Source organism: Poromitra crassiceps, assembly GCF_964638095.1.
Source record: "Poromitra crassiceps genome assembly, chromosome: 5".
In the NCBI taxonomy this organism is placed as follows: Eukaryota; Metazoa; Chordata; class Actinopteri; order Beryciformes; family Melamphaidae; genus Poromitra; species Poromitra crassiceps.
This window is the reverse complement of record NC_139642.1, coordinates 38,485,592-38,557,680: the sequence shown is the minus strand read 5'-3', so window position 1 is coordinate 38,557,680 and position 72,089 is coordinate 38,485,592. Positions and strand designations below refer to the sequence as shown.

Here is a 72,089-nt window from a genome sequence, read left to right as displayed (position 1 = left end):
TTTTTTCCAATTCCTCGTTAACAACCTTCACAACCACATCAAGCTCTGAGTGAGAATAAAACAAGCTTGTATCATCAGCAAATAAAATTTTGGATAGCAGTTCTGATACATTGGGCAAATCATTAATATAAACAAGGAATAACAATGGCCCAAGGATTGATCCCTGGGGGACCCCACAATTCACCATAAGAGGAGGAGAGGTTACTCCTTTAAAGGCCACAAACTGTTTTCTATGTTCTAAATATCTGGTGAACCACAACAAAGCCTGATCATCCAGTCCCAAATAATTTAATTTCTGTATTAAAATATGGTGGTCTACGGTGTCAAAGGCTTTTGACAAATCTAGAAAAATTCCTATGGTGTATTTCTTATTATCATTTGCTCTATGTAATTCATTGGTAAGATGTGTAATAGCCATGTATGTACAGTAGATCTGGATTTTCTGAAACCATATTGATGTTTATATAATATTTCATTCTTGTCAAGATAGCACAGTAATCTGTTGTAAGCTAACTTTTCAAGAATCTTAGAGATGGAGGGTAAAATGGAAATGGGTCTGTAGTTGGTAAATATTGCAGGATCATCAGCTTTGTAGATGGGGATAATTTTGGCCGTTTTCAATTCTTGTGGCACTATTCCTTTACTAAAAGAAAGGTTAAATATATGTGTCAAAGGTTTGACAGTAGCATCAGAAACCACTTTGAGTAGTTCTGCGCTAATATTATATTAACTTACAGTGAAAACGTCAACAATACGACACAACTTGTGAGCTCCGAGCGAAAAATTCCACTTCCGAAGTCATGAATATCACAGCGAGGGGTGGGGTGGGGCGGGGCATTCATATGGACTCTTCTCATGAACACGTTAAACACAACCGCATTTGAAGGCCATATTATTAAGTAAATAAGCAAGCAAGATCTGGGGGTCACAAAAATCCCCTAAGCCCCCCCTCAGACCCCCTGCTGCAGGGCGTGTCGGTCCACTGCTGAACCCAGGCTGTGACCCTCACCAGAGGGAGTAAACTCAAGTTCAGTCACACTCTATTACTCATCCTTCTGCCTCGTTGGTCCACTCTCTCTCTATGTCTCTCGCTCTCTCTCTCTCACACACACACACACACACACACACACACACATGCACGCACACATGCACACACACACACACACACACACACACACACGCACACACGCACGCACACACACACACACACACACACACACACACACACACACACACACACACACACACACACACACACACACACACACACACACACACACACACACACACTGAAGCCGGGGGCACGGTTGCTGACTCCAATTAAGAGAGGTGTGACTAAAGCCGCAAATCACACACCACCGTCAAACTGACACAGTGGATAGCAAGAAATATCATCTTCCTGTTCTGCTAACACACACACACACACACACACACACACACACACTCACACACACACACACACACATACAGAGTGACACACATATTCTGTATTGTGCAGTAACCTGACTCTTCTTCTAGGATAAGCGGGCCGGGGGGTGTTGGGTTTGTGAGGGGTAGCTTGGTACATGGTCTGTTTTCGATTAGGCAGCCGTGCTCCGCGGCCTCCCTGTCAGTGGGGCCTTCGGCCATATTGATGTCGGCCATATTGATGGCTGTACAAGGCTTCTGACAGCGGACAGAAAGGCACTGCAGCCTAGCTGTTCCACAGAGGGACATTAGGTCAGCGTGCCCCCACCCCTCCTTCCTCTCCCCACTGGCTCTGAATTCCCCAATGAACAACACATTCCTCCATCCCAGTCCCTCTGTTTATGACACGCCATCCTTTGAAGCGGCGAGCGAGTGTTTGTGTATGTGCACGGGTGCATGTGTGTGTGTGTGTGTGTGTGTGTGTGTGTGTGTGTGTGTGTGTTAGCCTTGAGCAATGAACCTCGGACGGTGAATATAAACGTTCCAGCATGACACTATGAAAGTTTGAGCATTGCATTTAAGCGTGTGTGTGGGTTCAGGTTAGGGTTTAAGTTTATTGGTTATAGGTTATCACGTGACTCTCCCCACGGACGGTTAGGGTTAGGGTTTAGGTTTAGTGCTACAGGTAGGGCTAGGGTTATATACCGGTAGTGGTTATATGTGTTGCGCGTCTTTTGTGTGCACCTGAACAGGTACGATGGGGGCATACATCTGTGCGACAGCTGTTCTTTTCTTTTATCCCAGCGCTGAAAGGAGGCTGTAATCTAGGCCAATTGAATTATACAGAGCGAGGTAGAGCTAGTGCATGAGAGAGAGAGATGGGTGGAGGAGAAAGAGTGAGGGAGAGTGCATGAGAGAGAGAGAGAGAGAGAGATGGGTGGAGGAGAAAGCTATGAGTCATGGCCAAACTCGGGGATACGTTCGCTTAAAAGACGCAGTGAGCGAGGTTGAGAGTCGGGGCAGAGTGGGTGTTGAGACGAAGGAAAACAAACAAGTTTCTGTTCTAATTAAAGCAGCCCTGGCCCCTGAAGGGTGGGGGTGTGGAGGGGTGGAGGAGGGAGGATGGTGGGGGGGGAGTGGAGGTCAAAGCCAGCTGAGTCATTCCTTTACACCCATTTCCTGTCATCAGGGCACTTTGGGAGCGGGCAGCATGGCGGAATTATGTGTTTAGTTTATGCAATCCTCCCTCACTCCTCCTCCCATTCAATACACTCACACGCAATCACATTATGCACGCACACACACATGGAAACGCATGCTTCAACACACTCGCACATATACACAGTATATGCACACACATGCACACATGAAGGAGCGTTTGCCGTGGCTGCAGAGAGAGTAAGGTATTGCCAAAGCATCAAATCAACCACATAAAAACAAGTTTTCACAAATGTCATCACAAATTCATCATATTCATTGTGTCTGACGTGTCCTCATATGCTCTATTTGCTCTTATTCTGTGCTTTTAACCGCACTATTTCATCATTTTAATGTTGGAAACCACTTTGGCTACACGCTGGCTTTGTGTTTTTAAAGCGTCACATAAATAAAGTTAACTTGACAACAGCCTTGACCTACACACTCCTTAACACACACACGCACGCACGCACGCACGCACACACACACACACACACACACACACACACACACACACACACACACACACACACACACACACACACAGCACAGACACATGTGCACAACACACACACGAAAAGGGAGAGGGCTGGGCAGGCGTAACAGAACCCAGACTTCAGAAAGTGGGCACTAATTCAAGACAGTCTATCTGAGCGGCGGCACCGCAGTCCGGCCCCCCGAGCGCTGTTGAATCACAAAGGCCAGCGCTCAACAAACTGACAAGAACATCCATAAACAGAATCCTGCCCCTCACGCCTCCTTCCCTCCTGCCCCGGCCCATCGCCTCTGAGCAATCTTTGCAAAATGAATCGCCGATGATGGGCCTTTCGACTGTCCGTGCTCAGCGATGATGAAGAGGGGGATCATAACTTGGCGACGCATCATCAGTGAGAGTTTTGAAGAGATATCTGCGGTGGGTTTGGGCTGAGAAGCACCTGATGAGCATGTGTGACTGGGCCGCTGACTGAGTGTGGTCCTCATTAGATAGATACGGTACAGTACACCCTCTGGTCTGTAACAACGCAAAGAGGTGCAACGAGCCAGTCTGCTCCAAAGAGTCGAGTAATGTGCCTCCCTCTGTCTCCGCTCTCCCCCGGCCACCCAAGCACACAGGATGTGAACTAATATATTACAGTAAGGAATTGTACTCCCTAGAGAGAGAAAAGGCCCAGGGATGAGTTTGGAAAGCACCCAAAGGTCTGTCAGTAGTTAGCGCTGCTAACTGACAGGAAGGTCCACCGGTGAGAGAAACAGGAAAAGGAAACTCTCCCCCACAACATCCTGGATGGCCCGTCTATGTGTGACTGGGTATTTTCAGACACGGCGCAGGCTTTCTGGATTCCTAATTGCACTTCGCAGCTGGTATTGACACGGCAAGGTTTAAATGCCTCATTTGCCCCTTTAAAAGTGTGGACGCTCTGGCGTGGCAGCTTGGAACATGCGTGTTGGTGCTGACAGTGACAGTAACATTGAAACTACAGATATTGGCAGTAGGTCTTGAACGCTGCGTGACACGGTTATGTGACACACGTCTGTCGTTTTGCTTGTTTGTTATTGCAAATCTCGCCACATCAGATCCCAGCTACTCACACCTCGGGAGGCGTTTCAGCCCTTTGGATTTTTCAACCCTCTCTCTTTCCCACTTTGTTTGTAGAGGCCAGCTGAAGTCTTCCTTTCCTTTTAAGTTCCTATAGTCATCTCCTGGTCAGAGAGCTGTGAGTGTGTACCCAGACACCCTGAGTCACTTAATGATGTGGGTTCCCTTCTGTGGGAAAGCTTGACCATGTGTGCCGCGCTCTGTCGTTCATTGCTCATAAACAGTAGGAGCAGACCCGGCGATGTAAAATAAACTAGCCGCCACAACACGTCGTCGCTACTGTTAACTATAGAGTGAAAACAACAACCGCACTGCCAGATGAAAGGACTGCAGCGGGTCACACTCACTCTGCTGCGCTCCACATTCACTGAAGAAGGAGCTTTTTCTTATGCTGTGTGCTTTCGAACCAGTGGTTCTTTGGCTCATGACGCCTTAACGCAAAGCCATTTGTAATTCCTGTTTGTAATTCAGTATTTCAAAAAGAAAAAGAAAACATTTAGACAAATCTGAAAAATTACACACATTCAAGTATAAATACACTCACTGGCAGGTTGGGAATTTTGTCATTTTAGGGGCAAGGCCATCATCTGGCCTTCGGCGTCGCAATTGTTTGTAGGGCACAAGGCCACATGCCAGGGCACAAAGGCCATTGCTCTTTTGACATTGTGAAGAGCGATTCTTCTGAAATGTGTGTTAAAATGAGCCAATTACACATCCTTTGCATAGGGCAGGTTACATTAAACTGAGACCACTGATGCTTTTAAAGCAACTGACAGTAACAGGCTGGTAGCAGGGCACTGCCAAGGTGGCCTTAGAGATCTCAGGGCATCACGGCCAGTGGGAGGGGCAACGGAGGCCATGTGTAACCACTGGCCACTTACACCTGCTCATTAACACAATTAGGCTGCTCCTCCAAACAGCAAATTATGTGACAGCAACTCAATAGCCTATAAAACATGCAGACATGGCGAAGTGGCTTAGATTAGACATTAGAATGGGCGAGATGCGTGATCTAAGCGTCTTGTGGTTTGACTGTTTTTGTCAACAACATCTCAGAAACAGCTGGCCTCCTGGGATTTTCACCCATGTCAGTCTGTAGAGTTTACAGAGAATGGTGCGAGAAACAAAAAACATCCAATGAGCCAACATAGCTTGTTAAATGTTAATGACAGAGGTCAGAGGAGAATGGGCCAACTGGTTCAAGCTAACAGAAGAAGCTGAAATAATGGTTCTTTACAATAGTGGTGTGTGCAGAAGTGCATCTCAACACACAGGTTGTTGTCTCTTATCATGCAATTTAGATGTTTTTATGGTATGTCTTTTTTGTTTCAATATATTTCTTCGTTTGCATTTTATAGGCAAGCCTCTCGAAAGTTTTATCTTTGTTTTTGTGTAAATTTTTCTGTTTTATCTTGCTTTTATTGTTTTTGTGTCCAATTTTATGCCAATTTTTTTCTGGCTTAAACCACTAGCAGGTTTGCCATCTTGCATGTTAGTACAGTGAGGTGTGCTTGCGATGCCGGTCCATCACTCAGCTGCCATTACCAAGACTAGAACATTTAATAGGCATTAAAGGAACTGCATTCAGCTGGTTTAAGTCAGATCATTTATCAGATCGATTTCAGTTCGTACACATTAGCAATGAATCCTCCGTGCTTGCAAAAGTTAGAACTTCTTATATCTTATATACAGTAGGTAATATTATTAGGAAACACCGCATACATTTTCATTGTTATGCAGATGATACCCAACTAGGCTATATCTAGTTGGACCTAGTTGCTAAAGAGAGGTTTTTTGAGCCAGGGAACTGTGTGTATGTAAAAAACTTTGCCAGTGGTTCACCATGGCTGCCAGGAGTCATTCACCGCCACACAGGTCCAGTGTCTTTTAGTAGCTCTGTCTGATGGCAGGCAGGTGCGTAGGCACCAGGATCACCTGCGGGTCCGCTATGATGCTCAGAGTGTTTCACAGAGTGTGACACACAAGGACAGGGTGAGCAGCTCTGGAGACTGTGTTGTGGTGCCGGTCGCACCAGAGCATGTGGAGGTGTCACCGGAGGGACTGTCCATGAAAAAGTGATGGGCCGTCTGGGCCAGCAGAGGGACTGTCTGTACCGGGTTCACCTCCCCCTGCCCCAGACCTGCCCGGGAAAGCACAGTCTGCTCCCAGGTCTGAGGGTGTCACACCAGAACTAAGGAGATCCAAGAGGGAACATAGGCCTCCAGATAGACTGACCTATTAGATTGTTAAAAAAAAAGGGGGGGGGGGGTAGTTTCAAAAATACATACTACAGCATGTGCTGGGACGCGTCATCAGTGATGTTAACTGGGGTCGTGGGGTGTTTCGGGTCTGTCAACATCATACACCCTCGCCCAGTAGATCCAGCCGAGGCCGATTACGACCCCGACCCGCGTCCCAGAAGCAGTCGCTCACGGATCAGCCTTCCTACTCTGTCTGCAACGTTGCCCGCGGAAGGGCTGATCACGCCCAATCCGCTGCAATAGAGTTAGTGCTACACCGCAGTATTGAAAGACCCTTCGGTGCATGGAGGGTCTAAGGCCCTGTGGGGTGATTCCAGGCCGGGCACCTCCTTCGTCTCACCAGAACCTCCCGTGGAAGAAGGCAATCCTACCATGCCGTACCATGGGCAGGGAGGATGCCTCAAGAAGGCCTGTGCGCTGCACGTCATTCGCCTGCGCCGAGCACCTCACTCTAGCCTGAAGGACCCCAGGCCGTGCCAATGTTTACGCAGATTTATTGCACAAAGTTGTATTGTTTACAAGTGAAATGTATTGAAATGAAAATTGACAGTAACGTGATATTTTATGAGCTGGGTATTGAAATGAAAATTGACAGTAATGTGATATTTTATGAGCTGGCTCTGAAATGCTAAGTTGGTGTGTGTCATGGTGTCTACTGTATATGCTTTAACCTAAAGGGGGAGAAGTGTTACAGACTGAGATTATGCTGCCGGGGTGCTGCACCCCGGAACCTTGGTTGCATACTGGTTCCTGCCGGACCGCTACAGGCGTTACCATAGTATGTCCCATGTAATGTTTGGCTACATGTTGGGTAACTGCTGAGAAACAACCCGGTAAAGAGCATTAACTGTCTGCAAAGTCTGTGTGCATTATTGTACACTAGGGTCATCACGACGTTCCTGATTGGCCGGTTACGCTGTCAACTACGAGGCAGGTCGCTGATTGGCTAGTATGCTTTACAGTTTCTGCAAATACCCTCCCGGGGCTTGAGGCCAGACGGTCGGTAGACAAAATGATATGTGAGTTCACCTGACCGGCTGGTTTACCAGGCTAGCAGTTCTTAACCTCCTGTCAAGAGTTGTGCCCCAGACGTAGATATTTATCTACGGCTGACTACTGTGAGACTACAGTGCCCCTGCTCACGCAATAATTGAAGGGTTTGGGGTTTTTTGCACAGGAGGCGATAGCTGCGTGCAAACTCAACTCTCTGCTCAGCGGCACCTTCCGCGCCAGAGAGAAAATAATGATAATAGCCTGCTCTTGGGTGCTCCGTGCTTCTCAGCACTTTTACGCATGCGGTTTGAACCGGGTATAAAGAGATCACTGACGCTTATAAAGCAACCTCGGAATTTCGACAGTAGCAGGGCACAAAATGGCATGGTGGCCGAATGGCATACAATGGTTTTCGCGGCATCACAGCCAGAGCGGCCGTGGAATTCCTACCCTGGTTGTCACAAAATCCCACAGCACACTTGGACTTGCCTCACGGCACACCAGTGTGCCATGGCACACCATTTGGGAATCACTGTATTTGAGCACTGCACTCCCATAATGCAGGCAAGTAGAATGGGAGGCAGAACCTTCAGCTACCAGTCTCCTCTTCTGTGGAACCATCTTCCAATCTCGGTCCAGGGATGTAGACACCCTCACCACATTAAGAGTAAGCTAGACTTAAAACATTCCTAGTTGCTTATACTGTAGATAGGGCTGGATCACCAGCCCCTATGCTGCTACTGCTGAAGGGGGAGAGGGTTCTTTTAAAGGGGAGTTTTTGCATGACACACTGATTTCCCATTAATGTTAGTGACTTTGTTTCTCCCTGGAATCTTTGTGCGCTCTCATTCCTGTAAGGGCTATGGAAGTGGACGTAGGATTGACCCTCCCTGATCCCAATCCTGATACCAGTGTGAAGAGACCCACTGCTACTATTACAACCCGTTCTCACTCCGAGCTTGTAGCATATTGACGCTTTGTCCCGTCCCTTGTGCGTCACTTGTTACTAACATGGTACCCTTGAGCGACCCATGAAACGACTTGGGCTTTCCGACCAAACTCAATGTAAACCCATGGAAGTAATCTTTGACGCTTATGGCAACTGCTCCCCCATTAGCCTAACTGCTCCCCCATTAGTCAACTGCTCCCCCATTAGGGTCTGGAGGAGCTAACCTCTCCCAGACCCTAACCCCCTAACCCTAACCTCTCCCACCCCCCATGCCTAAACCTAACCTCCCCCAGACCCTATATAATAATATTATTGTTACTATTATTATTAGTCCTATTTTTTTTATATTAATAGGTTGTTATCGTTATTACTGTTCACTGTACAATGCACAGTGACTTACTGTCACTGTGCATTATTAGTTATATTTTTACTTTTATAGATGGTTTTCACAGAAATGACACAGTTCCGAAAGGGGCTAGTTAGGCCTATTGCACTAGCAAACACTGCAACAGGAAGTAAGCTGGGGTTCAATTTAGAATGTTTATGTTGTCAAGTTAAAACCGTGTGTAGTTGTTACTGGTATAATTGTTATTACTGCCGCTACTATCCACCTAACATGGCGCTGCCAGATGGTTTGTTTCACAGAACCACCTGGGAACTCGATCTTGGAAACCGATAAAAAGAAATACTATGGGGAAAAAAACTTTGCAGGTGATTGGATGGCAGGTGATTGGATGAACATCTGTCTATCACAAGCTAACTTCAACCAATTAGGACTGCCTCCTCCCTCCTTGGATACTGATAGTGGTTCGGATTCAAACCAATAGATTGGAGCGTGGCAAGATGGATATTTCGCCTGATCGTGATCTCGTCCTCGTGCAAATCCAGCTGCCTCGCAAGGTTACTGTGCACCCCGCTCTCTCTCTCTCTCTCTCTCTCTCTATCTGTCTCTCCAGCCAACAGATGAACGCCCATCTAGAGCCCGTTAAAGGGGTCTTCGTCTTTCCCTGTCACCACTGCCAAGTGTATGCTCTTGATGAGAATCATGACCTTGTCAGTGCACTGCAGTAAATCACCATGTGCTTGCTCATGTGAAAAATGTTTCAAATGTTGGGTCTAAAATAAAAAATATGCGAGAGAGAGAGAGAGAGAGAGAGAGAGAGAGTGTGTGTGTGTGTGTGTGTGTGTGTGTGTGTGTGTGTGTGTGTGTGTGTGTGTGAACTGTCCTCTGCTGAAAAGCTGCTATTGAGAGAAAACACAAGGTGAAGCGTGGCTGCATGGGCGAGGTCACATACAGTGTAGTGGAGAAAGGCTGTCACTTGTGATGAATTCAGTAGGATGGTTGATGTCACTGGGCGATGCAGAGCAGCGTCTGGGGTGGTCAGCCCCTATAAATATCACTCTGCGGATGTCTCCTCCACTCACATACGTAACATTCTTTTCACCTTTCACATTTACAACGGTTTGTGTGTACATCTGTCTGCCTCCCCTATCTGTCTGCATTCCTCTCTGCGTGTGTCTCTGTCTTTCTCTGCCAGGCACACAGACATGGGTCTATTTTTCTTGAACTTCTCATTTCCTGTTTGGGGTGTGTATCCGATCCCTTGTTCTTGTGCCCAGCACACATCAAACACACTCAGGCTGCTCAAAATGAATGAGAGAATATAAATGAGAGAATGATGGTGAACGTGGATGTGAAAGGGAGAGAGAGAAGGGGGAGTTGTGGAGAGACATGTGAAAATCCAAAGCTATGGATATGGTTAAATCATGATTTATTATCATATTCTCAAAACAGTCAGGGTCAAACAAGGCTTCGAATAATGAGCTCTTTTGTCAACCTAATCTCACTTTTTTTAGGAATTTGGGCAGCTTTGACTTCCCGTAGCAATTTGTATTTATTTATTCCAATTATATATTTAGTCAGTCATTTTCTAAATTCCCTTTAACAAGGCTGTGGTGCCAGTCTGTCAGGAGGGGGGCTGTTGGGTAGAAGCCAGTAAAAAAAAGAAAAAAGAACTCTTAGCCTGTTTCACATTTCCAAATGGGCCGACAATTGATGCCATTAAATCTCTTTGGGAAGCTGTGTGTGGGCCAACACACAGGTATGGAACTGTATTTAAGTGGTGAATGCGGCTGTCCTCATGGTATGAGTTCACGGGTCAGATTTGCCAGCTTGGTGGGAAGTAAATACACTACCAAATGCCAAATGCTAGTAAATGCTGACAGCGGCTGGCAAGTTCGTCTGCCCTCCCACCAAATCTGGCCCAAAACCAAACTTCATTCAGAGCTCGTTTTCTGTTCTAAAAGTTCTGGAATAAATAGGGAAAGTCGATGATGGCTTTTGGAATCGGCTGGAGCCAGGGTGTGAAAAAGTTTATTTTCTGTTCTGTTTTCAACTGCCAAAACGTCTTTATGGTGGAAACAAACGATAAATCTAATTTGGGGCTGACGACGAACTCAAAGCATGTCTGTATTAATTGATTTGATGGCATACATTTAAATGCTAAATGTTTTCTTACTAAACACCACAGTTCCTTGCAGCAGAAGTTGAAAGGGCTACAGGAAACCCTCTCACTCTCTACTTTAACCCCTTACATACTATCATATTATATTACTGTGATTTACTCTAGCTGTCCCACTTTCTAGAACTAAATGCACTTCCACAAAAATGCACTTAAGTGAATTTAAGATGATATTTCCTTCAGATTAGTCTAATCTCTCACACATTTCTCTGTATTTCTGATTTACAGTATAGGCATTTAAGAAAGGACCTGTTCCCTACCAACCGTGATGTCAACAAATGTACAGTAAAAGTGCACACACAAAAAACAATATTAATGCACTCTGTCTGCTAGCAATATAATATTGTTTGTGGTTTGAAGATTTCGCATAATAGGCTAATCAGCCTTACTGTCGAAGTAAAATATGATTGGGAAGTGTGAGGAGATCCATTCTGTCTCTCAGCGGCCTTGAGGAATTTTCTTCCATAGCTGTGAGCCATGAATCAAGAAAACTATTTGGAACAATTAGTTATGGTTGCTATATATTTGGTTTACTTAAAGCAGCTACGAGCAACTTTTTCGATTGTTATTAAACAGTATAAATTTAATATCAATGCATCACATCTTACCTCTAATAGTCGACGATACCAACGCAGAGTAGTCTCGCTTGAAGCCCGAGTGAATCGGCCAGTGTTAGTGTGTCTGTAGCCAGGGCAGATCAGGAAGTGAAATGAAACAGTTTGCAGCAGCCACTTCGGCCATAACCACAAAATAACTTCCAAAAAACCTGTTAGAATATAACGAGAGATGTTCCCGCGAGTATGCGTGGCGTTCACATTGTTTATGTTATGTTGCTAGGCAGCGCAAACGGCGTAAGAAGGCAGCTGCGTTTCACTTCCTGGTTTCACTTCCGCGTTTCACTTCCGGGTTACCCGGTCCGGTCGCTCTAGAGAGCCACCTGTTGACGCGAGTTTAGACAGACTATAGACTTAATAATCACCTAAGGGAGCAATCTCAGATACACACGGCTTTGGTCTCGTCGACTATTAGAGGTAAGATGTGATGCATTGATATTAAATTTATACTGTTTAATAGGGCTGTGCGATTAATCGATTTTGAATCGTAATCGAATTAATTAGTTAGGACGATGTTAAAAAAATGAAAATCGTAAAATCGTTTTTTTTTTTTTTTTTTTTTTTTAATTTTTTTTTTTTAATTTTTTTTTTTTTTTAATTTTCACTTTAACTAGGGTAAGTACGTTACGCGGGGCGGCTCTCTCTCATGTACGCATGCTGCTACTTGTGTAAAGTCTCTCTAGAGGCTGTGATACTGGCTACTAAAAACAGCAGCACAATGGACTTATTTCAACACCTCCGACCAAAAAGCAGCTTGTTGCACTGCGGCCTGTAGCCTACAAGATAACGATTGCCACAACACACTCACGCGCGCACACGAACACAGACATTATCACTGGACGATGAAACGTTGCCAGTTCACATAATAACAAAACAACACGTGAGGCCACCGAGTACTGATAGATTGGCTGTATTCATGGCTGCCTCAGCTGACTCACCTGTCCCTGTGTGTCTGAATTTCCCCCTAACTGCTATCGCAGTTCCACGCATTCCTGTTGTGACTTTGTGTTATTCTAGTACAGATATAACTCCGAGCACGGGTGGTCGCTTAGACACTAATATAATTATCTCACGGAGGAACACGCAAATCCACCAGTGTCAAGTTAGCAAGCAACAGCCAGGAAGTTAAGCATAGCAGCGGCAAGCTAAAACAGGAAGTTGAGTTGTTCTACCTTCAGAGTAAAAGCGTAAGTTGTCAATTATGGAAAAAAGGGGGGAAAAGAGCTCTGCAGGGCAACAAATGTTTAGAGAAGTATAATACTATAATAAATCGAAATCGAAATCGAAAATCGAGTTTTGAGAGAAAAAATCGTCAATTTTAGTTTTAGGCAAAATCGCACAGCCCTACTGTTTAATAACAATCGAAAAAGTTGCTCGTAGCTGCTTTAAGTGAGTAACTTTAAGTGTTGAAAAAGGCACAGACTTTGGTTTCTGCCTATGTAACAGCCCTCTTCAATGGAGGGCCGGCTCAAATCATAGGCCATAGGCGGTCGTCTATGGGTGCTGTGGTGGCTTCATTGTTAAAGTATCTATATACTGGTATCATATGAAACCAGAAGACCTAACGCACCCATGGTACTAACCGTGTCATGCTAGCTTGTCGGGTACATAACGCGCCAAAGTTAGGCTAAATTATGGCGAGGGAAAAACTGTCATGGCCATTTTCAAAGGGGTCCCTTGACTTCTCACCTGAAGATATCTGAATTAGGATGGGTTCTATGGGTACCCACAAGTGTCTCCTTTACAGACATGCCCACTTTATGCTAATCCCATGCAGTTTGGCAAAATGCAGTTTTTATATGTGTTATTTTCGCCTATTGCTTTTGGATATTTCTGCATACTGGGGTCCCTAAATCGTCTCGGAATTGCATGCATTCAATGACTGGAAAGCTGAGACTCTTGTGGATTCAATGAGCCAAATTGTGTAATTTTTTTTGCACAAATCTATATGCACCAAAATGGCTAGAGCCCGCCCTGCTTTAAAGGAGAATTTCGGTTTTTTTTAACCTGGACCCCTCTCCTCACATTAATTATGATCTGACGACTCACCCAGTGATCTCCGCAGCGTTTCTGGCCGTCCTACGCGTTGTTTTGAGATCAATACTCTCCAATCCAGTCGTAAAATAGAGCTCCGTGGGGGCCAAGTGGCAGCCTGTCTTTCCTGCATCTAAATAGCCAGTTTTATTCCCGTTTTCGCCACATATCGTCCTAATCTCATCCCTCAACAACCACCAGACTGATATTTCCCCCCGGGCTGTTCCCTGGAGTCTCCCAGGGATCAAATTACCTAATTCCTGATCTCGGTCACCAAGTCTCGTCAAGTCCCGCGATACTTTCCTGCCGGCTGGCCAACTGGCAAAATAATTATGGACAAACTTTGCTGTCAAATAATTATTTATTCATAAGCCTCATAAGGTTTTTCTTCAGACGCAAAATTATAAGAAGGTTGGGAAAATATTTTAAAACTATTTTGGAGATTTTTTCTTGAGACTTAAAGGAGAACCACCAAAAAACAATGCTGTTTTATTTTGCAAATGATCTCACACACTATATATCCAAACATATAAGTTGTGGACCAGTGATGTCATCCATACACAAATGACATCACTGGTCCACAACTTTACTCAAAAATCAACTCAGTTACAGTCAAACTAAATGAATGCCTGCAAAACTGTTTACAGTTTTTGGATATGTGTGAGATCATGTGCAAAAAAAATCAGCATTGTTTTGTGGTGGAGTTCTCCTTTAAGTTACATAAAAAAAATAGGGTTAGGGTTAGGGTTGATTTCATTGCAGTCACCGAAGGTAAAGACTTTCTATAACAGCCCTACAAGAAATGTAAACAGGCGCTCAACAAAATATAAACACAATTGCTTTCTGCCCCTCTGCCGCCCCGCCCCTGTCCGCCCCGTTTACGAGTCCAAGCAACACAAGAGGAACGAGCTGCTTTTAATGTGGAAAGGTGAAGGCAGCAGCAGACCTTTTCAGGCAGGTATGTGCATCGCATTTCTTTTTCCACTACAGCAAATTTCCAGCTCCTCACTCCCCTGCAGCGCAAATAGCTTCAGTGAACATGCAATGTCTCATTTCAGGATGTTGATTTACACACTGGCTGATCAACATGGCTCCACTGGGATGGAGGAAAGAGTTTGTAAAGCTGCCATATAATGTGAGCAGTCACTGCTATTCCTAGATGAGTCAAACAGATAGTCACTCTGTCTATCAGAGGAAATCACCGGGTCAAAGAGTCACCAAAATCTAAAGTGAGATAGTGGGAAATAAGAAAAATAGAGGAAGGGTGGGGCTCAAGAGGATGATTTTCTTTCTGGGTTTATCGTTAATTTTGCTTGAAGTCGTTTGCCCTGGCTGCCTGCTAGAAAAACATATGGTTCAAATAAGTGGCCTTGCTGACACTGAGACCCCCCACAGACCCCCCACAGACCCCCTGAAGCCAAGATCTCATTAGTGAATTTTGGAGAGAGTGGAGAGGGAGAGTGAGTCAGAGTGAAACTACTCTGTAGTCGTTTCAGCTTCTACAAACCCCTGGCAAAGTCTAACGTGATGGGGATGAAGAGTACCACAATGTCCTACTCAAGTACCAGTACTGTTACTTTGCTGATATTTCACTTAAGTGGAAGTAAAAGTATTGGTGTAAAAGATGGTTTGATCTTTTCCATGTGATTCTAAAAGGAGAGAGGACAGATGAGTTTAACATAAAATTGAAAATGTCAAAATAAAGTGCACAATAGATAACTCTTCTCTTATTTGCAATTGGCCAAGAGACAGGGGATTCAAGTCACATGACTTATGGGTTCTGGTGACTTGGAGCTTGACTTTGACTTTGACTTTGACTTTGACTCTGATGACTTGAAAGGGTTTCTAAAGTCTTGAGTTGAGATCTTGTGTTTCAATCTAAGTTGACTTAGATTGAAATTGATGAGATTTGTTCCAGCGGATGAAAAACAGACAAACAGGGGCGGAAACATAACCTCCAGGCAACTCCGTGGCAGAGGTAAAAAGGCTAATCAAGGATTTTCCGGGATGAACCTTGTGGCAGCTTCTATTTTATGTTATGTGACACAGTGGATGCCACCCGGTCGCCTCCCTGGGGAGGTGTTCCGGGCACGTCCAGCTGGGAGGAGATCACGGGGCAGACCGAGGGCTAGGCTGGAACAGCTACCTCCGCAACCCAATCCCAGATAAGCAGTTGAAGATGGATGGATGGATAGATAGATGGAATTTGTATGGAATGATTGAATGTATTGAAGTTGAAACTGACTATAGAAATCAAACTCATGATGCTCTTACCTCATTTTTATCCTATTAAAACCATATTGCATTGAAAAGTCCTAGATATTTAATTTTCTTTAAGATATTAAATTGATACTGGACTCTTATTTGTTCTGACTTGACTTGGTGATCTACATTTAGACTTGAGACTTGACATTAATGACATGGACTTGACTTGATAAATCTACAGACTTGAGACTGGACTTGAGGGTTGACATGAATGACATGAACTTGACTTGATGTTGACTTTAGAGTTGACATGAATGCATGGACTTGACTTGGTGTTGAGTTGAGACAACTTTAGATTTGACTTGGACTTGACTTGGTGTTCTAAATTTCGACTTGAGACTTAACTCGACACTTCTACCTCAAGACCTGAGTCTGACTTTGGGACATGAGTAAAGTGGACCCGCTCACACCCACGGCTCAAGCAGAGCATGTGACACAGAGGATACAGCCCAGTCCAGTCTGCGTGCCCTGACTCACATGGGACGTCCCGCAGCAGCGAGCAAGAGAGCGATCAGCCGGGTGACTCACTGTGACCCTGCCGAACACTTACAACACTTACATGAGTTCACTTTCTCTTATAGCAAGATTATGACTCGTCTCTCAGCCCAGCCATAACACGTCTACGTCTCTGATGGTTTTACTAGGAGAAGGAAAAGAGAAAAATTGAAAAACGGAACCACCACAAGTATGAATGAGCGCAAAACGACATTACTGCTAGACTTCTCAGCCCCCAAACGAGAGTAAATGCAGACAGTGTGTGGGAGAGACAGAGTGGGAGGGAGGGAGAGGTAGAAAATGTGGTGAGTGGGAGGACGGAGGAGGGAAATTGCCCGTCCTCCTGGGTGCAAAGATGCATGAGCGTGGGCTTCGGAGGTCCTGAGAAAGTTAAAACAAACCTAAATGGAGGAGCGCAAATATACGAGCAACTGGAGGACGAGACGGACGGAGGTCACGGGGACGCGAGTGACATTCCAGGGCCAGGAGCCAATGAGCGACAAGGCCTCGGTGTGACTGAAGTATACGTTACATATAGGGCCGATCCTGGGTTTCCTACTATTTATTATTATCGTGTAGTAGCCTATGTGAGACTATTGCATATACTATACATATACTGCATACTATTGACCCCCACCCTCCACCAAGGGAAGTAATTACATTTACCCACATTACTGTTTTTCGATACTTCTTTGTATTTCGTAAAGTAGTAATTACTCAAGTTACATTTTTGCTCAAGTATTGAACTTCTCTAATACATTTACACACACACACACACACACACACACACACACACACACACACACACACACACACACACACAACCACAAACTTGCCTTGACAGGTTGGTTCTTCCTTTGATCCAGATGACGGACGTCTCTCTCCATCCTGCTGTGACTGACCACTTACCCACAAAACCCACTGTGTTTTTTGACTCCAGTATCAATTTTCTGGCAAAAGGAAAAAGTGTTTTTGGCTCAGACATGTTTCTGTTTAAGGTCGCGTGATGTTTGTTGCAAAGCGGTTACTTGAGGCCGGGGTGCGTCAGCCATGTGCCGGTGAGTAAAGTTGCAGAGACGTGCACCTGTGCCATATTGTCCCCTCACTCGATATTATCTGCGGCTGCCAGAAGCCCACATGCTGCGTTCAGATGGCACGAAACTTCCACCACTGCATCCTCAAACCTCCAGGCATGTCGGAGAAGACCACAAGGAAACATGACTGAGGTTTCATTTTCGTGTTAGGTAGGCCTGTGTTTTTTGTTATTTGAATGTTATTGCCATGATTCAGACAGGGAGAGATACAGCATACAAGGCAAATGACAGGCAAAGTCCAAATCCACATGAATCATTTGCCTAATCCTAAACTAATGAGGTGATAATTTCACATTAGTCACCATTGGTATTTTTCTGGTTAACCTCATGTGAAATAGTTCCCTCTATCAGCAGTCTTGTAGCCTACTATAAGCTGATGTGTGCCCATGAGTTTATTGCCTGGTATAGGCCTATTTCAGTGAAGATCCGTACTGCCCCCTGCTGGTTGATAAACTGAAACACGTCATAATCTGGGTAACTTTGAAATGTTATTGCACTGTCCCAGAAACATACAGTAGTGTAGCCTAAACATTAGATTACGCCGGACATGTTGATCTTTTACATTTAAATAATTTGAAAATTAAGCTACTTGAGGTAAGAAAATAATAATTTACTAAAAACAAACGACAAACAAACAAACAAAAACAGGCTAGATGAGGCTAGGCAAAAAATAAATACATCTGGTGGACAGAGGAGTTTTGATTTTCATAGTGACTAATTTAATCGAATTCATTATTATTAATAATAATAATAATAATCAGCATCATCGAACAGGTATGATTTTAGTGTAAAACGTAAATTGCATTCACAAACACACACACACACACACTACTACGAAATATTTTGCGACCTTTGCGACTGTCGAGCATTATGGCGCACGTACCGGAAAACGGCAGTGAGAAGAAGATGGCGGAGGGAGATAAAAATGCAGAGCTACTCAAGGAGAAGGCGAATAGTTACTTTAAAGGTAAATTGTCAAACCTGTCAAGTTGATATCTTATTACAACAGAGTGTAATAGAGAAATGTGTGGCATATAATTACAGCAGCAATAACTTTACGTTTCTGCCGCCCCATGCTCCAGCCGGAGCCGGTTGCTAGCTAGCTAATGCTGGCTAGAGAGCGTGCTAACTGTAAACTCCCATTCATTGGATGATGTTCCTAAGCCACAGCATTTAGCTAACCAGCTATCTCGGTTGCAACAACTAGCAGCAGCATCTAACATCACGCGTGTGTATGGTGCACCGCTGACTTGCTAATGTTAGATAGTTATGTCTCTGGATTTTAAACAAGCCCCGTGGTATTTGCGAATCTGGCCTAACGTTACATTTCCCTCTTTGGTCATTCTTTAATTCCATATGGTAGATTTCCACCGTTTTGTTTGTATCATGCGGGATAAGGGACAAATCTAACGTGAATGTTAGCTCCTAGAACTTTCTGTTAGCCAGCAACAAGGCAGACCCACTGCACGATAAACGATCAATTAATCTGTTGCAAGACTGGCAAGGCAGTTTTTTTTAGTGTTGATCCATCCGTTATATGTTAGAAATCGGTCTACATTTGAATTGTGATATAGCGAATAGTTCACATTCAGAGTTAAATGGAGGTAAATATTGCGGCAGTAAGTCTGTTCTGTTTGTTCAAGAGTTCAAGTTGGAGATATCAAGCATCGATAACGAAAGTCAAGTTCTTTATCAACTTTCTCGGGCCAGCGTTAGCTAAGTTTGCGGTATCTTATGTAAACTCTGGTGAAGTTAAATCGCAAAGCAGTGACATTTTAAATGCTCACAAAGTCTCCCATAGTTGCCTCTAATAGGGTCTTGTCATTGTTTCAGTGTGTGTACCTTGGTTACGCTGTAGTAGGCGAGGGGTTTTGAGTGAGGAGGCCCTCCATGTGGCCGTGAATAGGACTGACATTGTATGATGAGTCACAGCAGATGGAAGGCATTCTGTTGTAGGATTGGGCATGATTCCCTTGCGTCTGATGGATATGTATAAAATGAGAAATAGGATAACCGATCGGACTGGCTCCTAAGCACTCTGAGCCATTGCAATTTGAATATGCCATCCATCACCTGCCCCCAGTACATCACTATTTCCTTCTTGGTATTGTTGAGAATGAGAATGTCACATCAATAAGGTTTTCCATGCATCACTTCCAATTTTAGAACTGGCATTTTATTCCAATTTTATTTCCACCACCGTGGTGTGTGAAAGCAAGCAGGGCAAACCCATTTTTAAAGCTGACATTCTATTGAAAATAATAAGTGATTTTCCATGCTTTCTCTGAGGGAAGGCCCACACTCTCAGACTTTGAAACCCCCTGGACTAAAGGTTAGGGTGCTAATGAGCGTTTCCCATGACTGCACTCTGATATATTGTGTAGGGTTGTGCGATGTCACCCAAAAAGCCATTGCGATGGTTCCACAGTGAAACATCACGATGGACAATGGCATCGCCGTTGACCGGGGGGGAAGGGGGGGTGAATTAATGATTTATGAAGTCGTTACGGTGCCGTTTGGCTGCGCTGCTGCAATGCACGTTCATGTTCACAACAGAACAGCTGAGCTCTACATGTCATGAGAGACCAGCGGGCTTGGATAGGCTACTACTACAGCACAGAGCCAGGCGACTCAAAACAGTAGGCTATCACTACCAGCAATATTGACAGGTGCAAAACAAATAACGTTAACGTTACAGATCCTGACCAACAACGTGTGTGTGTTGAATTTAACTAGCTGGCAGAAAACGGGCAGAATTATTGGCGGCTAACTTTTGATTCATGTGGGCTCAGTTTTGAACCTAACATTATGTTAAGGAGAGATAGCAACACAGCAGCAGACAGCCTATGTAATGGAGATACTTCATGAGTTGAAAACAGGAAAGAACTTGAAGTTTCTTCTTTCACAACACAACCGACTTTTGCTTATCCTCCCCTCCTGCTCTCCGCTTCTCTGAACTGGGGATAGGGTACACTTGTTTAATGCTGCCCGCGCGTCCCTCGCGCATCGCGGTTGAGTGGAGTTGGCCTTTTTTTATTATTAAATCAATTAAAATTAAAAAAAAATTATTCTAACAGGTAATCACGATGGTCTGATGTAGATGCCATCGTCCATGGTGCCAACCCTAATATTGTGTTCAATGCTGTTGTGACATCTGTTTTGCAGATAAAGACTATGAAAATGCAATCAAGTACTACTCAGAGGCCCTGGAGCTCAATCCAACCAATGCCATCTTCTACAGCAACCGAAGCCTGGCATACTTACGCACAGAGTGCTACGGCTATGCCCTGGCTGATGCCACCAAGGCCCTGGAGATAGACAAGAACTACATCAAGGGGTACTACCGCCGGGCCACCTCCAACATGGCACTGGGCAAGTTCAAGGCTGCACTTAAGGACTATGAGACGGTAAAAAAATATGACTTCTTTCTCTGCAACTAACTAGCCATATAGTCTGACACTATTTTTGGTATGAACTGCAAGAGCTCTCTAGCCCCATTTGTTGATCTGTCATTATGAGTTAGGATGTTCATGTAGTCTTTACATCCCAGTATGAGTTAGGATCTTCATGTAGTCTTTTCATCCCAGTTTGGGGATTATCCTTTAATCCATTGAGGGTGCCAATTAGATCTAGTCTGAACTCTGAAGGCACTCACACAGCTAATTTGGTGTCTATTGTTATTAAGTGCTGTTCTCATAATGAACAATAGAAATGTATCAGGGTTATGGCAACAAAGAACTCAATGCCACAGTCAGTAATTGTCTTGAGTCTGACGAATCAGAATCACTTTTATTGCCACAATATGCAATATTACATATGAGGAATTTTTCTTCGTGTAAGTATGCAGCGTAGCGGTCATGTCAATATTCAGAGATAAAAGAAAACAAGAGAAATATCTAAGACAAAATCACAACATTGCAAGTGCAGTCCAATATATACGATATATACACGAATAAGAGGAGTGTTAAGTAGGCATTAAATATAAATGTACAGTCTAAGTTAAATAGGCCAAGCACCATTGAATGCAGAACCTAAGACTTAATCCATATGAATCCAAGAGGTCGGACTAATGTATTTATAGATCTTTGAAATGTATATGGAAAAACAGTGCATGCATTTTGAAGTAGATTGACCACACAGCAATAATTATTTTTCAGCCCATTTAAACTATTTACATAATTAAGATGCATCATTTATAATAAATATATTTGGTTATTACTTATATCCTGTCCTTTGCAGCTATAATGGCTCTATGTGCATCCAATCAATACATATCATTTGCAGTCTCCCTTGATTGACCATTAATTAACAAATGTGCTTGTGTTATTAATTCCATGTTTTGGTGACAGGTAGTGAGGGTTCGACCCAATGACAAGGATGCAAAGATGAAGTATCAGGAGTGCAACAAGATTGTGAAACAGAAGGCTTTTGAAAGAGCCATTGCCAGCGATGAGACCAAAAAATCTGTTGTGGACTCCCTAGACATTGAAAACATGAGTAAGTTCACTGTGTTACGTGATGTATATAACAAGTATTGACATTGAAATCTAAACATGGATGCCAGTATATTCCAATAAAAGCATAAATGGGCATATATATATATATATATATATTATGTATACTGTATGTATATGTATATATGTATGTGTGTGTGTGTGTGTATATATATATATATTAGGGCTGTCAAACGATTAATTTTCTTAATCGCGATTAATCGTGCGATTATAATTAATCGCGATTAATCGCATCTTTGTATCGCACATTTAAAGCATTTTTAATTAGATATTAATAATTATTACCAGTGTGTCGTGATTGGGAATCAAATTAATGCAAATAAATGTACTTTGTGATCTTGAATTTTAGATTTATTTTCAATTCAATAGAAGTGCAATGTAGACAGGAGGTCACAAAATGTCTACAAAATGCATCTTGAATAGAAAATAAATGCACAATAATTGTAAACACTCCAGAACGCTCCAGAACCGATACTTCCGGCGGCGGCGCTGTGAAGCAGTCGAAACCCAAAATGACACAGCCGAAGAAGGCTGTGTCTGAGCTAAAAACTTTGGCACTTCCATGTGAATAATGGCTCGGTATTGGAAACTGTGTATTGATAACGTGTATATCGCGTGAAGCCATTGGAGCCGACCTCCCAGTGGTTAGAGGACCCGCGCATCCGAGACTCTGAAGGAAGAATGAGTGAGGAGTCTCGCGCTACTTTTAGGTGATCGCTCGCCTCAAACTCGATGTACTTCGGTGATATTTTTATTCCGTTTTACACAAGGTGCAAACTACGGCTCTTGACTATCCACTGTGCCATTTGGGAAGTAAAACGAGCCATTTAAAAGCATATTGCTGTCGTTCTCTTCCATGCCTGCCTCCACAAGCAGGAGACAGGAAACCGAACGGCTTGACTACAAGTACGGGTGTGCGAAGGGACAAAATAGCGGCATGCGATTAACGCGATAAAAAAAAACGCGTTATGATCAGCGCGCGATTAACGCGTTAAAGGAGAATTTCGGTTTTTTTTAACCTGGAGCCATTTCCTGGCATTAATTATGAATTGGCCACTCACCTAGCGATGTCTGCAGCGTTTCTGGGCGTCCTAGCGTTGTTTTGAGATCAATATCGTCCAAGTCAGTGTAAAATGGAGTTGATTTGGGGCCAAGTGGTAGCCTGTATTTCCTGCATCTAAATAGCTATTTTTCTTCCCGTTTTCGCCACATATCGCCATAATCAGATCCGTCAACATCCAGCCGAGTGTTATTTCACCCCAGGCTGTTTCCTGGACTGCACACGGATCAAATTACCTCAAACGTGATCTAGGTCACCAAGTCTCGTGAAGTCCCGCGATACTTTCCTGTCGACTGGCCAAATACAGGCAGGACGCTTTGCGGTCGTGGTTTTAGCGTAACCTATGTGGGGTTTGGCGTAACCTATGTGGGGTTTGGCATAACCTTCGTTATTTCGAATCCCACATAGGTTACGCCAAACCCCACATAGGTTACGCTAAAACCACGACCGCTAAGCGTCCTGCCTGTATTTGGCCAGTCGACAGGAAAGTATCGCGGGACTTCACGAGACTTGGTGACCTAGATCACGTTTGAGGTAATTTGATCCGTGTGCAGTCCAGGAAACAGCCTGGGGTGAAATAACACTCGGCTGGATGTTGACGGATCTGATTATGGCGATATGTGGCGAAAACGGGAAGAAAAATAGCTATTTAGATGCAGGAAATACAGGCTACCACTTGGCCCCAAATCAACTCCATTTTACACTGACTTGGACGATATTGATCTCAAAACAACGCTAGGACGCCCAGAAACGCTGCAGACATCGCTAGGTGAGTGGCCAATTCATAATTAATGCCAGGAAATGGCTCCAGGTTAAAAAAAAACGAAATTCTCCTTTAACGCTGACAGCCCTAATATATATATATATATATATATATATACTGGCAGCCATTTTCAAAGGGGGCCCTTGATCTCTTACCTCAAGATATCTGAATGAGAATGGGTTCTATGGGTACCTACCCATCAGTCCACCCCCTTACAGACATGTCCACTTTGTTAATCCCATGCAATTTTAGGCAAAAACAGGGAGGTTTTTTTCATGCAGTATGCTATAAATTCCATAAAAGGTCTTGTACATAATTTGGGTATGTATGACTCGAAAGATGAGACTCTTGTGGATTCAATGAGCCCATCTGTATTCATTTAGGCTCGTACACCGAACCAAACTGGTAAAACCGGAAATCGACCCATGCCTAGTGGGTACTTCCAAGTGTGGTCACCCAGGGGCACCACACTGTATTAATGACTATATATATATATTTTTATAAATAAGTATGAGAGGGGTGCCCTTTTTTCACTTGAGCACCACGGCCCCCAAAAAAGTCTGTGCACGCCACTGAGTCACAGGAAGTGTAAACACAATCAGAACTTGCGATTGTGTTTACAATTCTTAGGCTCTCACATAAGGTGAATACTGTCTGTGCTTTTATGTAGAGATGTTTCTATTTCACATTCTGAAATTAACAATATTTTGTAATGCAGCGATTGAGGATGAGTATGCAGGCCCCAAACTTGAAGACGGGAAGGTCACATTGAAGTTCATGAAGGAGATGATGGATTGGTTCAAGGACCAGAAGAAGCTACACAGAAAGTGTGCTTATCAGGTAAACATGCATTTTTATTTAAAAGTATCGCGTTGAAGCAAACTGTTGTCAATTGTAATTTTACTTTTTTATTTTATTTTAACGTTTCAGATTTTGGTCCAAGTCAAAGAGCTTCTATCCAAACTCCCAAGTCTTGTAGAAATCTCATTAAAAGAGGTGAGGACGTGCTCATTTGTTTTAGAAATACTGGAATGGATGAATTGTCCTTTATTTATACATTAAAATACATGTGTCACTCATATGCACTCAGTTTAAAATGAGAAAACTGCATCGCAGTGCACAATACATATCTTATATTAAATTCATTCAATATCTAAAAAGCACAGTAAAACCGCAAACACAGTAACACAGAATTGCTCTTATTTGTGTCCATTCAGCAATCTGACCATGGAGGGTATAGGACTCTTTTTGTAGCTTCATGAAGTTTTACATTTACATTTCATGTGTTAAGATGGTGCTCTTATTCAGAGTGATGTACAATGAGAGCAACAGTAGAACAATATTACATTATTGATTGCCAAGAGTACAAGCAATCATTAGTAAGGACTGCCTGGGTCGGAGTCACAGCACTTTGACAATAAATATATTGAAATATTCCTGTGACCCTGGAAGCTTATTTGTTAATGACATGCGTTTTATACTGTTACCCTCTTGTTTGGATTCTATTCAAGGTTTTTTCTTTCCCTCTACCGCAGACAGAAAAGATAACAATATGTGGGGACACCCACGGCCAATACTACGATCTCCTCAACATCTTCGAGTTGAACGGCTTACCCTCACAGACCAACCCTTACGTATCCTTTGTCTTTTTTAAATCTAGTATTACATCAGCTTTTGAATGCATGTCCTGTGCAGTTGCTCCTCTGGTTTGTGCTTTTCTGTATAACAAAATGCCTAAAACGTCAAATGTGTCATAGCGCTTAACCGCAGAATTCAGCTGTTCAACGGCGACTTCGTGGATCGAGGCTCTTTCTCTGTCGAGGTCATTCTTACCCTCTTTGGCTTCAAGCTGCTCTTCCCTGACTGCTTCTACTTGCTTAGGGGTGAGAACACTCATGTTGTGCCTGTGCACGGGTCTGTGTATGTATGCATATCTGCAGCTGTGTGCTGTAGTTGGGTATGTTACTGTGTGTCACATAACGTAACGCATAGAAGCTGCCACAAGGTTCATCCCCCAAATTCCTTCATTAACCTTTTTACCCCCCGTCATGGAGTTGGCTGGGTCAAAGGCCCAGTCAACAGAGTTGGCTGGAGGTTATGTTTTGGCCCCTGTTTGTTTGTTTGTCTGTCTGCAGGATATCTCAAAAAGTTATGAACGGATTTACATGAAACTTGGCAGAAAGGTTAGGTTGGTCATGGGCCAACTTAGAAGTGATTAGCTTTCTGGCCAACAGGGGGCGCTATAATAGGTGTGTTCAATCACAAAAAGGCGCCTAAGTTCCAAAACGGATTCATGCAACACCATGAAACTTTGCAGAAAGGTTGGTCATGTGATTAACTTGCCACGCTCACTGCCAACAGGGGGCGCTGTAATGGGCATGTTCAATCACAAAAAGGCGTCGAACTTCCATACGGATTCATATAACACCACACATTTTTGCAGAAAAGTTGGCCATGGGCCAATTTAGAAGTGATTGACTTTCCACACCCACTGGCCAAAAGGGGGCGTGGCAATGGCCAGGGCCAATCACAAAATGGCGCTTACCGTATTCTTACCGTAACTTCCACATGGATTCACGTAACACCACAAAACTTTGTAGAAAAGTAGGTCATGGGCCAACTTAGAACTGATTAACTTTCCACACTCACTGGCGAAAAGGGGGTGTTGCAATGGGCATGTCCAATCACAGAAAGGTGCCTAACGGATTTGCATGAAACTTGGCACAAAGGTTGGTCATGCGCCAAGTTAGAGGTGATTAACTTTCTGCGCCAACTGGCCAAGAGGAGGCGTGGTAATGGGTGTGTTCAATCACAAAAAAGCGCCTAAATTCCAAACAGATACATGTAACACTAAAGGTCCTTGCACATAGAGTCCGTTTTTTCGTCCGAAATTGACGCACGAAAAAAATAAAAATATGACCTCATTTGTGTCAATCATCATTGACACACCGAGTCCGACAATTACGTCCGTCATTTAAGTTTTCGGACGAGGTTCGATTTTCTGCGTTTTTCCGCATCCATGAAATCGTTTTGACAGGTGTTTGACCACTCAGAGCTGCTTTGCAGTGGTTTGCGGTGATTGCAGACCAGTTGCTATTCACAATGAAAAATGGCGCCTGAGAAGTTAACTCATTCAGGGCCAGTTTAGGACCGCCAATATTTAGCACAGGCCAAAGATTTTCATAATTGTTGGTCATCTTTCAAGACCCACAGTAAATTATCTATTAGCACCAGAGTGATTTGCAATACCTCAAAATGAAGATGTACGTCTCTGGGTTCACCAGGAAAAAAAAAGTTAGCTTTTAGCATGTTCTGTACTCTACTTATATCCATTTATATACACCCTGTTTTCACCCAAAATGTCTCTCTCTCAGATGACAAACAGGAGCAAATGCAATTACTGTAAAATACACATTCTCAAGCAGAACTCGCTCTCAATTCTTTTATTTTGAACTGTATTGACATCAGACATGTAAATACTATTCGTTATGACACAAATGAAAAAAAAAAAAAATATATATATATATATATATATACACATGAAGTGCTTTTTTTTACATTCAACAATACAGCAGTGTGAGTGAGTGTGCAGACAGACACACAGACAGACAGACAGAGAGACAGACAGACAGACACACCGACAGACAGACAGACAGACAGACAGACAGACAGACAGACAGACACACACACACACACACACACACAGACACACACACACACACACACACACGATCCCCCTTCGTTGCGTGATTTCTAACCCCACATAGGATAAGCAATAACCACGCCCTGTGGCGCCGGGATTGGCCAGGAGCAACACTGGAGCAGAGACACTACACTGGAGGGCACGCAGTCCAGCGATTTCATGAAGCTCTTGAGAACGGGCAGCGGGCTTCTGCCTGCCTAGCTGTTCGTGTGCTGCTCGTCCTGTCATATCCTCCCTGCATCCTTCCCGTTTTCCCCTCGGCTATTCAACACGTCCTCACCGCCCTCTGATCACTGCTGATCGATCATTTCCTCATTCCTCCGATGATCAAACGCATCTGTGGATTACTTTCTCCGGTTTTCTCCGGCTGGCACACAGGAAGGCTGGCACACAGGAAAGCGACCAGCTCCTGCAGCGCGCGAGGGGCGTTTCAATGGGGTTTCTCCTGTCTGCACAAGGCAAGCTCCTTATCGTTTTCTGATATTCCTCCTGCTCAATTTCAAAACAACAGCTGCGGTATGTGTTTGTTCACGTGTTGTCTTAGATGATAGGGACCTGATACCATGTGACAGGCTGGGGAAGTGTTTAAACTACGCCCTGCAGTAATAAAAACAAAAACACGTCAAAGACGTCATTGGCCCTCTGGGCTATTCCTGATAACACGTCAAAGACGTCATTGGCCCTGAATGAGTTAAAGGCCGGCTTTACCGTGGGGAATATGAATATATATTAATTCTTAAAAAATCTTAAATTTCGAATCCGTTGAAATTTTTGAAATTGCTTGTTCACAGCCAGAGGAAAAAAAAAATGAAAAAAAAAAAATGGGCCAGGTGACGCGTTTCGACGCGAAACGCGTCACCTGGCCCAATTTTTTTTTTTTTTTTTTTCATTTTTTTTTTTCTCTGGCTGTGAACAAGCAATTTCAAAAATTTCAACGGATTCGAAATTTAAGATTTTTTAAGAATTAATATATATTCATATTCCCCACGGTAAAGCCGGCCTTTAATTCAGTTCGTCTCCCAGCACAAAGCATTTTATGACAAAGCAGGAATACAGAGATTCGGAATTAAAAGACAGAATGCGCCGGGTGATTGCAGACCAGCTTGGAACGCGGTGTGTGTGTGTGTGTGTGTGTGTGTGTGTGTGTGTGTGTGTGTGTGTGTATGGGGAAGGGGGGGGGGGGGGGGGAGAGAGAGCCACACAGACACACTGCCAGTTGTGGATCAATAGGATCGCGGTAGTTTTCTTTTCGTTGCGAATCTTCGCAACGAATATTGGATAATTAACGCATCGGACTCAGTGTGCAAGGTATCTGTGCGTGACGTGTTTTTTTCGGATGACGGATTAAAAAAACGCAGCGAACAATTCGGACTCTGTGTGCAAGAACCTTAACACCACAACACTTTGTAGAAAGGCTGGTCATGGGCCAAGGACGAGCTGATTAACTTTCCACGCCCACTAGCCAAAAGGAGGCGTGGCAATGGGGTAACATGCCATGGCGGAGCTATGCACTCTACCGAGTGCCCTCTAGTTTATTTACATGTTTCATTTAGTTTTTAGAATTAATGCAATGTCATCGTATTAGTATATAGACCAAATCACTGTGGCGTTACATTAACAAGTTACAACAGGTACTTCCGGGTAGACACCTGCCGATTGATTTAAATTGTGGAGATATCACAAACTTGTTTATTGTTTATTTCTGTTGTCATTTTCGGCCATAATTGTAACGTTAAAGCTATATGGTACCCTATTTAAACACGGTGGTCCAACCTATCTGATGTTTGGTTGTGCTTATTTTATGTACTGTATTGATAAACCAAATCTTCCCAATAGTGACATCTCACCGCCGGTCGGACTAGCTGCTAGTTTTGGGTGAACTCAAGCTGTAATTGTTTTTAATCTGTGGCGCAACAGGTAAATTAGGCCTCTAAACTAACGTTAGTGAAAGTGTTGTTAATTAATGATATGAAAGCATCAAACCTGCATTTTAGGCTCAACCATTTTCTCTTTATCTCAGTTGTTCCCCGCCCCCGTTTACTCAGCTCCATTAAATTGTATGTACATACGTGACGCCGGCGTTGTCTACCTGGACGTTATTGTAAACAACACTGTGATTTTGTCTATAGTACAGAAACTAAAGGTATTTAAACAAAGGGTTGTACTTGTGCAAGAACACATGATCGTTGTCTACAGGTAACCACGAGACGGACAACATGAACCAGATGTACGGGTTTGAAGGGGAGGTCAAAGCCAAGTACACAGGCCAGATGTTCCAGCTGTTTAGCGAGGTTTTCCAGTGGCTGCCTATTGCACAGTGCATCAACAGCAAAGTACTGGTAAGTGGAGACATCGTTAGCTGAAAGCTGTCACCAGGCACGTGAAATTAACTTTGTTGTTCACTGGTTACAGTCGCCGATTCATCTCAAAACTCAGCCGGACACCTAGAATAGAGTAAGACCTCCAAATTAAATCTGTTTACAGTTTACCCTGGATATCACAGTGCTTGCTATTTTTGTACTGTGCGCACACTTTCTTAATCCTATAATAAGAATACAAAGTGTGTGTGTGCAAAATTGTGTTGGGCCACATCTATGCCATTTGCCGTGCAATCGCACTGAATCTTTCAGCAAGTGTAAAGAGCACCCCTGCAGGTGACATACTGTAATGGAGCTGGATATTTTAATTAAGTCATTAGGGCCGATTAATTGCCGAATGTGCAGTGCTGCACAAGCTGCACAGCCACCACCACGCAAATCAGTCGGGGGCGGAGCACCCGCAGTTGGGCTGCAGTTGAGACGAGTTGAGAGGAGCTGGTGGAGCAACCTGTAGCTCCAGAGAGAGGGAAATTAATTAATCGGCCTTAATTTTGATGTCAACATACCTGTGCAGTTTCGTGACTGTATCTTGCAGGGTTCTGATGCTATTGCATTCACAAAATCTGTCCACAGACAGACAGACGCTTCTGTGGTAGTTCCCGCTGCCTTGATCTCTCACACACAGACTCACAAGGTGAAAACAATACCAGCCAACGCTGTCGCGGCTGGTAATAAAAGTCTGTCTATCAAATTGAGTCTTAAGCAGAGATGTAAAAGATAATACACTTTCAAAACAAGTACAGTGGACAAACGTTTCTCCCCCTCAGGTGATGCATGGAGGGCTCTTCAGTGAAGACGGCGTCACATTGGAAGACCTCAGGAAGATTGAAAGGAACAGACAGCCTCCAGACTCGGGTATGTTCAGACTCCCGAGTGCCCAGTCAGTCCTAAATGGCAGTAAGACACAATCTCAATAATGAAAAGCAGGTACACTCACACACCTTCCTCTGCTCTTACCTTCACAGGTCCCATGTGTGATCTCCTGTGGTCAGATCCACAGCCTCAGGTCAGTTCCCCTGGGCGTCATTAAGATCCACATCATATATTTGAACCCTTAATCCACAGGTTGCGTTGTGTGTAGCTCACCATTCAGACTTGCTGTTCCCTCTTCGTGTGCCAACACAGAACGGCCGGTCGGTCAGTAAGCGAGGAGTGAGCTGTCAGTTTGGGCCGGATGTAACGGAGCGCTTCCTGGACCAGAACAAGCTGGACTTCATTGTGCGTAGTCATGAGGTCAAGGCTGAGGGCTACGAGGTCACTCACTCAGGGAAGTGCATCACCGTGTTCTCGGCACCCAACTACTGGTACGTAACCGAGATGCCTTGCTGAGTGTGCACTGTTGCCAAGACTCTTGTGGCCTGTTGGGACTTCAGAGTTCACCTTTAGTCACAATGAACCTGCATTTTGAGAGCATTTTGCTGCAGCCTTAATGTGATTTATTTCCTTTTTGAAATAGGATATAATGAAGTGTAAACCAATGGGATATCAGTTGTGGAGAGAGGCAGATTTATTTGCTGGGATGATTGTTAAAATAAAATCTGACTTTATTGGTTGGAATTTTGAAATGCGCTTCCTGGTACATGATGAAGTCACCAATAAAGATTTCCAATTTTCCTGGAAGCAAATGTAATGTGATTATAATAGAAAAATATAAGAAAATAACTTTTGGGTGGGGACGGGCGGCACAGATATGTCAATTAGGTATGGTATGAATGATAATTAGAATGAGCTAAAATGGTGGAAGGGTACGTTTCATTTTAGTGAGAGTTAAATAGTGTTGTGTGTTGTACTCTGTCTCCCCCCAGTGATCAGATGGGAAACAAAGGAGCTTATATCCACCTCAGGGGATCTGACCTCAAGCCAGAATTTCACCAGTTCACTGCTGTGGTCAGTATTCTATGTCTCTAAAGTGATCTCTGATTGTATAGATGAAGTCATTCCTTGTGCTCTGGTTTGCAGATTAGTTGACTTATTGAATCATTCTACAGCTTTAAGACTATTACATTTCCATGCCCACTGGCCAAAGGGGGGATGTGGTAATGGGCATAGCTAGCCAATCACATAAAGGTGCCTAAGTTCCAAACAGATTCACTTAAATTTTCGAAAAACCACAAAACTTTGTAGAGAGGTTGGTGGAGGTATACATCGTGTGCCCTCTACGAGCACCACTGGTTCTGTGTTTTCACACCATTGATGTGCACCTTACTACCTATTTGTTTGAATATTTGAAAGTTGTTGAAGTGTGATCAATCTTTTATTCCCCTCTAACTCTCTTCACAGCCTCATCCGAATGTCAAGCCCATGGCGTACGCCAACTCGCTAATGCAGATGGGGATGATGTAGTGGCGCTGTTAGTCTGTCTGCGACACTGACGACCTCCCACCTGACCTGAACCACCCTGGCCACCTCACTCCTTCCAGTGCTTAGCTCTTGTTCATGCTTAGCCTAAGGGATCCCTCTCCCGAAAACCTCCACTAGTTGTATTCAGAATACACGTGGTGTAGTTCAGATGGGATGAGATCGCTTAGACCAGCCCGGTCGAGAATCGGGCGCGTTCTTTCATGTATCGGTTAAAACTGGAAAAAAATAACAACGATAATAATAATCCCAATTTCCTTTGCCCATCTGCCCGCTCATGTGTTCCATCACTGGGTAAAGAAAACTACCCTGAGAATTGCAGATGCATCCCATTGGAGCTGCTTGGTTTTTAAATATTTGACTCTATGATGTGTTCAGCAGATGGGATAAAATAGCTGGTTATGTACCAAAGATGTGTAATGGAATTGATTGTTTGGTTTTTACGTGGAGCAGCCTTTGACTTCAACAGTGCAAACACACCAGACGCCAGTGAACGGCCAGGCTCCTGCTTGAGCTTAATTTACGCTTGGCGGTGCTTTCGGACCCGGGGCCAAATGTAAACCATGTGTACACACGAAAAGTGTGCTGCACCACTTCCCACAGGTTTCACGGGCTGTGAGAATGTGCGTAACTGTATGCAGTCTTCTGAATCTGACTAGTGCGATGTGGCAAAAAAAAGGATAATGTAAGTGTAAATTTGGGTGACATTTTTAGAGCTTTTTTGGGCTTAGATTTCTACACCTAAATATGCAGTGTTATGCATGTGGGCCTGGTGTGTTTGCACTGTAAAACAGCATGGTACTGTGTACCTGCGTACACAGCCATAGAACATCCTGAAATGGGTTGAGAGCAGCATGTTCATGTTTATCAGTATTTCTGAACGAATCCTACAGTATGATGCAGTTTATAAAAACATTGTTTTACAGGATAACAAAGTTAATTGGATGTATGTTCCCATACCCCCCGCCCCCCAAGAAAAAAGAAAGGATATTGAGTATTCATTGGAGACAGCACTGATTGGCCCTGGGTACACTCTGAACAGTGCTGTTTGCCATTAGTGGTTAGCTGGTTAAATCATGTAACTGTTGACATTTATTTTGCACTGCTTCCCGTTGAGGAAGGTACTGCTGAGGAAGGTACCGCTGCTGCTCTCCACGTCATCCCTGTTTGTCATTGTGCCCTTCACCCAGCAGCCCCCGCACACTCTACTCTCCCATCTAGCTTTGGTGTGAGGTAGACACTGGTGGCACTCCAGTCTCCAATACATCATGTTTAATGACCAGTAACTTGCCCTCTTGTGTGGATTTCTTCAATGCACAAACGTCCAGAAACCAATCATCTCTCAAAGCGCACAGTTGCATTGTATAATGGCCCTCAACTTTTTAGATAAGAAAAAAGTACACTGATGTGTATGTATATATATACTGTATCATTTAAAGATTCCGTGTACATGTTTGGAGAAAGTTATTGAATAAAAAAAATCCAGTCCAGTGATTTTAGAAACACAAGTCTTATCTTTATGAAGTTTGGTCTTGTTTTTAACTCAGCATTTGTGGGCTTTAGTTAACATTTGAAGAACTATTTCTCAATATCACATTATCTCACCTAACTTTACTTGTGAAATTATTATACAGTTTATGTATGGTATAGACGGTTTTCACCAGAGCGCAACCCCACAGCACTTCCTTTTTCTCAGCATTCGGCAAACTGCAGAAATATTCACTCAACATTGTTACTTTTGTTTTTGCTGCTCAGCTGTATAGACGGTTTTCACGGAATGGTCAGTCCTGCACTTGAATGTTTTTTTTTCTTTTATATCCATAGCAAACACTGCAACAGGAAGTGAGCGGGGGTTCAATTTAGAATGTTTTTGTTAAGTTAAAACCGTCTATAGACCGGAGGGACCTACCCTGCCTCTGACCCTAACCCCAACCAATCATCACTCCCCATGCCTAAGCAAAACCAATCATCATTCCTCATGATGTCCCTCCGGCCAATCCATTTTGAAGAGCATGTCCCTCCGGCCAATCCATTTTGAAGAGCATGTACGCATGCTCAGCATGTATGGTCGCGTGTATTTTGCGTCACGCCACGCGTCAAACAGCTGATCGTCAACGATGCGTCAGAAGTTGACAACACGCGTTTACCATCCTCCGTCACCTTGTTGGAGTGAGTTGGAAACGGAGACGCAGCAAGAAGAGAGATGCCGAAATATTGTTCTGTCCCAAACTGCAAAAATGACTCTGGAAACGGCAACGAAAGGAAACGCTTCTACAAGTATGAATAACGTTACATTAAGTGTTTACTTACGGTCATTTAAGCTAGCTAACTTTAATACGGATGTTAGCTAAGTTAATCTTTACAACATGTTTATCATGGTTTTTATTCACTGACGAAGTGTTTAAATATGTTCTTTCACAACATGTTTTGCTAGCTCAATTTAATAACGGTCACCAGACATACCATGTCATTATATCGTCATCATTGTATCTGGATGTGTTGACCTATGTCCTATGGTGTTGACAACTTGACTTGCTGCCCCGGAGCTCGTCTCTTGTTGACCTTTGAGGCGATTTCAACTCAGTTATAAAGGGTACACCCGGAGGTTTTTCCGAGTCCCATTGAATCTTGGGCAACAGTCATAGGTAGATTAAAGATAAATTAATTGCGTGTTCTCTCCCCCCCCGTCTCAATTAAATTGAATTAAAATTGCTTTATTGGCATGAATAACAAAATTGCCAAAGCGTTTTAGGACAATCAACTGATCTAACAACAAAGTAAACACTCAACAGTGGATACATTAGTAGACAGAATGAGTTCTGCTAGTAGAGTATGATACTGGCAGATCAATACAGATAATTAAGCATCATACCACAATTGTACTAGCCTACTATTACAAATTATGACATTATTAACAATACATACAGTGTTAGAATGATATATACAATGATAAACAAACAGTTGATAAGTGAAACAACCAGAGGCCTGTACTACGAAGCTAGTTTAATGCCTTATCCGAGTAAGTTTGAGTTTAAACCTGGTTTAGCCGTACTACAAAGCAAGTTAACTTTCAATCACCATGGCAACTGACGCTGCAAAGCTAACCTGGTCGCGACCAGGTTAGCTTCAGAGGATAAGATCAAAATCCATGAGAGACCCATATAATCGGCTCTCTGGAGTCACTCACCATTCATAAGATCGCCATATGAAAAATAGATTGCAGTCAACTGAGAATAGAACAAGCAAAACATTTGTGGCTCTGTAGGCTACATAATTAAATTAAGCCTACTTACCACTTTATGTCTTAACAGCTCAACGATGCGTGGAGAAATATGATCACTATTAATCACCGCAGCGCATATCATGAATGGACCCTCAAATGGAGTGAGGGTGATATTCTCCTACATGCCAGAAAAGCCTATACATATAATATAGATATGGGATAAATATGGATAGCCCCAATACTAAATATGCAGGCTATTCTTGCATCTTTCAGCTGGAACTGTGTCCTGTAGGCTGTATGCCAATATATGAGCAAAAATAGGCTAGTTTTTATCAATGATAACTATGCCCGCATCGTCTCAATTCAGTTCAGCAGTTTTCTCTTTTATAGTAGGCTATTAGGCTTTATACTAGGCTATTTTATATATGAATTATTCGATCAGTGCAACCACACACATGAGTGATAGAGATCATTATTCATTGAGCATGCGTTTCTAAATCTATGGTCTAAATAGGCTTACAGATTGTGGAAATGTATAGACTGAGATTACACATTTACATTTGTTGCTGCTGTATCAATGCAGCTGTATCAGACAGAAATCGCTGATCAAAGTAAATCAAATGACTGATGTGAATACAAGCTGCTGCTTTAGACAGCCCTTCAGCAGACTATCCAACGCGGATTTTCATTCTGACATTAAATCGCGGATACATTAAATATCCGCTAAAACTCTGATCATGCACTGCGCATTCATTGAACGAGGAAATGGGTGTGGAAATGGGTGTGGGCGTGGATCAACTCAGCTGTTCATAATGTGATTGGCTAGCGCACCTCTTTCGTGTGGACGCGCGCCTGTGCACGAGCGAAAAACGTGCGCGTGCACAGGCAGATCCCAGGTCCACTTACCTAGTAGAAAACCAGCGTCGTAGTATCAGTTAACTAGATAGCTTTGATCCTGTTCAGTCAAACCAGATCAAAGGGACTTATCGCGGATCTGTTAAACTAGCTTCGTAGTACAGGCCTCTGGTCAGAAAAGTAAGGTGAGACTTGTGACAGGCGGTCACATACTGCAGCTAGACCTGCTGTCTGTCCCTCTCCCAGCAGGATCTGCTGCTGGTCACTTTCATTCAGTTGAGCGATGATGTCATCAGTGCCAAACTTGGGCTGTTGAAAGATGCCTTGAATGGGCTTGAGTTGCATGAGGTCGCCTGGTTGTTGCTACATGACGCAGGTGGTCCTGAGCCGAAGTTGCCCTTGTTTGGTCTGTCTGTAGTTATCTAGTTAGTATTGTCATATATACACATCACTCTTTGAGGTTAACACTGATATTTGTGGGGGGGGGGGGGGGGGGGGGGGTGAAAGAACAAAACATCTTCCTTCATATTCAATTTAAAATCAAACAGATAAAAGAAAAAACACATTTAACACATTTAAATGTTTTAAAAAATGTGCAGTGTTTGTCGTACAAACAACATGGCAATGACAGTATACTCTATACAACAGAGTAGGCTGAGACCGGCTGAGACCAGTACATGTGTCAAAGTCAAATAAACCAAAGAACAAAAAAATACACAAAGAAATAATAAATAAAGAAGAGAAAAAGAGACAAAAAAATATCCCAGTGGTTAAATTATTTTAACACTTTCAGTGCCACGGCCCTTGGGCAAAAGGTTGCTTGCTGTGCCACATAGGCCGCAATGCATTTTAAAACAGTCATATAATTTTTTTAATAATTACTATGTAAACACTGAACACGCACAAATAACGATGAGACTCTCTTCTATCACCTGCAAAAAAAAAGTTTATTGATCCCATTTTCCGTTCTTTAGTTATGAGCCGGAGAAGATAGCTTGATTGAACGAAAAACATACCTTTTTTTCTACGAGCTGAGATAATGAGCCTTTTGTGAAATTAAACATTTCAAGCACATCTCTGACTCTGAAGCTAATTTTCTGATGTCTGGGTCTGTCTGGGTGAAGTGTATGCTGCTCTGCTGCTCTCCGTGCTCCCCCCCCCCCCCCCCCCCCCCCTCCCCCTCAACTGCACATGCCTCCTGGGTGTGTCTTATGTGTCTGGTGGCTCTCAGTCTCTGCTGAGTTTGCTGCGCACACACAGTGAATGGTGCGCGACATTCAGCTTTTTGGTTCCCGTGTGTTTGTCACGGGCTGGCATGCTTCCAGTTCGGAATAATAATGCTGATTATGTGAATGTGCTGTTGCAGCGTACATGGAAGTGCTCAGTTGTGACAGCGGATGCTGCTGCTGGGGGCACAGCTGGCGTTGTGCTCGTTTATGGAGGCACGTCGATGCATACGGACGGATGCAATGCGATTTCCTCATTTTCACCAGTGACTATTTCTGTGTGTTTGGCTCCTTTTTCTCTGATCAGGAGAGTGCTGTCGCCACCTAATGGGTTTGTAAAATAGGTTATCGACCTCCAATAGCTACAATATTGTTAGAGGCGACGTAAGAAGCTTAGATCGACACCCCCCCGTCAAAAAAACAATTTGGAGTTATGACGCCATTTGGCGTCGCTGGCACTGTACGGTAAATTTCTAATGACGCCATATGGCGTCGCTGGCACTGAACGTGTTAAGGTGCTCAAATGCAAAGTATAATTTCTGGACATTTTTTTTTCATACATTTTAGAGATTTGGAAAATGTTAGAGTAGAATGAGTAAAATCAAAGTCTAGAATTAATGGAAGAATTAAATGTAGACCTCATCACTGCCTCTGTACCAAGCCAAAAATCAATTCTTGACTTGCTGCTTGCATTAGGTTTAATAAAAGAGAATTGTTTTATGTGCAAATTTAATTTTCTCCAAATATCAAGTAAATGGTTATGGTTATTAAATTGTAAGATAGCTGGGTTATAGTGAAAGTTTGTATATTTGGATGGCCATCTGTGAAACCACTCATCAGGTGTTAAATTAAAGTCGCCACCCAGTAATACATATTCAGTTAGGAAGGATGACTTGAATTCAATAATCACCTTTGTGATTTTCAAAAGAAGCTTTGTTTTCTTTCTTTATCATTGTTATATCCATATACATTGACAGACAAAAAAGTTTATATCCAACACTTCAGTCACCAGTGTCCATTATGTACATTAGTGTCAGCTTTATGTGCAACAACTTTACCTGGAAGTTTATTAAAACAGATTGCAACTCCTTAGAATGGTTTGATCCATGGCAAAAAGAAAAAGAAAAATTCACCCCATTAATTTGTCCAAAAGGTGGCGTCAGAGACGCATGAGTGAGTCTCTTAAAGAAAGTAACAGTGAAACTTTTGCCCTTTGCAGAAAAGAAATAGGGCTTTCCTTTTAACATTGTATTTTAAACCTGGTATTTAAGGAACAAAATGAAATGAAAACATTTAAAGTCACTACTATGAACAAAAATAGTGATAACAGCAAATGGATTTTAGAGTGGTAATCTGTTTGGATGAAACAAACAGCAGCCTGCACGTCCTGTTAATATAAAACTGCATGTCCCCATGCCGTATAAACTTAGTTTGTCTATGTGCCGTTGCCGTCCAAGATGGCGGACCACTCGCACATGTGCAAAACAGATTCTTGCGCAGGAAATTTGGTACTGACAAGAGACACCCTAACTCCAGGTCACTTCCTGTATCTGTGCCACGGAGGTTTCGCCACTGCCACATAATAATGTATTTGCTTGGTTTAAAATTGGGTTATACACTTGACTTGATATGAACTGAATGTGTGTGTGTCACAGGTTCCCTCTACAGGAGCCTGACCGGTTACAGCAGTGGTTGAAGAACATGGGCCGTGACAACTGGGTTCCCTCCCGACACCAGTACATTTGCCACGAACATTTTACAGCTTCATGCTTTAAGGTCCGATGGGGGATCCGCTACCTGGAGAATGACGCCGTGCCCACAGTCTTCCAGGGGCCCGAGGTAAAGCAGAAGCGTGCTCTGATGTGACATTTAACCACAGACACAAACGGAAGGGAAGCGACACTGCATTGAGTGTAGGATAGACAGGGAACAGCTGAGTCAGAAGAGGCCAAGAGTCTGTCAAGTCCAGACCAGCAGAGAAACTGTCAGGCACTCTCTCATTACAAACATGAAAATAACAAGTAATCATATTGCAATTAGTTTGCTGAATGTTGATATTTCAGATTTTTCAGCAAACATGAAACAACAAAAAAGATAGAGAGAGGAGGAAGAGGGTGATTTTGCTTAAGTCTTTCTCTCTTTAAATACAGTACTGTGTGTGTGTGTGTGTGTGTGTGTGTGTGTGTGTGTGTGTGTGTGTGTGTGTGTGTGTGTGTGTGTGTGTGTGTGTGTGTGCCACTGATATAATAATAGTTCATTGCAACTTTCCTTTTTGCCGATTGCCTTGGTGCAATTTTTTTAATCTGTTCCTGCTATGTGAAATAAGTTCATTTCTATTTGATCAGTGAGTCAGACTGTCAGAGTGCTTTTTGTTTTAGCTAGGATCTACAGGTTGTGACTGGATCCTGTCCTTAATGTGTATTCACAGACTTTCCATGCATTGTCCTGTGCTGATGAAATGTCACTCTTTCTGAAATCAGAATCATTATTGTCTTGTGCATCTCTAATCTTGATTCTTGGCTATTGGTTAGTATTGCTGAGGTGAGCAGTAAACAGTAATGTGTTACTTTGTTTCATAAACACGGATGCCTGCTTATTCCTAGAAACGGAAAGGCGAGGATCATAGTGAGAAGACCTCAAAACGTCTTCGAGGAAACGGTAACCTAAGGATAGTGATGTCAGATGACGGGACGGTGGCAGCTGACACCATAGAGCTGGACAGTTGTGTCAATACGGTTCACCTGTACGAAATCACTGTGGACCCGCAGCCGGGGGAAACCGTGCTGATGGAATCGAGCGATGTCACAGAATCTGCAGATTCCATCCAGCTGGACCTGAATCCGCCAGTGGCACTGGATGAATTAGATATGGGGGCTAATTTCCCTGTAACATTATTCCAGACCGTGGACGATCTGAGCTTTTTTGACGGTGAGAGCCCAGAGGTGGTGGTATTGTCCGAATGCCCTGCTGGTGAAGTGCAAGAGGAGCTGGTGAACGCTGGGATCACCGCCGCCATACTGACTCAGACCCATGGCCTGGTGCTGAACGACTGTGCCGCGGGCCAGACGGAGGAGGCTGCAACCTTTCTGGCTGTTGAAGATGTAGCTTCTGCCTCGGAGGAGCCGTCCCTCATCCACAACGACCACAGAGCTCAGGTCATCGCTCACTTCGAGACGATACCCAACATTTTAGCAAATGGAACCTCGGCGCACATCGCTGTCCCACCGGATACGGTGTTGTCGTCCGCACTCAGCTCCAAGCCCATCACATCCACTCTTCCCATAGTGTCCAAACACGTGGCGGCCTCCCCGGCGTCCCTGGTGCTCACCATGGAAAGACTTGACGCCGAGGGAGACGGGAGCATGGCTGAGGAGGAAGCTACCGAGTGGCAGGAAAACCAGCTGGAGGAACACTGGTGAGTTGGACTGACTTCCTAACACTCATTTCAGAGAAACATCTGATACTGTATGTTTCTGCACTTCTTTTCATCCAGGGAAGGTTTGTTGAGCCTTCATCCTCTTTTTCTGCAACTTCATAGTTCATATGCTTAACAATTAACATGTAGTCAGTCAAACATGAAGGGGGGCGTGAACTCAGCCTTCATTGTGATCTCAATGACTCAACTACTTGTTATTGCTCTTACACCGTCTCACATCTCATCCATTCCCAGCTACCACAAGAACAGCTTGAGTAAGGAGCAGCTGGAGGCCATCGTGGCTGAGCTGCAGAAAAAGGTGAAAGTGCTGCAGCAGCGACACCGTCGACACCTGGAGAAACTTGTGGGCCTGGAGAACACAGTCAGCCAGCTGAGGCAGAACAACCTGCTCAACGAGGAACGACTGCAGTTACTTGAGAGGGTGCGAAATTTAATATCAAACTGAAGGATAGTGTTGTGTGTGATTTTTCTCTCTCTCCAAATAAGAAAACGTTCTTTATGCTAAAATGTCAAACAGTGCATATAATGTTAAAACATAACATTAGCGCATTGTTCTCTTCCCTGTTAACAGGTGTACACACAGACCACTTCAGCTGTGTCGGATGCTGGTGAGACTGTGGCGATCATCTATGAAGAGGACAACGCCGCCTACTTGTACACTTCACTGAATGATTTGATGATTGATTTGATTTGATTTATATGACGGAGAGGAAGAGCTGTGAGGACAGACCGGCTGCTGACCATGCTGTTTGTGACTGTTAAACAGGGTTATGTGGCTTAATATGCTATTTAAAACAAAATGCGACTTTATTGTTTTCCTGGGTTTCCACCCTATCTGAACAGAAGCTGTGTATGACGGGACGTCTTGTGGCAATACAGTTTGTTTGATCTGCTGACAGCTTTGCACTAATGAGGATGAATAATTTGGAACAATGGTGAATGTATCTTTTTACGGTGTTCCCCTGGCAGCACGCCTCCTTCCCTGGCAGCACGCCTCTTTCCCCACCACTTGGTTGACTGATGAATTAACGTACTGTATGTTTGCATTCATGCATACGTGGTGTGCACAGTTGGATATAAGTGTGCAATATTCTAGTCATATTAAAATACATTGTTTCCATTTAGCTGTTGTGGGGTTGTTGTTTTTTTACAGCTGCTGCATACCTCAGTCATTAAGTAGACAATGGAAGCTTGCAGTGAAGTGCTGTACACGCACATCAAAAAGTGTGATTTAAACAATGACAGTACCGACCTTTTGTCCTTCAGTATCAAGATGATACAAAATAAAATGACTCAACAATATGATATATCTCTTATACCTCTGTTGGCAGAGCATTTCTTTCTTTTCCATTCTTCCTTGGATTCCTTTTTATTTGGAGACATTGTGGACTGAAAGATTATGTGCGTCCATGATGAAACTGTAAGTCTACTGCTACTGTTATTTCATGCAGAGACCACATGTCACTTCACAGATAAACAGGTGTTATGCCATTGCCAACTGTACTGAAGACAGTCTAACATAATACATAGAGTGGCTTACATGTGTGTGTGTGTGTGTGTGTGTGTAGATAATAAAACACCATTGGACATCTCATTCAGTTCTTACTGTGGTGATTGCAAATTCAGAGGCAGTGTAAGTAACCACAACCCGGGTGTTGACTGAGAGCACGCTGGCCCTTGGACATGGATTGTCCCTTACCCTTACAAAAAACATTCAGAAATTCAGAGTCAGAGGTGTTTGTCTGTGGATGACGTCTCTGTGGTGTACAACTCATACTTACCTGGCAGGGGAGACACCATGATCAAGAAGGTGGTTCACCTTTGGTGAGGCTCAGCCATTGCACTCCGGCTGTGCTGACCCGACTGAATTCCCCAAATGTGGGAATCTCAACTGCATAATTTCTGGTAGTGGGGGACTGCGTTCGCGCTCTCCCCTGATCAACTGTTGAATAAAAACAAATTAAACAATATTTCAGCTTATTTCAGCTTACGTGCTGTCTATTTTACTACCGAAAGTGAATATTTTTTTCCTTGATTTTTTAAAATATGAGTCTTGAGTCTGTATGTACCAGGGTATGTACATGTCTTAAGTGTAGGAACATTGTGAAGCAGTAGGTGGCAGTAACGCGGGCCTGTTGGATGCCCACCAAAACAGAAAATGAAATTGTGTGTGTGTGTGTGGTTGGTTTGGTTTGTCTCAATTTGCTGTTGCAGTATTTGAGTTTCAATGCCTATATGTTATGAAAAGATATCTGCAGTAGATCCAGTACAAGGATAACAGTGACAGTATAAATGGAGTAAAACTAAAGTTAGATACCGTAATTACATTACAAACATTGTTGCTGTAGGACATCATGCGGCAATACAGCAATCCAACTTACCATTATGAAATGTATCATTTGTCAAGTGAAATGGCAGTCCATAGCTTTCCATAAAATACTTGTAAAGTGTCTACAGGCCAGGCCAGCACATGCCCAAATGCAACACATTTGCCAGCCCAGAGAGAGAGAGAGCAGGATCTCAGTGGTTGTGATGGGGAAAGGAGAGAGAGGGTAGGTGGACACAAGCAACATTATGAATGGATTGTGACTGACATAATAGGGGATAATAACAGGGTATTCATTAGGGTATTCATTATAATGTTGTACCCCTGATGTGTCTGTATACACTCCCTCCCTACAAACAAACAAACAAACAAACACACTTGGACCCGTCACTGATGGTGAAACGCTGGAGATGCAAGGAACACTTATTTATGTCAGTCCAGGGACACCACACTGTATTTTTAATAATAATTATGAGAGGGGTGCCCTTTTTATACTTGAGCACCTGCCCCCCAAAATGTCTGTGCATGCCACTGAAACCACATGCTACATGACATTTAACATTTGTGAACCAAAAGTACGTTGCATATCAACATTTCAAATTAGCCGACATGCAAGTAGCTATATTCGAAAATGTCAGTTCTTTCTGACATCTTTGCTGAGTGAGTTTCAGTTAATTTGAAAACATTACGCAAATAAAACCACTTAGTTATGTTAGGCAACTAAAACAACTTTTGGTTAAAGTTAGGGTTATGGTTTGGGTTAGGGTGGGTTACATAACAAAAACTTTAAATGTGACTTAGGGTTGTGTGAAAGGCAAGTGCTTACGGTTACGCCCTCTATCCACCCCGACCACAACGCCCGGATCTTTCAACTTTCATTTGAATTTGGAGATGTGTGAAATTCTTACATGCATACTGCGCTGCACTTGCCTTTGCAATGAAGCATTACTGAAGCTATTGTATCATGTCTATCTATATAGTGGTGTAATTCTTCCCATTTCTTTACATCCAGTAATGTTGAGACTTTGAATCTTTTATACAGCTAATCAAAAGTCAAATCAAAAGAAAACCTTTGACACACAACCTTTGAAACACACACACCCATACATACTGTATATACTTTTTTGTCATTAGTTTATTTTGTTTCAGTTTTTCTTTTCTTTGCTTGTAAATGGCTCAATTTCCTTTTGCAGGTGTAAATACCAAGAATGAGGCAGAGACCACCAACACTTATGTCACAGACACAGTCAGATGTATCTTCCTGCCATTGAGAAACAGGACATAAACTCACAGCTCATGCATAGAAGCACACACACAAACATGGGCACATGCAAAGATGGGCAAAAATATATCCAAAAGCATTTTGATACAAATTACAAATACTTACTCAAAAATGTATCAAAATACAAATACAAAATACTGGTCTGAGAAATGTAATTAATTACAAAAATGTATTTTGTATTTTGAAAATACAAAAAAAAAAACATTATAAAAGCTGATAAAGAGCTGCAACGATTAGTCAGTTCAGCTCTTTATCAGTTTTTTATATAATGTTTTTTTTTTTTGTATTTTCAAAATACAAAATATATTTGTAATTAATTACATTTCTCAGACAAGTAAGTATTTGTAATTTGTATCAAAACACTTTTGGATATATTTTTGCTCATCTTTGCATGTGTCCATGTTTGTGTGTGTGCTTCTATGCATGAGCTGTGAGTTTATGTCCTGTTTCTCAATGGCAGGAAGACACTGTGACATAAGTGTTGGTGGTCTCTGCCTCATTCTTGGTATTTGCACCTGCAAAAGGAAATTGAGCCATTTACAAGCAAAGAGAAGAAAAACTGAAACAAAAAAAGCCTAAACTAATGACAAAAAATGTATACCGTGTGTATGTGTGTGTGTTTCAAAGGTTGTGTGTCAAAGGTTTTCTTTTGTTTTCACTTTTGATTGTATAACTAAAAGGATTGGAAGTCTCAACATTACTGTATGTAAAGAAATGGGAAGAATTACACCACTACATAGATAGACATGATACAATATAGCTTCAGTAATGCTTTATTGCAAAGGCAAGTGCAGCACAGTATGCATGTACGAATTTCACACATCTCCAAATTCAAATGAAAGTTGAAACAGCAATGCTAGACTTCAGTCCAATCAGTGCAGACCAAAACCATCAGCGATACATTATCTATCTAAAGGCCAGCAGGTGTAGATGAGCTGCAGAGACCCAGCTTGCTAGCACACACAACCTTTGGAAGCAAACTATTGTTTGATTTATTCGCTAAAGCATCAATCAGTTTTGCTTTGTACTTCTTGATTATTTCCTTGCAGATGACCTTGGTGGTTTTGCTCAGGTTATTGCAGACAGTGTCCAACAGCTTTGAGATTTCACCCTGCAAATAAAAATGTATGTATTACAATTTTTAAATACACATTTTGTTTGTAGATTGATAGGAAATAATGAAAACTGCCAGAATTGCTGGAAAGAGAAGTGGATTGCCCCACACCCCCCCAATAGGGGATATTGATCTTTCTAGGTTATGTAGCCTATGACACAATGATACATAAGGAAACATATGTGAAAGAGACTATAATATATATATATATATATATATATATATATATATATATATATATATATATATATATATATATGTCGTCTTTCCTCATGGATGGAAAATCCTTGTCGTCTTCTGGTCTGTTCTCAGGCACTGCCATGACTCAACAATATATATATAATATATATATAATATATATATATATATACTCAGGCACTGCCATGACTCAACAATATATATATATATATATATATATATATATATATATATATATATATATATATATATATATATATATATATATATATATATATATATATATATATATATATATATATATATATCCAGTTGTAGTGAAATGAATGCCTGGTCAATGTGTCATCATAGTTAAGATTATTAAATTTGATCAAACAAATAATTGTACAGTACTGTTATATAATATGAACCAGTATGATGTCATTTTATATTCATTACCTTTGCCGTTGCACCGGCCAGCTCCTTCCGAACATTGTAGATAATGTATTTGCAGGCATAACAGTAACCGGGGAGCACAAGGTGAGAGGACTGTGATAGCTGTAAAGGGGGGGGGGAAATGAAACATTTCAGATATGTTTCCATGAAGATGTCAGTTCATGTGTTATAGGTTGACCATATGGTGATGAGTCAGTCAACGGGCTGGATGTTGAGTTTGCAACATGTTGAAATGCGACCTCTTGAAAAGTGCTTTGTGTGTCACAGGTTCTCACCTCCTCTGTAAGGTGGTCGGCTCTCTCCATGTCATCTTTCCTCATGGATGGAAAATCCTTGTCGTCTTCTGGTCTGTTCTTAGGAGACTGCCATGACTCAACAACTTGAAACAAAACAGAATGCAAACAAAAATATCATAACATGCACTCATATTTATTATCACTGATTTAGGAGAAATAATGTTAATTTCTTACGTGTACAGAGCAGCAGAAAAGTGATGCCGATGGCAGTTTTCATGGTCTTCATCCTTCATCCGTCACCCTTGCTTCAACAAAGTTGTCTGTTAGGCTACTTCTTGGCTTTTTATGCTAAAACTTGTGACACACTGGCTCCTCCTACAATATCTCAACCGAACCATGTAGCAACACTTCACTCATTGTGACCACAGTCCACAGACACCTGCAACTCATCATGAGCCATGAGAGAGAGAGAGAGAGAGAGTGTGTGTGTGTGTGTGTGTGTGTGTGTGTGTGTGTGTGTGCGTGTGCGTGCGGGCGTGCGTGCGCATGCATGCGTGTGTGTGTGTGTGTGTGTGTGTGTGTGTGTGTGTGTGTGCGTGCGTGCGTGCGTGGGTGTGGGTGTGTGTGTGCGTGCATGCGTGTGTGCGTGTATGCGTGTGTGTGTGTGTGTGTGTGCATAAGCTGTGAGTCTAAAAGGTGTTATGCAGGAAGGAGACATCACAGAGTGTTGTTAGTGCTGTAGTCTCTCTGCCTCATTCCTATTTAAAGATGAAAACAACTTTCTCGCATGTTGCAGAAATGTATTATGTTTTGGTCTGTCTGACCTTCATCAGGTTGGTATCAAGAGCAAGATTAATTTGAATAGCCATAGTGAGTAATTAGATTACAAACAAGGAGTTTGACTTTAGTGCAACTAGTATGCAGGCAGGGATCACATCAACAGCAGAAGATGGAGCAGAACAGAAAACAATCTCAAAGTATGAAGTGGAAAGTAAAAGTCCTTTGAGTGACATATAATGTGTGTGTGTGTGGGGGGGGGGGGGGTAGTGTCCGTGGGATAATGTTGCAGAACCAGTTGTGATCAGGGGGTGGGGGGAGGGACTGACAAAATCCTGATTTGCTGGGGCTTAGGGGTCTCATTGAAGAGGCGGATGGCAGTTGGGAAGAAGCTGTCCCTGTGTCGAGAGCATATATATGGGCAGCATCCCAACACTTCCATATCGAGGGCTTGGAGCCAAAGGGGCGTACGTGTGATGTCCGGTGACTATGAGTATTATCAATTCAACTGAAAGCTCTCAGTGACATCTTTTCAGTGAACGCAGCAAGTCAGGCAGCAACCCTGAAAATGCTGGTGCACCAAATGTTGCAGGATACTTTAATTAAACCAACGGGGATGCTAGAGCCAAATGGCTAGTGGCTGCCTGCTGTGTCATATTACACAAAACAGAGAGAGACAGGGAGACATTGAAACAAGAAAGGTGTCTGTGATTGTCTCAGCCCCCACAGTTAGGCCACCAATCCAGCAACTGTTTAACTATCTGAACAGCGGTCAAATGGGCCTGCTGAAACCTATGAAATCTCTGGTGGCAGACTGCAGGGCGTCCAGATTGCCTGGTAGATCAAATGGGCTAAATCACAGCACTTCCTTTTTCTCAGCATTCGGCAAACTGCAGAAATATTCACTCGACATCGTTACTTTTGTTTTCGCCGCTCAGCTGTATAGACGGTTTTCACGGAATGGTCAGTCCTGCACTTGAATGTTTTTTTTTCTTTTATGTACATAGCAAACACTGCAACAGGAAGTGAGCGGGGGTTCAATTTAGAATGTTTTTGTTGTCAAGTTAAAACAGTCTATATAAAATCCTGTAAGACAGTATTCCCAAACCCCACATTTTTTGTCTTATGTACCCTTTGAGATGTTTTGCCATACCAATAGTACCCCTCACGCATGCGTGTTGATGAATCTCCTAAATGTGTTCTGTACAACTGCTTATTAAATGAATGAACCATTCTTTACGATTGAAGTATTAGCTAGTTGGTTTCCACGCAACTTTATATTTTTTATTTGTACATTTTTAAAAACCGAAACGACAAAACGAAAACAACAAAACCATGTGCAGGACATGAAACCATAGCTGGGCTCATACTTGGTCCCTACCTCAGAAAACCAATAATAATTTGTGTAAGATTTAAAAGTCTAAGTCCAAATGTGTGTGATGTCCATGGTGCAGCCATGCAGTCCGTCTTCAGCAGCAGGGCTGCGTTGGATCAAGAGGGTTGAGTGAGGATGTTAAAAGGTTCTTTCCTTGCAGAGACCCTGTTTCAAATCCGGCCCATGGTTCTTTGGTGCATGTCCTCCGGTCTCTCCCAGTTAAAGGAAAATAACAAATTAAGTATGTGATGAGAGCACGAGTTTATTGTGAATTTAATTTAATTTATTACTTAATGTTATTATTACAAAACTATGATTATCTGCCCTTTTTTCTTTTTCTCTTTTTATTTACCATTAAAGGAACACTGCCCATTTTCAACCAGCTTTGTATCATTAGACCATCAGTAGTATATCAGAAAACTGTAAACTGTTTTGAAGTCTGTTATTTAATTTGACAGTTATTGAGTGTTAAAGTGTGGACCAGTGACATCACTGGTCCACACTAACTCAAATTAATAACTCATTAACTCAAACCAACTATCAATAACTGTCAAACTAGATGAATGATGAATAGTTTGACAGTTATTGAGAGTTGATTTGAGTTAATGAGTTATTAATTTGAGTTAGTGTGGACCAGTGATGTCACTGATGCCCTGAAAGACACAGTGTGTGTGTTAACAGTTCAGAAAGGCTCTGAACATTTTTAACAGCTGAAATGTAATTTTTTTTAGCCTGGCTTTCCCATGGGTGAGAGACATAGACAGAGAGTGACAGAGAGAGAAAACAGAGTTGGCCCAATATCACGCTGTAAAAAGTTTGACCTGTCTGGTTTAACTTTTTACAGCGTCAGAAACTAAACATCTATTTACTCCCCTATGGAACCTGTAATTGAAGTATCCCAGAAAGACCACTTGAGGGCGCCAGAAGTGCAATATTTTGACAGATTGAGACATGTATTTGGATGTTATTTTCCTTGCATCTTTTCAATTTGGCTATTGCATTGTGTGTTGTGTTGGTCTCAACTCTTTCAGTACCACAGTGAATATATCGATCAGACACCTTGTTACACCTAGTTTAGGGAGAGTGTTATCGTCTTAGGATTTGAACCAGCAACCTGAAGTTCTGGTCATATCCGCCCGCCCTCATCTCTCCTGAGGCTACCATCACCTGAGACTACCCTTCATGGTTTGTTTTTGGATTATTTCAACCACAAAACCCACACTGGCTGTGTTGGAAGGTGATGAAAGTGATGAAACTCTGCTGGAATGTACGGGAGGCATTCACTCCTTCAACCAACGGAGCAGTTTATCAGCAGGTGCACCGGCTCAATGTGCCTCACCTAGCCTACTGTATGAGTTAATGGTCTGAACACTCCCTAACGTTACACACACACACACACACACACACACACACACACACACACACACACACACACAGTCTTAGGTCACTTTTGGGGTATTTTCATGCATTCCCTGGAGACTTCCTTAACCCTAACCATAGGCCCTTTTCACAGTGGCCATTTTGTGTTGAAAAGGCAGGGTAGACAGGTGCAAGCAAAACAGTAATGGTTTCCAACTTCCATGATTGGAAGTTGGAAACCCTCATCACCTGTGTTTACCCTGCCTCTTCAACACAAAATGGCCACCCTGAAAAGGGCCGATAGCAACTACTTGCCTAATCTCTCAACACAGACTTTCAACTTGCATTGAAAGTCAGTTAGGGAAAAAAATACATATATTTTTTTAACCGATGGGTTCCCAGATTGCTACTTGCCTAACCCTAAACTTGCACGCACACACGCACGCGCACGCACGCACGCACGCACGCACACACACACACACACACACGCACACACACACACACACACACACACACACACACACACACACACACACACACACACACGGTGATTTGTCCAGTACACCCTGACCCAATAAGTGAGTAACGCTGTGGCTCAAAGCGGGTAGGTTAATCTGTCTTATCTGCACAGCAGCACTCCCTTAAGATTTCAGTAAAGACAAGACCACTGAATTATTTATCATCGTATTATTCACACCTTGACCCCGTTCAGCTGCTTGATCCTGGACTTGTGACTCTTGACCATTCATGCAGTAGGCCTACATTTTGAGATGACACACACCTGTTGCTAATTTACATTGTATGTTGCTTGTTTTCAACCGCTAAGACAAACCGAAGGAAAAAAATCATACTAGAAGCTGTTAACATTTTAAATAAGAACTATGAGGGTTCCGACATTGGACAGTAAACTAATTTAATATGTAGGCCTATTACTGCTGATCTCTGCTCTCGGCACAAATATGCAAGCGGTCTACCTGACACATGTCCCGTGACCGTCTGTTCTACTAGCCACTAGTAACAGAAAGAGATTCTGCTAGTAACTAGCAGAATACCCATCCCATGACTGGCCATTTAGTCAGGCCTCGCTCACAGAGTTGGCATGCAGCCTCTCCTTTCTCTTCCCAGAGGGTTTTTTCATAGTCTACTGCAGTGGCTGATTACAACTCAGCTCACCTGTGTGCTGGTCCAGAGTTCACTGGCTACTTCAAACTGCACTCACCTGTGTGCTGCTCCACTCTTGAGCTAGCTCTCCATGGTGCTGAACCTGTGTTGAGGCATTTTGGCCACTAATTAGCCATTTTTGCCCATTTAGTCAGCCCTAGTACCTAATTCAACAATCCGGCTCACCCGCAGGTGTGCATGCTCTTTACTCTTCCTGAAGGATTCAGCCTGATCGCACGTAAAATGGCAAAGCTGTGACCGAACACAATTCTACTCACACACACACACACACATACACACAGACTGAACTGAATTATGCCATGATGAGACTTTATTGGCCAAGCTTAGAACTCTTTAAAAATAAAATTTAAATAAAAAATCACACCCAAAGCGGTGCAGACATACAGACACCACTTAACCAATTTTAACTAAGAAGAAGACAATTGTTCGAGTGACATCACTGATGACATCACAACTGCCTGGTGACACCACGGTTGGTTTGAGCAATTACAAATGCATTCAACACACACACAACTGCCCGACTGACATCACTTCCTTCACAGATTTGCTTGAGTGACATCACTGATGACATCACAGTCGAGCAATTGCGTGACATCACTTCCAGTTGAGTGACATCACTCGCACGAGATGGATTCGCCCAGGTGACTCTGCCTAACCCTGACTAACCCCTTCCAGGTGACTGCATCTCAAGTGAACTCCAGGTGAACTCTCATGCTCATCATCTGTAGAAAAAAAAGGGAGCTAGGACTCTGTTTTGCTTCTTCAATTGGGCTTGTGTGTTTACTGTGAATACGAGACCGGGAGTTGTATACACGATAAGCTTGGCATTCAAGTGCTCACGTCGTGAACATGCACAGTTGACTAGAAGCCACCGAGGCTAACACTGTAGCTACCACTATCTAGTGAGGTTAATGCAGGAAATGCAAAGGCATAATGACAGAGGAAAACAAGATGAGAATATCAACATGTTCCTCAGACATATTATAAAATGACTATGAAAAGCTCTATACAGCTAAAATGTCAATAATTAATTGTCCAATGCCGCCATTTTGACACCACTGATGATTTCATCAGTGAAGAGGTCAGTTATGATGTCATCAGTGATGTCATCAGTCTGAGGCTCACGAGAGAGACTGAGGAGACTCACGAGAGAGACTGAGGGAGAGGGAGAGTGAGAGGGGGAGAGAGACCGAGGGAGAGGGACGGGAGAGAGACTGAGGGAGAGGAGGAGAGGGGGAGAGAGACTGAGGGAGAGAGAGAGGGAGACATTGTGTGCGTGCCAATAGGGCAGGCAAGGCCACTCAGCAGCCGAGCTGCCGGCAAGGCCGCGCAGCGGCTGAGCTGCGAATGCGAGCTGCAGGATGGGCGAGCCCGCACAGCCGGTGAACCTAGGAATCGAGCGCGCGAGATGCCTAGTACTGACAAAGTCACTCATAGAAGCAGTTGCACCACTTAAAAAGTATAGTAAAAACCTGCCAAGAACTTTCCTGACTTTTCCCCCCACCTGAGCATCCTTTTAAGGGGTTCTTCAACAGATTGTTGTATAGGGAATAGGGTCAGACATGTGGAGACAACCTGAAGAACTCAGCAGATCTTTCTCCGAGCATGCAGCCGGCTCCAGACAGCATGCTCGTCGTATTGATTCCTCTGTGGGTCTGCTGTGGCTTAGATTTGGATTTAGATTTCTAGCAGGCGCTGTAAGAAAACTCTGTGAGTTTCTGTTCCCACCGAGCAGACACAGTGAGTCTGTGTTGTGTTTGGGGGGTTGGGTACAGGAAGGCCCTCTCTCTGTCTGACTCCGAGGGGGCGGGGCCCTCTCTGTCTGACTCCAGGTACCAAGCAACCTCTCTGCCCTTCACATTCCCCAGTATCGGTCATGTGACCATGGAGCCAGCAGAGCATGACGAGGGAAACTCATGGAAAGGTTTCTTTTTTTGAACCCCCCCCCCCTTTTTTTTTTTATATAAACCAGAGAAGTTTGGGTATTTGATGTTGGTTCAGATATAGTTTCATCATCACAGCCTCAGGAACCTTTGGTTTACTATAGGCTGCTATCTGCTTTGAAAAAATAACTAAATGTGTCAATTAATATTTCCATAAAATTGTTCTGGCTTTAAGCTATGAATAAATTATTGAAATGTTGTATCTGTAAAGTGAACTTTTAAATGCATTTGTTTACATTTTTACTTTTTGTAACTCGATTAATGTAATGTTTCTTTTTATACTAATTGTCGCATACAATTTGTCACTTTCTGCTTGGGTCACACTTTCTGACTCATTTAATTGACTATCTTGACACATTATAAAAGTATAACATTTCGGCTCCATAATCAACTTCATTATTGTAGGGATGAAATCAGGTATGTATGTGTAGGCTACTCTGTATAGATGATTATGTTGTTTTTTCCCCTCCCTCAAAATAGTAGCATTTTGGTATGAAACCCTTCCCATATTACTGTAAAGTGGTATTTGATTTTATTTTCTATCAAACAAAAACTTTAAACTTCAAGATAGTTAACTGATTCATCATGTGTGTTTGTATCAATAGTTATTCTCAAAACCTGAGTCATTGTGTGGTTGGCTACTCAACACGTGACTCTCTTGTTAGACTAACAGCTGTAAACAGCAGAGAAACCTCAAGCTTATGCTTCATGAAGCATGGAAACCAAAGCTCTCCAGTATGCTACTTTGAACGACCGTAAAGCACAGTGTGTCAGAATCAATGATTAGCCTAACAACTTCCAAAGCTGCGTCACGGTCGCACAGACAAGCATTCTGAAAATGAGTGTGCTGCTCAGGTGCTCAGCTCAGCCATCATGTTGAACGTATCTGGAAAGTGCTTGGCTTCTCTGACACTGTGGCATGCATATTGAAAAAGAAAAGCACAAAACATACATCAAATCAATCAAAAGATATTTAACATGTATGAAATGTTGAAACGTTGTCTTTGTTATTTAGGACCCACGAAACCAAAACATGGGATTCTATCATTTTCTGAATGGCAGAACACACCATCATACCAACATCTACCAACAAGGACCATAATGGAAATAAGCGGAAGCTTTTTTATGTAATCCTTGACTGTTTTTTTTATTGCACCTTATTTTTGTAAAGTTTTTTTATGAAAATGTCAAATAAATCAAATCAAATCAAATCAAAATACACCGCGGCCATGACAGAAAATAAAAACCTAAAACTAAAATGTAATTTGAATCAGTTTATTGGTTGTTCACATTTGTTTTATTTGCATAGGGAATGCAGAAGGTAACAAGTAAAATAAATTGCCATTTGTGCATAATGCAAAAAGTATATATATTTTTTGATTCCTCTATATGCACAAGTTCTAAACTCAGACATTATGCCACATTTGGCTTTCATTAAAATCTTATACAACAGGCTTGATCCCATCATGCTTCAGCCTATCTGTTCTGTCAAAGTGTCCTTGAGCAAGGCACTGGCCTCCTATTCTCTCATTATAATTGGCTCTGGGGAGGAACATCAGTGAAACGACTCCAAAATGCTCATTAGAATTTAGCTGATCTAATCATTTACTATAATCATTCATGACCATATGTCAAGTAGTTGGACAGCCTTTGTCAGAAGCGACATGGATATGGGAGGAAGAGACAACAGCTAGTTGGCTGGTAAGGTGATATTGGTAGTCTATGGCCGTCTCCCATATTTACTATAAGATGCTTCATCAATTTTTCAACTTGTTGCCTTTGTAAAGTGTGACTGGATGTGTTTCAGACCAGAAGGCTTAACTCACATACACCACCAGGACTTGAAAATGTGCCGGAGTTTTGTTGTGTTTCAGCATTAAATAAATATAATTCAGATATTATTTAAAACAGAGTGGCCAGTGGTAGCACAGAGGTTACACTTCTACACCACAATTACAGCACATGTTTCAAACCCACAGAGCTTTACTTTAAATTCAGATTCCAAGGTTTCCAAAGATACCAAACATGTCAGATTTACAGGTCATGTGTAGCCTATAGCCTAAAATGATGCGCAAAGAGACCCCCCAATTTGTTGCTACAACCATAAAAAGTGACATCAATTGGGTTTGAATATTCCACTCAGTATAAGCAGCTGTAGCTTCAGTGAAGCATTGGACTGAGCAGATACAGAATATGGATGTTTTTTGTAACTTTAAACTACGAGGGAATTCAAGGGGAACATCACAGTGCAAGCAGTTAAAGAGACATGCTTGTGACCAGAAGGTCATCATCAGTAAGGCAGCAAGCTAGGAAAATCTGGGCTGTCTAACCCTTCCCTCAACAACTACTGTGCTTATAGCTTATATATATATATATATATATATATATATATATATATATATATATATATATATATATATAATTGAGTATGTGGACAATGTCCGTTTCAAGTTCTGTGTTCGGCCACAGCTATGCCGTTTGAAGTGTGATCAGGCTGAAACCTTCAGGGTGTGTAAAGGACACCCATGCGGGTGACCTGACAGAGCGGGATTTTTAAATTAGGCTAAGTAGCTAATGATGTGATGTCATCAGTGATGATGTCATCAGTGATGATGTCAAAAGTGATGTCATAAGGGCGCACACACACACACACACACACACACACAAGGAGGCATTGTGACAAGACTGATCAGTGATGTCATCAGGGGGGCACACACACACACACACACACTGCAGATGTCATCAGTGATATCATAATGGGGCACACACACACACACACACACACACACACACACACAAGGAGGCATTGTGACATCACTGATGCAATAACATTTAGTGAGCAACACTATAGGGCATGTGAGGCCACGCAGCAGCCGAGCTACGTCACTGTGTGTATACACACACAGTCTATATATACATACACACAGTCAACTTGGCATCTCATCGCTTGTGGAGACTGTCATTCATTGTGCTAAGCTAACTAGTGGGAGGGGTGGGGTGGGCCACTATTTTTCTACAGTACTAGACTCACAGAGAAGAGAAGGGCATCTATCTTCTCGTTTGACTATCGGGAAGATGGCAAATAGGCGAATCTCCCAAAATGTCGGCGTGTTCCTAAATGGATAAAGCTTGTATAGCCTTGAATGACTGCCCTTCTCCACTGCTCCCTGCTCCCACTTCTCACCTCTGCCTGTGAACTGATCCTGTGGCTAATTGTTTAGAGGCAGCATGGTTAAGTTGCCAGTTGGTGGTAACGTAGCCCTGAGGATCGAATGACAGGCTTCTCTTACAAAGACACCTCTAAAGATCCTGGGCCCCGGCATTTTCCTCACCTTTCCGTGCTGCATAATGGCTGTGAGAAGCTCATAGTGTTCGTAATGAATATGCTGTGTGAAATCATCTGAAATGGAGCATAACCCTAAATATAATGAAATGACTTTGAAATTAAACAGGACAACACCTAAAAAACAGTGATCTTTATTTTTTATTGTTTAAAAAAAGCTAGTGAGATACCTGTAGTGCTGCAGCATGACACACAAAGATGATTCATGTTGTGGCAGAACACAGGTGCTTCTGTACTGCCTCAAAGTCCTCTGTCCACACACACGCACGCACACACACGCACGCACACACACACACACACACACACACACACACACACACACACACACACACACACACACACACACTTCACTAAAGCCTGTGTTGAATACACTTGTCATCTGTCTTGACCGCTACTGTGGTATTCTAAATACAGTAGGCCTTTTTACACCACAGAGCTCTTCTGGTATAACACAAACACAAATTACCAATAGCAGAGAAAAATGGATACACCAGAATAAGATGCTGAAAATAAAATATGACTCGGATGCATTTTCCTTGTGCTGTGAACTGGGAAATAGAAAATATTTCCCATACTCATAACATGTACATAGTTATAGTTACTCATTATGAAGGTGACAAACGAACAGTAGTCATGGCAACGTCCATAAAATAATATTCCATGGTAAACATGAAAAAGCAACGATTGTATCAAAAGCATAATGATTGTACATTGATGATTAAATTTAGTCGACTTTACGTGACTGAGATAACTCTGTTCTGATTGAACAATAGCAGTAACAAAAAGCCACAACACCAAAAACATAATTTCTTCGCCTTGTTTTTTTTACAAAACACAACGAAAGGAACACTACAGTCGAATGACCTTTGCGTACTATTCCAGTCTCTGAAAAGCGTTATATTTAACAGTAAAAAGGCTAAATCAAACACATCCTTCATCGCGGAGTCTCCTTTGCTCTTAGTTTCCTCGACCTCTCTCTTCAGCACACCATCACTTCGGTGTGGAGAGCCGGTTTGGGATTCAAAACCGTCTTTTCCTCCCTCCTTTAACTTCTACTCATACGTAGTCTTTCCTCTCGAACCCCGGGCCACCTGCGGACCGTGGAGCAGAGTATGCCATTCGTGAGGGGTTGTATCTCTTCTCGCGCGGCGGGCAGGAGCAGCAGAGGATCCCGCCTCCCATAACCATGAGGGCGGCCGCGGCCCAGCCGATGTAGAGCGCGGCCCCCAGCTCCCTCCTCTGAGCATCGGTCAGGAGTGGGTTGTAGAAGTCCCTGATGATGGTGTTGGCCGACCAGGAGACGGGGATGAGCTGCATGACCCCGGACACGATGAAGAAAACCCCCGAGATGATCATCACCTTGGACTTGGATGACTCGTCCTCGATGCAGTTTGTGCACTTGGCCCCGGCGATGCCGATGAGCACGGCCAGGATGGCGAGCAGGATGGAGATGACAGTGAGGGCGCGGGCGGCCTGGAGGTCCTGGGAGAGAGCCAGCATGGAGTCGTACACCTTGCACTGCATCTGGCCCGTGCTTTGGACCACGCAGGTCATCCACAGGCCCTCCCAGATGATCTGAGCCGTCACGATGTTGCTGCCGATGAAGGCGGTCACCCGCCACATGGGCAGGGCGCACGCCACAATGGCAATAATCCATCCCATGATGCACAAGGAGATCCCTATCAGCTCCAAGCCTATAGACATGCTGAAAGCTCTTCTTCTGCTGCTGCCGCCTCTGAATGTGTGTCAGTCCTGAGAGGGGATGGAGAGAAGAGAAGATCTGTGATCGGGGGGGGGGGGAGGAGGGAGTCGAACCAGAGAGCCAACTGACAATTAACTTAATTTCAGCCGTTGCATCAGTGAGTGTGTGATGATCTGGTGCCTGGGCTTCACAAGTATCCCTTATAAGACGAATCAGGTGGAGGGGAGGAGTCCTCCGAGGAGCTGACATCACCAAGGGGACGGAGGACCTGGACGTGCTCAGGATCCGAGGCTTTCTGCTATCAGCTTACATGACCGCGCTTCACAATGGCCCCGGCTACAAAGAAGGCATTTCACAGTTGAAAGGGCACCGATGTGTCATTATAACAATGTAGCAACTGTAATTCTGAAATGGATTAAGGCTTATAGTAATAGTTTAAATTAGGGGAGCTCAACCTTTTGTAATTCAAGGCCCACTACTGTTTTTTTTTAATATTTCTGTGGGACACCTTCCCAAATAAATGATAGGCTAACATTCTGATATCTTGATGTGAGAGGTCATCCGCGACCCACTAGATGGTGCTCTGAGGGCCACTAGTGCGCCACGGCCCAGTTGTTGGGAAACACTGGTGTAAATGTTTGTACGGTAATTGTTTTTGATTGTATAGTGTTATGTAAAAAAATCTCACTCTTTTCGATGTCTTGCTATAAATATAGGCAGTGAGCACAATCTGATCGTGTACATATATGATATCACTTTTCTATGGCATGCCCTCAGCACAGCCCACTAATAACAGAGTTGTGAGTTATTTGAGGGCATTTAGTAACTCGTAGATCACCTTCTCATGACAAGACCAGGCTCCACTCTGCAGCTCCAAAGCACATTTGATTAAACGTCTCATAAAAGAAGCTGCATTCCTCAGTAGCAAGCTATCCCCCAAACCATGTTTTTAATCATCACTGTCCAGTGAAAACATTGCGTCTCTAAAATGGCAAGTTTTCAGGAGCGGAAAAACAGGCTTGTTTTCAGCTTGACGACCATGCATGTTTGAGTTGAAGGGTTTCATAAGGGTGGAAGAATGTTCTGAATAGAAGCATGGGATCCTTCAATTGTAGTCAGAACTCGAAAATCAGACAGATTGGCATTAAGATGATTTTTTACCTAACTTGACAACAGCGTTGTGTTTGATGCGCCCTAATGGCTGTCTGTCTGTCACTAGAGTGCCCTTGAAATTCTTCAGGGCCGGGACTGTCTGCCTACAAATGCCCCAGAAACCAGACTAATAGCACCACCACCCCCCGCCACCCATGCATCCCAAGTATTCTGTGACCTGGCGTTGACAACACCCCCCCCCCCCCTTCCAGCATGACACAGGCCCTTTGTTTGGAAAGGCTGCTCAGATGGTTGAGTGTGTGGAAGCTGACAAAGTAGCGGTTCTTGTTATCATTTGAGCCAACAGACATATGGACGGGCAGGTAGATAGGTGCCTGTAAGAGCGACAGAAAGTTGTCAACTTAATAGTGGTGTGATATTCAGGATGCATGGGATTAGATATTTTTCCCTTATACAGAGGCCAAACAGAATATATTGTTGAGTGTACTGTTTCAGATTTCTGCGTGGATTTCAGTTTTGTTATGATGAATAGTTGCCATTCTTTAGTGAACATTCTTTAGAGAACACTTTGTACTGACCATGCTCCTGTGACTTGAAGGCTTAATGATGAATCATATGCCATGGTAACCACCATACTCTCTAAAGCACATGGCACACCAGTCAAGCATTCTCCAACAACTGCCAACAACAATGTTGGCAGTTGTTGGAGAATGTTTGATTGGTGTGCCATGTGCCTAACAGATACATCAGTTAATGAAGTCTAAATGATCAAAGCAAATTAAGTACAAAAAACCAAGACCTTTTTATTGGAAGATTTACACATGACAAACATCAAAAGAACAACAATTCTTTGGTTTTGCTATTTTTGGGAAGACATTTTCTTTTTAAATATTTTCCAGTTTAGAATAGCTAGCATAGAAAAGTATTGAAAAAGTATAGAAAAATAATAATGATGTGATACAGTTGCTTCACTTCACAAGCAACTTCTCAATCAAAGTTGATGTTTCATGTACAAAACACAAATGAAAACACAATATGAATCAATTTAGTCAGTCTGGCCATACAGTAAAAACACAGTAGCAATGCAGATTCACTTATTCTGAAATATTTCGATTACAACGTTTACAGTTATTCCAATACAGTATAAAATACAGGGCAGCCATGTCATTGACATGTCATCATTAGCCTCAGTGCTTCAAACAGCCTCAAAGTTACACAAATTTAAATTTAACAGTGGAAGTTAAGGTTGATGTCGCCCTGTCCAGGAGGGCACCATGAAAATACTCAGCATTGTCCTCCTTGTCAAGGATTGGTTGTTAAAAAATATTAAGCCCCTCAGTTGTCTCTGAGCAGTAATTTTTCTTTCCTCTGTGGGAAATGCATGGGAAGAGAGCAGGTGCGAGGTCAGACGTAGTCTCTCTTATCATAGGTGCTCGGGGCCATCGATCTGCTTTGAGGAGAGTACACCATCCTTGACGGGGGGCCGTACCTCTTTTCGGGTTGCGGGGGGCAACTGCAGCAGAGGATGCACCCCCCTATGAGCAGAAAGGCGGCAGATGCCCAGCCCAGGTACAGAGCGGCGCCTATCTCCCTCTTCTGCGCCTCAGGTGTGATCACGCTGTAGAACTCCATGATGATGGTGTGGGCCGACCAGGACACGGGGATCAGCTGGGTCAGGGAGGTCAGGATGAAGGCCACTCCTGCGGCTATCATCACCCGCGCCTTGGCCGCCTCTTCCTCCACACAGTTGGTGCACTTGGCCCCCACCACGGCCACCAACACCCCCACAATGCCCACCACGATGGAGATGATGGTGAGGGCGCGGGCGGCCTGGAGGTCCGCGCTCAGAGCCAGCATGGAGTCGTACACTTTACACTGCATCTGGCCCGTGCTCTGCACCACGCAGCTCATCCAGATACCCTCCCAGATGGTCTGCGCCGTGACAATGTTCACCCCAATGAAAGCCGACACTCTCCACATGGGCAAGGCGCAGGACACGATGGCACAGATCCATCCCAGGACAGCCAAAGTCACTCCAAGTATCTCCAGTCCAACCGCAGGCATTGTTGAAGGCTTTTTCTAAGAGCGAGACTGCACATGTGTCTTTGTATCTCAGTGGTAAAAAGTGCTCTGGAGTTCTCATATAAGCAGGTTGCGTTCACAACGGAAGGTGGAGTCACTTGGTTATTGGCCAGAAGGGAGTTCAAATCATTTTCTGTCCCACCCTGTTTGAACACCCCAAACCCAGCCTTGGCATGTAAACGGCCTCGGCTTAATCATTCAACCTCCTCGGCCCCGGTAGCTCTCCTGACTGTGTGGGTGAGGGGCGAGAGCAAATAAAGGGCCTGTAACTCAGCTCTGACTAGTTAAAGGATAACAGACAGGTTCAAGATGTGTGGATGAATGATTACAAGTGGAAGGCACAACATCAACTCCTGCCAGTTCTTCATTGTTCTCCTTTCTTGAGATAGATTTCAAATGTTGACCATTATACAGTTTGTATTGAAGTTTTGATTGACTTATTGTTTCATTTGAAATGAGTTCAATTCTTTTTTTTTTTTTTTTTTTTTTTTAAGTATGTTTATTCATTTTTTAACCATCAGAGGGGCAAATAGCCATCAAAGAATGCAATAACAAATAATATGCCCTCCGTCCCCAGCCACCCACAACACAACACATACAATCTCCACAAAAACAACAAAACATAAAACCAAACACACAAACAAAAACAAACTCACAGAGCACCCACAGCAGGCAGAAGGTTAAAAAAACAAAAAACACAGCAGGGGTATGCAGACCCAGCAAATGGACAAAGGCCCACCACACGTCACACGTCAGACCAAGCCAGTCCACAGAGACCACTCCGGAGGGCCCGAGCCCTATCCTCTCCAATGTAGTCCAGAAAGGGGATCCAGATTTGGAAGAATTTGAAAGGCCTATCCTTAAGCCAAAAGCCGATAGCTTCCAGAGGGAGAAGTTCCATAATACTCCGAATCCATTGCGAAACTGTTGGGGCTGAGTCTGAGATCCACTGAAGGAGAACACATCTTCTTGCACTATATAAAAGTACTTTGAGCAGCTTCAATGAAGAGGAAACAAGGCCCAATGCTGCTGTATGTAGTCCCAGAATGCAGGAGACAGGGCCAAGTGCAATTTTTTTCCCGAATATAATATCAACTTCTCTACACACTTTGACCCAGAAGTCACGAACAGCAGGGCAAACAAAAATACAGTGGAAATATGAACCTTCAGCAACCTTACATTTATTACAGAATTTAGAGAGAGAAGGGTTAAACTTGTTACGTTTTACTGGAGTGATTTGAAGCCTGTGTATAATCCTGAATTGCATTTCCCTGGCTTTGTTGGTGGATAAACAACCCGAAGAGCTCGACCATACATCATCCCACTCATCATCCAGAATAGTCTCTCCAAGAAATGAGTTCAATTCTGACAAAAATGTTTGAAAACTTCATAGTATGTGTTATTAAGACTGCATCTTAATGTTGCGTATATTCCCCTTTACTTTTTTCTACTTCTGCCTTTTTTTTTAAATAAATGTGATATCAGTCTTATATCAGTGTCTTCAATACATCTAGATCTAGATTAATATAGACTCATCTAGGTTGGACTCTTTCAGCAGGGCCCTCTTATCCCCCCCCATGATCTTCTTCTTTTTGTGCGGTTATTGCTGCTAGTCTTATGCTGATGTTTTGCTTAGGATAGCTACATTGACTTATACTCCTTCTGTTAAAAAGGAAAATCAATAAACATACTGATAAAAAGTACTAATAAGGAATAATTTGTCCAAATAGGCCTATTTGTGAAAACTGAGTCACATAAAAGCTTGTTATTTTTATCTTCTTAATTTCCCTTGACCTACTGTAGGGGTCGAAAACAATTTTACTTTCCCTCCCTTTTTGCAGAGAATTGTTTGGTCTGTCACACGTAAGGTCAAAACTTTACCCCCCACAACACCCCCCCCCCCCCCCCCCCCCCCCTCAGTTTTCCAGCTGCACTTCAGACAGTGACGATCTGTGCGATTAGGAATTATTTTGAGGATGAAAACCTTTACTTCTCAACGTTTGTAGCAGATAGAAACATGAAATACCATTTGAGAGCTTAAACCTTTGGCTTTCATTGGAAATAATTATCTTTGCCATAATGTTCATTATGTAAATTGATTTAACTCTTAGCGGCCCTTAAAAACTATAGTTGTCGATGAGAATCTTGTTATTTGAATTGGGTACATTTGGTATGTAATATGGTAATATGGAAATAAGTAGGCTATTTTTAGCAGTCTGGACAGTCTGTTTAGTTACTGATAACCCTGTGAAAGCTACCCACTCTGTCTCACTGATAACCCTGTGAAAGCTACTAACTGAGGCCACATGCCTGAGCTGCAGTGCAAACAACAATGGCCTCTTCCCAAACCTGACTGCTTAGCTTTTTATTTACGGCAATTTCAGTTGCGGACACTATCAACACCTGTCTCTTATTTTCACAATGTTGTCTTCTGAAATTAGATTACGTTTCTCACAATCACACAAGCATGACATGTTTTGATGAAAAGCACTGATGAGATTTTATGCTACTGATTCATTCTCCAGGAAGTGAAGTGATGTAAGTCTCACTTAATGTCTTGATCATTGCACAAAGGACTGAAGTTGAAAAAGACCTGGGGGGAAATACTTATCTTCTATTACTGTGAGGGCATAGACAGGTTTATTATAGTGATAGCAAGGAACAAACAAAGAGACTAGTAGTGGGTCATTGGTGCGTGTGTGTGTGTGTGTGTGTGTGTGTGTGTGTGTGTGTGTGTGTGTGTGTTTGGGGGTGTGTGTGTGTGTGTGTGTGTGTGTGTGTGTGTGTGTGTGTGTGTTTGGGGGTGGGGGATCTTATCAGTGTCCTTGTTCTGTAGGTCACAGCATCAGGGTTTACACGTGCCACATGAGAAGTCCCTCGTAAATTCAGGACCACCAGCAGTTTCTACATAGGTGACCAGGATCCTCTTCCGCTATTGCAGTGTGGAATTCATTGAGTTCAGAATGAAGCGTGCAGTGTTTGACCAGAACACTTGTGGGTCAATATGCTGATTCTGACTTGTGCCATTCCTGATTCAGTTAGGACATGCTGCTCACATCTAGAGTAGACTAGAAATAACTGTCTGGCAGTTTGCCTCTGCCAATAAGTCAAGTTGCAGTCTACATCCATGTCCAGACTCACAAGCACACATACCTTGAAGCCCATGGCACAGTGGTGTGGCCATTCAGCCTTATGGCACTTAATGCAAATGTATGGGGGTACCTCAACAACACAGATAATCATTTTCTAAAATGGTTTAATTTATAGTCACCACGGAACTCAACTGTGAGGACAAAACAAAAAAAAAAGCTCCAAGATTTAATTTCTCTCTGAGGAAGTGATGTGCTTCAGGTCAGCTGATGTGATGCAGATGTAATCTGTCAGGAATGTGTTGTGAAATATCATGTCCTCCCATAAAGTGGGAGTCGGTGCTCTCAATATATCCTGTGGTTTGTGTTCATTGCTCAGTGGCCTGTTGTCCAGAGAACACATGACTGCACAGGCAGGTGGGCCCAGTAACACAATACTGCCTGTGCTGACCTAAAGGGGAGCTTCAGGACATTTAGAAGCCTTTCCTTGTGATTGCTAATCCCATTAATCAAGTCCAGGCAACTTTATTAAGTAAAAAAAAAAAAAAAAAAAAAAAAAAAAAACTTTCACAATGTGTTTTTATGTCTGATGAAATAGCGGCATCTTGCTGTTAGCATTTGTCCTCAGAATGCTAAGCTATGAATAAAATAATGGATCTTAACTAGGGGTGTGAATTTTTGAGTATAATACGATTCAATTCCAATTCCTGGGGTTCACGATTAGATTCAAAACGATTCCCGATTCAAAATCGATCGTCGATTCAGTACATAGGGGGATTTCAGGATCTACTGTGTGCTGTGTGCTAAGAAAGGTGTTGCAGCAAAATATGGGATGAAAGCAGAATAAAGTGTATAATATTATGCAGTTTTTTTTATTTGAAAACAAAAACAAAACGAATTGCAATAATGTAAACACAGTACACACAAACTTAAGACAAACACATTTATTCACGCTAAACTTGCAGAAATAAAAAAATATCTCAGTATCTCTCAGTGACTTCAAGAAAAATAAGTTAAAGTAATGAAAAAATAACAATAAAAAATAATCGATTTAGAATTGTGGAAGATAAGAATCGCGATTCTTACATGAATCGATTTTTTGGGGGCACACCCCTAATCTTAACATCACTGTGCAAGTATGCTAGTAAAATATGTTGTAAAATTGCTTGAAAGGACTCAGAAGTATACTGGTGGTTTAATTCCCTATAACCTGCTCAATATTGCTCTATTGCTAACAAGTTCTAACAGGTTGGCAGAGCTTTTTTGCAAACATTTTGAATGTAAAAAAAAAAGTAAAAGCTGATCCGTACGGTACACCTCTAAAAATGTGGACTTCTCTCACCTGGGTCTCACCTGGTGGAAGAAGGTAAACAGTCACAAGCCAACTGATCAATGGGGTCTTTGTTGACCTATAGACTACAGTGTGGGTTACTTCCCGTGGAGATGGGGGCTTTTATCTCTGACTCGGTTTCACTCTCACAGATAGAGGACAGGATACAATAGAGGGGAGCAGACGGCGCTCCTCTGAAACAAACCACACATTGTTTCTGCTCCCATTTGCATTGAAATAAAAAACCTAATTTGTGTGTGCAGCAGTCCGATTCTTACTTGGTCAGACTGTGTTGTACAGGCATTTCTCCATACTTCCGACACAATTTCTCATTTGAGTCATCAGTCGGCATTTCCTGCCAATATCCAGTTCTTCGTAAAGCCATTTTTGGGGATAAGAAGTTTCTGGCAATGCAGAATCACACATTTTTACACATGCATCATGAGTCATGACTCAAATCACGAAGCTTGTAAAAGAAGAAGACTAAAATTAAATAAAGTGGAGGCTTTTGCATTGTTTTATTTAAAATATTATCAAATTGGCTTCAATCAGAAATATTCAGTATGCAGATTGCATCATTCTGTGAATTTCTTCAAGAACAGTAACAATCTTGATGTTTTTTTATACAAAAGACAAAAAAAACACCAAGTCTAAGTAAAAATCAATAATCTTTGAAATAAAATATGAACAACACTGATTCCCACCACTAGAGAAAAATGCTCATACTGTACTAGTCATTTCTAACTTTTTTCCAAACCATAGATGCTGCATTAACATCCAGGCCACCAAACATCTGCGGCATCGCTCATCTACTGCACATCCATGACAGGACAAGTTTCCTAACACTGGTTATTGCATCTTCACCTGAACCCACATCAAATGTTCATACATAGTCTCTCCTGGTGTATCCATTGACTGACATGGTCTTGACAGCTGAGTAGTCCACCCTGTGGGGCGCGGAGCCGCCACGGCTCTGCACTGCGGCTGCTCTTGGGGGGCAGGAGCAGCAGAGCAGGGCTCCTCCTAGGATGAGCAGGCAGGATGCAGCCCAGCCAAAGTACAGTGAATTACCAAACTCTCGCTTCCCCGTCTCCTCCAGCAGTGGGTCGTAGAAGTCCAGGACGATGGCGTTGGCGGTCCAGGACACGGCCACCAGCAGCAGCAGCCCAGCCACCAAGAAGGTTACTCCAGCTGCCAGCACGATCCGCGGCTTACTGCTCACATCTGGGCTGCAGTTGGTGCACTTGGCGCCGGCCACCGACAGGCCGATACCAACGATGCACAGCACCATGGAGACGATGACCAAGGCACGGGCTGCCTGCAGGTCCACCGGCAGCCCCAGCATGGAGTCATGCACCTTGCAGTGCATCTGGCCCGTGCTCTGCACTGAACAGTTCATCCACAAGCCCTCCCAGATCACCTGAGAGATGACGATATTCTGACCGACATAGGCGGCCACGCGCCACATTGGCAGGCCACATGCCACCATCACCCCCAGCCAGCCGGCCACCGCCAGGATCATCCCCAGGATCTCCAAGCCTGCTGAGTACATCGTTGGAGCTGGAGCAGGCTGGGCTGGAGCTGAACAAGCCTGTCTTCCTGGGCGTAGTGGGATAGAAGGCCCTCTGTGTCCACAGGCTCAACCCTCCTGAGATGAAGGCGATATCGGATCTCGTTGGCTCAAGGTCCCTCGTAAGGGTTTTAGTGAGAGAGAAAGAGAGAGGGAGAAACAGATTCTACCTTCTTTATACGGCTAAGGAGACTGAAGGTGGAGTCAGCTTAAGGTGGCATCGTGTTTACTTTCAAATCATACTTGGATTTGGGGCCCTTTAGAATTTCTCACTAACTTTCTGGTCAGGTCCGTTCTGGCGGTGGTGTCAAATACGGAAACCCTGGAAATCAGTAGTCAGCTTGAAAACAAATTTTTTGCCCATGTTCTTAATGCAAAGGCATGAATAGCAGTTCTTAAAGAGTTAAAATATAGATTTAGTAGGACAGTGATGTCTTCCATCAAAGCCACATTTACACTTATTAGATCAATTTGATATCAGAATGCTACACATTAGTCTTTATGGAGTCATTTCTTGAATATAAGACTTGCTATAGACATTAGCATACCAGTGTACCTTTTAAATCTCTATTTCAGATTTGAGAAAGAGTCCTTGTGCATCTGTGACATATGACAACCTTGAAGGGAAATGCTGAATCACCTTCTGAATGAGATTTCCAAGCAAGGTAAAGGCAAACAATGACAGGCCTTGTATTCTGCATTAGTCAGCTACATAATCCCTCCTGGGAGAAAAAAATACAGGTTTTAGTTCAGGAGAGGCCTCACCGTCACTGGCCATGTCTGGAGAGGTTTATTTCAAAGCTGGTTTTTAAACAAAATACATTAAGGATATTTGACTGGTAGTCTATGAACTGGCATAAGTATAAACTTTTTAAATTCCCTATATGGGAATGGCAAAAGTCAAATGATAAACACATAGTAGGGATGTGATGGTATCATCTGTCATCTGGGCAGCTACTCCCTCCAGTAAATATCCCCTTTGCATGTGATCATTATTTGGGCACTTCAGCAGCCAGAGGCCCAGAGTCAGCCTAGTTTTAGACTGAAACATTTCTTCATGAGATTTCTTGACAGACAAGCCAACTTGACAAAAATGCATGAGCCTTTACCTATAGGCTTTAATAAGTGCCAACACAGGCCCAATGCATCTTAATTTATAAGTGTATTAAAGTAATGATATGTGGTGCATGCTGGTGGATCAGTGTTAGCAGGCGCATACCGTGTCAACGTAACGTCTCTACGTTAGAGTCTGGCCTGGGACCTTGGTTGCATCCTCACCTCCCAATCTTCCCTGTCGCTGTTTTAACTTTGTAATAAATAATCTTTACAAAAAAGTTTGATTCTACCACTGTTCTAACTAGTGATGCACAGATATATTGGTTCAATCTTGGAAATGGCCGAATTTTGCATTGTTGACTAGTACAAACGGCTCATCGGCCGATAAGATAAAATCCACCAATGCCAATGGCCGATTGAGAATGCGAAGGCATGGCACACTGTGGATGGGAGCGCCGCCATCTTGTGAGGTATGCGCTCTCTTTACCTGTGTCTGCTACGGTGGTTAGCTTTTGTTCTAAAAATGTTGGTTAAATCGGTCTTGGAGAAGGGGAAAAAGGGGAAAAGAAAGGCAAAGTGAAGTGAAAAAGGCTCAAAAACCAAATTAAAAAGAATGAGCTGTGTCTGTATTCAGCATTCACAATGAACATATCTCAACTATACAGTCTTCCTCAGTGTCAGGCAGCATCACTCTTTTATCATGTTGAATGCTAAAAGAATCAAAGGATCCCTCTGTTTGTCCTTTACACAACAGGACAGGTGGCTCTGTGGTAGGCGTTCCTCTCATTAACAGAGGCCAGCTGGGGTCAACAGTCAGGATAATCACTGCTATCTCACCCCCAGGGACCTCAGGGACAGGGACCTCTGCATCTGGAGCATTTGAGTGCCAAATTGAAGATCTTTGCAGGTCTTGGTAGGAGAAGGAGATAGCTCCTCCCTAAATTATCAAAACATTGTTTCTCCTAGGACTTCATTCATCTGGTACAGAACATTCACCATTTGAACCATGAACTTGCTACAAAATGTCATTGGTACAGTTTCCAAATCATCTATTCACATTTGAGTGTGTGACATGTCTGGTAATCCGACTCAAAATATGTTTCTTCTGGCATTATTGGCTCAGTATAAGAGAAGATGTCAGGCCTCTCTCTGTATCTGCTCTATTTGTGTGTATTCTAGATGTAGATTTTCTTGCAGCCAGGGGGAGCCAGTATTGCATCCTGTGTTTGTTGTGTTTCCTTTTGTCTGGTCTTGCATGTAACACCTTAAATTACATTGGGATCATGATTGTATTAATTTAGTAAATGATCTGAGCTATAAAAGAGATATCGCTGGTGTTTTGCAAAGAGAAGAAAAAAGTATTATGTGTATTTCTGTATTTCTGAATGAATTATTGTGTATGATACAGAAGGGGAAAACACATTCCATTGGGCTAACTGTGCTGAGGATACGGTCACTGATAAACTCCCATTTCGGATGCCTCACTGCTACTGCCCAGATATACTTCTATCTCTGTCCGCCCAGGTATGAGTTCCTCAAATATTAATCAGGATTTTGTTTTTTGTTTTTCCTGTTTTTACATGGAAATCATTTGCCACAGTTGGCAGCCGCCCTGTACCAGTTGAGGACTGCATTAGGGAGGTGCGTGCTACCACTGTTTCCTGGGAAGCTCTTCTCTCCTGAGAAAGAAATGTTGTGTTGGAACACAGCCAAGTCGGGGATACAATTTGAATCACAACAGCAGATGTGATTGGTTCATGCCTCCTATGGAAGCTTGTAGCATTTGGTGGATTGGTAGGAAAGTGTCTCTCCAGAGGTGCTCTTATTTTGAATCCTTGGCTGAATATACAGGCTGTTTGTTCTTCGGCAACACTGTGTGGTCACAAAGTTCAAGGTCCAGTGTAAAAAGTCACTGCTGCAAACATTTTGACATGTATGCACCGAAGATGATAATTTGACCGAAATGTCTGCTCCATTGCAATTGCTTTCACTTTGGTATAAAATGATAACATTAGTCTATAGTAGCCATTTCATTGTAGTGAGACCATTTTTCTAAACTTGGTGTCTTAATGTGGAGGGATTCTGACAATTCTTTTAAATCAATTCTCAAGTGGTCAAAATGGTTAAATCTTGCACCAAATCTGTGTAACTTAATGATATCAAGCCCCAAATTGCTGCAACAACTTATGAGACATAATAGGCCATTTTCACAGCAGCCATTTAGTGTAAATCCAGGTGTAACCAGTAACATTAATGAGGACCCCGGCACTGGAACACCTACATAGAATGATCCAGGTGTAACCAGTAACATTAATGAGGACCCCGGCACTGGAACACCTACATAGAATGGAACGATCATTAATGTTATTATGGTTACACCCGTTTGCCCTGCTTTGAGACATCAAAATGGCTGCTGTGAAAAGAGCATTTGAGCCAGGGGAATGGCTTGGCCATCATATCTTCAATCCTAATGTTCTAAGCCCTTATACACTCTAAACTTTCAACATTTGAATAGATGCCTAACCAAAACATGTTTATTACAGATTTATGACTAGACAAACTTGACACACATGTGCTGAGCTGCATCTCAAATTAATCTTCAGGTTCCCAGATTTCAGACGACATACCCAAAAGATCCCATGTCCTCCCTAAAAAAGAAAAAAATGGTCTGGTAGGGGGAGTTGGAGTAAAGGCAAGCTAACATGTATACATATTACTTTGGATGCACCCCCAGCCCCCCCCCCCCCCCCACACACACACACACACACACACACACACACACACACACACACACACACACACACACACACACACACACACACACACACACACACACACACACACACACACACACTCATCCCAATTTAACCCCTGGGTGCAGGTGTGTGATGAAAGGTTTCCCTGCATAGAGGCATGTAGCCACTTGCAGAGTGCCTTCCTACACATCCACCTGTCGTGGGAGGGGGAGCCAGTCTGACCAGTTTCCATGAGCTGCAGGTACCTTGGCTGTCGTCACTACTGGGCATGTCCACACACAGCCGCCATTAATAACTAACGAGCCGAGACTCAAGATCTGTGGGAGAGAGAGAGAGAGTGAGAGAGAGAAAGAGATGCTCAGACAGAGAGAGAGAGAGAGAGAGAGAGAGATTATTTTCAAAATACTTCAAGCTAAAAAAAAAAGGACAAAAACGTCTGAAAAAAGGACAAATGTTCAACACCTATCTCCTCATTGTCTTAAGCATGGATGATAAAAGCAGCAGATATTCAAAAGCTATCCAATTAAGAAACTATTATACAAATAAATTCACCTGTTTTTTTGGCTAGAAGCCAGAAAAACTCCCTTAGCCAACAGTTCACACAAATGAGTAACTGAAAGTTCCCTCAGGCAAAAGTACAAACCGTCTTTCCGTCTCCATCACTCCCTGACTATTTCACAACCAAGATGACATATGTCTTGAACTACAAACGAGCTAGTGCGAATTATATTTGCATAGATTATATCAATATATTTACGTTACATTTTACACATTTGACTGACCAGAGCAACTTCCAGTGAGTGCTACATAGCTAAAGTCCTAGATCACACACAACATGAGAAAAAAATAATAGTAGGGAGTGTCAGAGTCCTGAGAA

The 72,089-nt window shown here is 42.9% G+C and overlaps 5 protein-coding genes and 1 pseudogene across 6 annotated transcripts; 2 read left to right on the top strand and 4 right to left on the bottom strand.

The window, feature by feature from the left end:
- Positions 1-18,298: 18,298 nt before the first annotated feature.
- Positions 18,299-33,703, top strand: ppp5c (protein phosphatase 5, catalytic subunit; the record flags this gene model as incomplete). Its single annotated transcript, XM_083637349.1, has 13 exons — positions 18,299-18,395; positions 20,594-20,835; positions 21,778-21,925; positions 24,484-24,605; positions 24,696-24,761; positions 25,301-25,399; positions 25,543-25,648; positions 29,665-29,807; positions 30,614-30,701; positions 30,812-30,852; positions 30,972-31,150; positions 31,652-31,733; positions 32,127-33,703. The coding sequence occupies 13 exons, from the start codon at positions 18,299-18,301 to the stop codon at positions 32,187-32,189; spliced, it is 1,476 nt and encodes a 491-aa protein (XP_083493475.1). The 3' UTR covers positions 32,190-33,703.
- Positions 33,704-34,370: 667 nt separating this feature from the next.
- LOC310777606 (THAP domain-containing protein 5-like) lies at positions 34,371-42,503 on the top strand. The gene is made up of 5 exons (XM_083637979.1): positions 34,371-34,481; positions 39,164-39,347; positions 40,112-40,923; positions 41,179-41,365; positions 41,516-42,503. The coding sequence occupies exons 1-5, from the start codon at positions 34,408-34,410 to the stop codon at positions 41,636-41,638; spliced, it is 1,380 nt and encodes a 459-aa protein (XP_083494105.1). The 5' UTR covers positions 34,371-34,407; the 3' UTR covers positions 41,639-42,503.
- A 2,843-nt stretch (positions 42,504-45,346) lies between these two features.
- Positions 45,347-46,858, bottom strand: LOC310777170 (uncharacterized protein). Its single transcript, XM_083637440.1, has 4 exons — positions 46,770-46,858; positions 46,575-46,678; positions 46,303-46,401; positions 45,347-45,663 (listed from the first exon to the last, which is right to left on the bottom strand). The coding sequence occupies exons 1-4, from the start codon at positions 46,819-46,821 to the stop codon at positions 45,463-45,465; spliced, it is 456 nt and encodes a 151-aa protein (XP_083493566.1). The 5' UTR covers positions 46,822-46,858; the 3' UTR covers positions 45,347-45,462.
- A 10,712-nt stretch (positions 46,859-57,570) lies between these two features.
- On the bottom strand, positions 57,571-58,218 carry LOC310777434 (claudin-3-like; the record flags this gene model as incomplete). The annotated part of the gene is made up of 1 exon (XM_083637763.1): positions 57,571-58,218. One exon carries the CDS (start codon positions 58,216-58,218, stop codon positions 57,571-57,573), a length of 648 nt encoding a protein of 215 aa, XP_083493889.1.
- A 2,515-nt stretch (positions 58,219-60,733) lies between these two features.
- On the bottom strand, positions 60,734-61,393 carry LOC310777433 (claudin-4 pseudogene; annotated as a pseudogene). Its single transcript has one exon. The product of its transcript is annotated as a claudin-4 pseudogene (transcript).
- Positions 61,394-66,713: 5,320 nt separating this feature from the next.
- On the bottom strand, positions 66,714-67,382 carry LOC310777432 (claudin-4; the record flags this gene model as incomplete). Its single annotated transcript, XM_083637762.1, has 1 exon — positions 66,714-67,382. One exon carries the CDS (start codon positions 67,380-67,382, stop codon positions 66,714-66,716), a length of 669 nt encoding a protein of 222 aa, XP_083493888.1.
- Between the last annotated feature and the right edge of the window lie 4,707 nt (positions 67,383-72,089).

What these genes read in the sequence shown, in the direction of transcription:
- LOC310777606 (XM_083637979.1), top strand. Translation starts at nt 34,408, where the DNA reads ATGCCGAAATATTGTTCTGTCCCAAACTGCAAAAATGACTCTGGAAAC. An exon ending in CAGTCTTCCAGGGGCCCGAG is followed by an intron (nt 39,348 to 40,111) that starts GTAAAGCAGAAG and finishes GCTTATTCCTAG; the next exon opens with AAACGGAAAGGCGAGGATCA. An exon ending in GACTGCAGTTACTTGAGAGG is followed by an intron (nt 41,366 to 41,515) that starts GTGCGAAATTTA and finishes CCCTGTTAACAG; the next exon opens with GTGTACACACAGACCACTTC.
- LOC310777170 (XM_083637440.1), bottom strand. Translation starts at nt 46,821, where the DNA reads ATGAAGACCATGAAAACTGCCATCGGCATCACTTTTCTGCTGCTCTGT. An exon ending in TTTTCTGCTGCTCTGTACAC is followed by an intron (nt 46,679 to 46,769) that starts GTAAGAAATTAA and finishes TTTTGTTTCAAG; the next exon opens with TTGTTGAGTCATGGCAGTCT. An exon ending in CCGACCACCTTACAGAGGAG is followed by an intron (nt 46,402 to 46,574) that starts GTGAGAACCTGT and finishes CCCCCTTTACAG; the next exon opens with CTATCACAGTCCTCTCACCT.